The 55,535-nt window shown below is 36.1% G+C and overlaps 2 protein-coding genes across 2 annotated transcripts; one reads left to right on the forward strand and one right to left on the reverse strand.

Moving 5' to 3' along the window:
* Positions 1-13,178: 13,178 nt before the first annotated feature.
* LOC123528615 (ras-related protein Rab-43-like) lies at positions 13,179-52,137 on the forward strand. The gene is made up of 4 exons (XM_045308459.2): positions 13,179-13,448; positions 45,256-45,439; positions 46,283-46,428; positions 48,886-52,137. The coding sequence occupies exons 1-4, from the start codon at positions 13,251-13,253 to the stop codon at positions 48,997-48,999; spliced, it is 642 nt and encodes a 213-aa protein (XP_045164394.2). The 5' UTR covers positions 13,179-13,250; the 3' UTR covers positions 49,000-52,137.
* On the reverse strand, positions 30,900-40,262 carry LOC123528614 (uncharacterized). Its single transcript, XM_053522202.1, has 2 exons — positions 40,020-40,262; positions 30,900-32,559 (listed from the first exon to the last, which is right to left on the reverse strand). The coding sequence occupies exons 1-2, from the start codon at positions 40,195-40,197 to the stop codon at positions 30,971-30,973; spliced, it is 1,767 nt and encodes a 588-aa protein (XP_053378177.1). The 5' UTR covers positions 40,198-40,262; the 3' UTR covers positions 30,900-30,970.
* Positions 52,138-55,535: the final 3,398 nt, after the last annotated feature.

Consider the following 55,535-nt stretch of genomic DNA (forward strand, 5'->3'; position numbering starts at 1 on the left):
CAGCGACCTTAACCACTCGGCCACGGAGGCCCCCGATAATAATAGTTATTATAACAATACTAATGATGACTGACAACAATAATAACAACGGCCTTATTGTAATAAACAGTCCTGATCGCACCCCTCCCCTTGAGGTAATTTTACCCCTATTGCCAATACCAGTGCTTAAAACATCTGGTACGCCCAGACGGGCTGCATATAGAGGTTCATCCCCCCCCCCCCCCCCCCCCCCCCCCCCCCCCCCCGCACGGTTAATGGTGCCATCATATACTGTTTAAGAAAGAAATATTACACACTTCCTTACCCATACAGCCTTACCAACAAGTGCGTAGATGACTGAACTATCTTCAGCAAAATATGTCTTAGGCATTCTAAGCCATCTGAAAAAAGCCAGAATTTAAGAAATTATATTTATTGAAGTCGGGCTAGCTTTCATGAAAGTAAACTGTTGCAAACGTTTGCAATGTTATAATATTAGTTCAGTTGAATACATATTTCAAATCCTAGAAAAATTGTTTTGAAAAAATGATTTTGAAGTACTTAATGGTGTTTCTCAATGGTAAAAACCCTACGGACAGCTTAAACAGGGTAATTGCGCGCAAATCCCAACTCTTTATCCCCACTGAGTTCCATCGTTATAGGACAGTGTAAATAAAAGTTACTCCTGCTGAGTGATACCTTTACATACGTATTGGTAACAAAATGCAAAGTGTGTCAAAAACAAGGACAGAAGTCCAACAGGAACAAAAACGCATTCAAAGAACGCAGCCATCTATACAGCATTCCACATGGAAATATTGATAACTCTATACACGTACGCAGTGACTGAGCATATGTACATCAAATGCAATTATAACACAAACATACATGAAGAAGGAACACCGTAGGGTCAACCTCGCGACGTCAGTGGCAAAACGCAATAGAGGACTTTAAACTGGTAGTTTACTGGCGCCTAACCTCACACTTTAACCCCTACCATATTTAGAACTATATTACAAGACAGTATGAATAAAATTACTCACCGCCAGTTGAATTCCTATGCACACAAACATTGTAAAACACAAAATATTATCATTTAAAGATATATAGATCAAAGTGATGAGTTTACAGAAGCCAGAGCACCAAAGGAACCCATTAAGGGTAGGACGAAGTAAGATACAAAAATGCTCACGTGAACTTACATAAAGCAAAGCCTAAAAGAAACATATACGCATGCACTTAACGCATTTGCAGAAAGCGGGCAATAAGAGAAACACCATTAATACCACAGTCACACATACGGCGCGGATAGGTACGTTTAGCTACGGACAGAAACGTAGTAATTCGTACCGATCCGTACCTGAGCCGTACGGATTGGTACGGACTGATACGGGTTACTACATTAAGGTACGGCTCAGGTACGGATCGATACGGCTCGATACGGATTACTACGTTTCTATGGTGTCGGCCCAGTACAATTTCTTCTTCTTTGCTGTATAGTAAAACAAGCAACTTCTGACATGGATTGTGACTTTCACAACAAAATTGCAGCATTGACAGCTCTGTATTTCTGAAGAATGACCCTGTTCCAGTCAATACAGCTTAGAAAATCACTATCATCAACGATGAACTTTTTTGCTACACATCAAGGTTTTAAGTCCATGTTTATATTTCCAATACACATCTGTCATGTCTACCAGTCTGGAGTAGTTTTTTAATCCATCCGCACAGGAATTTGTCCTGAAAAACACAGACAAAACAACTGTTAAAGACATCAGAAATGGCACAAAATGTACACAGTGTCAGTAAATACATTTAAAATATAACATGTCAAAGTAGGGATGGCTTTAAATTGGGAACTTCGGGGTGACACCTAAATCTAACCAAAAATTGAATTAAGCCAAATTATTTTCCCATATTCTGGTAAATTAGGGTATTGCGGGAAATACTCAACAAGGCATTCTCACCACAAACTAAATTCTGTACCGTAGTAACACTTTAAATTGGCTCGGAAACCGGTATTTCAAGTGAAAATAAACACATTAGGAAAATTGTCATATCTTGAAAAAGTTTTGATGGATTCTTATGAAATAAAGTTTGGTGTCACCGGCTTGTCTTGTAGAATCTTTTATATAACAGTATGCCTTATTTTTTCTGTAAACTTATATATCAAATAAGAAATTACTAAAAAAAATAAGACATTTTTATTTTAAAAAATACAGAATTTGCTAACTAAAATGAAAATAAATTGATATTTTAAAGATTTAAAGGACAAAATTCCATGACTTAGACCAATTAGGATTACTGCAACTAATATTTAAAAGTAAAACACACCCATACACTACACTATTTACTAATAATATCAATTAAGTTCTAAAGTGATTATCTAAGACTTATCACCTCTTAATGATGCACTTCAAAACAGACTTTCTGATAGCTGGATTAGCATATATTATCCTTGAAAAAACAACCTGAATATGTTAATAATGGCACAAAAAAGACCTAGTTACAATACTGCCAGTCTTTAAGCAGACAGCATTAAAATCTTACATCAACTGTTTTAAATCACCTGCTTAACTTCTTCCTTCTAAGGCTGCAACCGATCCTGGATGTAGTTCAGCTGTAAATGAAGACCAGCTGGATAGGGGCTGTCCAAAGAAACCCGAACTTCGACCACGACAGCTGGATCTGAAAATGGAATGTGAACCATTAGAGAACAGGGTTGTGAATCTGGACCAACTATTTTACCTTATGAACAGTGTGTATCAGCAACATAGTCTGGAAAGTGTAAACAGTTAAATATTTCACTGCACAAGGAAGAGAAATATGGACTAGGCTCAAAACTGCAGTTCAAGTGTAATTCCTGCCATTTCCTCTCAAATAAAATGGAAACATATAAAAAAAAACGTCGGGACGGCAAAGGAGCAGCAATTAACATGTTACTTGCTTCTGCCCTTCAGGATACTGCCATCGGAATAGAAAAAGTGAACTTGCTCTTAACATCAATGGACATACCACCACCAGCTAGAAGCAACATGCAAACTTTACTGAATGTTGCCAGCCTCAACACTGTCAAGCTGAATGAGGAGGACATGGCAGCAAAAAGGCAGCTAGTCATTCAGCATAATCTGGAACAAGGACATCAGAACCCGCAACTTCTAGACCTGTCCTTTGATGGCCGCTACAATGCAACAAGAATGGTGTCTTCTTACAAACCTGGACAGGCAGTTTCATAAGCCTATGGAGTTGCCATTGAAAACCATACAAGCTACAAGTATATAGTGGGACTAGCTGTACAAAATAAACTCTGCTGGACAGGGGCCTATCTGAGGAACAAGGGGTTTGACATAACTTGTCCTGGTGGCCATGCTGAATGCACAGCAACAATATCATACATGCAGCCTCATTCTGAAAGAAAAATGGCATATGGCATTGCTGAGCAGTTGTCAAATGAGGACCTACTTGTCCGCACACTGACAACTGATGGAGACACGGCAGCTCATCTGGGAATGAATGACTTCTATGATAAGCTAGGCTATGCCTGGAGTGTCAACCGCCAGGCAGATCCGCATCATCTTGGCAGCAGGCAAGTGAGAAAAGTCCGGACTTCCAACTGGAGCCAGACATTATTCGAAGGCAAGAAACTGACAGGCAGTGCCAGACAACAAGCCATTTCCGCTCTAGGTAAAGATATCAAGGCCAGATGTAGCGCCATCATAGAGAAACTTCGAACCGATGGAAATGGACTGACAGAAGAAGTAGTAAATCGCTTACCGGCAATAAGAGCAGCTACTATAAAGTGCTACGCTGGAAACTACAGCTTCTGTCCACACGACTCGATAGTTTGCTCTGGTCTAGGGGGTGTTGGTGACTGGTGGTACCATTCTAAGTTTCTACCAACCCATGGAATTCATCACCTGCAATTGAACAAAAATGACCGTGAGCTGTTGTCAACAATTCTTGAGAAAAGACTCAATGAGTGTGCCATCATGAGTGTGAAAAACAACACTTCAACACAGAAATGTGAGGGGTTCAACAGGGCAGTGAGGGGTTCAACAGGGCAGTACGCAGTACTATCTACTATGCCGAAAGATATTAACCTGTCCAGAAACTTTGCTGGTAGTCTGGCATCAAAAACACTTCAACTGAACAACTCATTGCAAGCTTCTGTGGAAAAAAATGTCAAAAGCATTACCGGACTGGCTCTTTCACCACGGGCAAAAAGGTATCTGAAAATAACTTCAAAGAGGTCACAGAGACACAGAACTCATCAAACAACAGCCAAGTTCAAGACCCGCAGAAAAAATAATCGAGCAAAGCTGGAATATGCCTATCATCAAGCCCGCAGTTCAGGCCAGTATCCGGACGAGTACGTGAAAGGACAACTTGATGAGGCTCCATCAGCAAAACAGTGTTTCTAAAATTTAATGCCTTAGAAACACGGCGGTTGTTCACCTACAAGAAAAAGAAAAAGAAAAAAAGGGAAAGAGCACCGTCACATTCATGGCAGAATGTCTGATGATGGCCTGATGCCGGCCGAAACGGAAAGAGCTCTTGAACATTTACTGAAACTAAAATAATACATAAACAACAACAACAACAACCAAAACAACAGGCACAACTAATATCCATCTCAAATTCATTGTAATACAAACATTGCCCTGTAAATTAAAAAAAATAACAGAAAATTAAAACTATAGTCAATGTGTTGATTGCACTAGACAGTCTGCTAAGCGGTGCCCTGCCACATCAAAATGCCCATAACACCAAGAATGAGAAAAACAATTTTTCCTTAAATTATTTGTACTGTTTCCCTCAAAAACAAGGTGTTCAACATTTATGCACAGTTTATTATTGCACAAATGTGATGCCTGTTGACTGCCTGAAATATCAAAATCTCTATAATGAACCATTAATGCAACACGGTGACTGGTTCGTGTTCTATAACCGGCAGACGGTGGGTCTCTTGGATCTCTGTAACGAAACTGGCCGTAGCCAAATTTGTTAATACAACCAGTCCAAAATATACATTCTCCATTTTCATGCAAGACACTGTTGATCTGTAGTTTGTTGCGGCAATGTTCCAGTAGGTCATCCATCCTAAAAAAATTAATTTTTTTTCTATTTTTTTTTTTTTTTTTAAATTAATAAAATCTGTATGATTTTCTCTTATATAGCCCGGTTAATAGTCTTTTTCTTGTTGAAAGTCTTTGCGCTGTTGCAGACGACTGAATAATCAAAGGGAGATGACTGTTACTTAATTTAAATGAAAATTTAACTATTAAATTTTTAAAAATTCAATAAAATTAAAATTTCACAAACTTGATAAAATCCTTTTAGCCACTGGTTTTTATTGTTATCAGCTACTAGTGTGTGAAGTTTCATTGCTGTAAACCCTTTGGTTGCTGAGATATTCAAAATTAACTATTTCCCATATAGGAGTCGGCCCAGTACAATTTCTTCTTCTTTGCTGTATAGTAAAACAAGCAACTTCTGACATGGATTGTGACTTTCACAACAAAATTGCAGCATTGACAGCTCTGTTTTTCTGAAGAATGACCCTGTTCCAGTCAATATAGCTTAGAAAATCACTGTCATCAACGATGAACTTTTTTGCTACACATCAAAGTTTTAAGTCCATGTTTATATTTTCAATACACATCTGTCATGTCTACCAGTCTGGAGTAGTTTTTTAATCCATCCGCACAGGAATATAGTCCTGAAAAACACAGACAAAACAACTGTCAAAGACATCAGAAATGGCACAAAATGTACACAGTGTCAGTAAATACATTTAAAATATAACATGTCAAAGTAGGGATGGCTTTAAATTGGGAACTTCAAAATTTCAAAGAACTACTTCCTAGGATACAACGACCCGGAAGTACTTCAATACCGGGGTGACACCTTCTATCCGTGGCTAGACGTAGCTATCCGCGCCGTATGTGTGACTGATGTATAAGCAGCTCGGTCCCAGTGTACTTTAACTGGTGGAAATAGAAGTTCGAGAGATTAAAATATAACAAATATTCAGTTTCCTAATTAACATAGCTGCCTGCCAAGACGTTTTTAAAACATTGAGATGTCTGGAGGCTTTCCTACAAGATTTAGCTCTATTTCTAGAGTAACTACTATCCAGTTTACTTCTTTTCTCTTTACTTCTTTCCTGGGAATGACACATCAAATTTATATTACATTTTTGGTTTATATCCTACAGCGACTGCCTGAAACATGTTTGGATAGGCTGACATTTTATTACTTCAAAATCATTTTTTCAAAACCACTTTTCTAGGATTTGAAAGATGTATTCAACTGAACTAATATTATAACATTGCAAACGTTTGCAACAGTTTACTTTCATGAACAGCAACATTGAACTGCTCAGTGGTTAGAAGGAAGGGGATGCCAGGTGGGAGACTATTCCATGACTACAGTCCTGTGGGCGGGGAAAGAGTACTTGTATTATTAGTCATCGGTTGCCGAGATTAAACTGTAAGTCTGTGGATGATATTGACGTGATATCCTTGTTGTGGTCTTCCATAAGGATTGCAACCAGATGATTTGTTATCATTCTGTACATAAGAGAGAGTCGGAAGTCAATGCGTTAGATAGATAGATTTATTTAGCAAAAAATCCATCATACACATTACAGATACAGATAAAAGAACATACATTGCACATGCCCAAAAGTATCACGAAACCCCTAGTCTAAAATAAATAAATATCACCAAAAGTTAAGACTATAAAAAGTACATCATACCATACCAGTCTAATTTTATTTAATTTTCTATACTTTGTATTGAAACTAATTCTGTAGACTGTAAGTAGTGACTAGACATTTTGCTTGGAAAGCCCATGAAAGTCAAAATGACTTATTTCCAATGGGGTCCATGACTGGGTCTAACTAAACATTTACATTTACACAGACATACAGAGAACAAATAGGTGAAGGGCAAGGTCAGGACAGCAGCATAATTTGAATCCAAGGCTAATAAACTAAACAGGAAACTGTACCATACTTTCGGTAGAAAATCATGTTAAAAATATTAGACTGAAATGGTTAAAGTACCAACTTAAAACACAAGTATTACTTAAAACTATAAAATTTCATACTGTTTCAACAATGTTTAAATCAGTATTTACTAAGCAAGTATCTTTTCACTTCCCTTTTAAACCTGTGCTGTCCTCTAATAGACTGTACTCTCTCAGGAAGTGAATTCCATACTAAAATACTGTTATAATAAAAAGTATTGGCTGTTACCAAATTTACATAATTATGGCATATAAAAATTAAAACTATTTTTCCTTGTACTGTATGTATGCATGTCTGATTTCTTAGTGAAATGTTCACTTAAATATTTCGGACATTTACAATAGTATACCTTATGCACATGATTAAGACTCAATTGTTTGACCCGATCTTCAATTCTCAGAACACGTACCAAGCTTCTGAAAATCTGAATTTGTGAGCGAAGTTCTAGCAGGCACATTCAGTATAAATCTGACGACTTCATTCTGCGTAACCTGAAGCTAATTAGTTTTAAGGGTTTTACACAAACCATTAACCCATGCAGAACAGGCATAGTCAAACAAGCATTGTATAAGAGAATTACACAGAGTCTTCCTCATGTTAAAATCTAAGACATTATTTTGCCTGTATAAGAACTTAAGTCTTGAATTAACTTTCTTAATAATATCATTTGCACAAGTGCTATCTGACAGAGTATTGTCTAAAACATGACCTAAATACTTGACAGATTTCTGTGACTTAATTACACTAAATACCACACTTGATGGAAAATTCCTCTATTTGTTTTAACTTTCTCTTACATTCTGTTTTCCTCAAATGCAGAGAGAGTTTATTATCAATAAGCCACTTACTGCAATTTTCAAGTTCCATGCAGAGATTTTTTTACTAATTTCACTCAGATTTCTATGCGAAAAAATGATAGCACTATCATCAGCATACATAAGTAATTTGTATTAATCATCAATACCGATTGACATATCATTTACATAGCATAAAAATAACTGGGAACCCAGGATACGGCCCTGGGGCACCCCACACGTATTTTTTTTCTAAATTTGAAAAGGTACCATTTATACGAACCTATTGTTGAAGATGTAACATGTGGCATTTCAAACTGTATTGCATTTTAGTGGCACTGGAAGTGCGGCCAAAATCTTGAACCGCTTAAGTATTTTTTTTTCAAAACATTCAACTTTTTAAATTTCTATCCAATGCTTTTCATTCACTGATGTCTTTTATATACACACCAGTACAGGATATAGCCTTGATTAGTCGCCGGTAGAAACCAGCGACTATGTTTGATACACTTTAGGATTTTTCCGCTGGTAGGAGAAGTTATTAAAATGTGACTATGAAAAACTGATATTGTAAATAAAAGAAAAATATGGCTGTTAATGAAAGGCTTATATAAAGGAATTAGAAGCTGAAAATTGCATAAGATTTTTATTATTTTAAAAGATAGCCTTTTAGGAAAATAGGAAGAATGTATAAAGAACTGATCCCTATAGCACATGTAGTATAAACGCGTGGAAGAGTCTAATCTGTGTCTATTTTAAAAATGATTTTATAACAGCCAGGTTTATGGTTAAAAGAGTGTGATGTGTGTTGTTTATGTAAGCTCAATGGATTGTGTGATTATTGTATGATGTTATACATAAATGCATTTCAAACATGTACTAGAAATTAGCAGATTAATTACAGAGAACATTAACTCTAGCTTTGTTATTGAAACCTTTTACTGGAATCTATATCAATCAAAAGATAATATAAATATGGAAGTTACATAAAGTGGCCTGTCTGTATATAACCATTTATTATCATATATAAGACATTCTTTTTAATAACACCCGAACGATGACTTTGAAATCTCTGACTTGCGTAAATTCGGGCGAAATACATATTGTGGTGGACGGATAGCTCAGTGGTTTGCACACTGGCCTTTCAATCCTGAGGTCGGGGGTTCGATTCCCGGCAGCTACTCGGGAATTTTCAGAAACGCTTTTCAGTGTTTCCCACCCAACTAGAGGTGTACTGGTCAGGAACCCAGGCAATCCTTGAGTGTATCAGTGCTATGCACTGGGCACGTTAAAGAACCAGGCTGTCTTTTCGCAACGAGCTAGGCTAAGTTAGCCGGACAAGCCTGTATCTGATTTCTGATCTCTCTGTCGTGGGGGCTTTGTCTCACTCTGTCTCTCTGGTCAGATCGCTCTGTGTCTATACTAGTAGAGGATGAATTATGCGCCCTGTGTGGCTGCATTTAAAATTTGTAAAGTGTCTTTGGACGTGAAATTGATCATGAAAAGGGTGCTATATAAATCTGGTATAATAATAATAATATTAGACATATGTCCACTTTCGTTTTAATTCGGTCCTATTTCCAGCTTTAAAAAGAGTCAAGAAATGCCTTCGCTCTGCAGATCGACCTACATATTTAAGAAATTTAACCAATTCTGAATGAGGACTTAAATTTATTACAGAAAGTAAAAAATAAACTCACTCTCTGTCTTTGTTTGCTTTTCTCGTGTAGTTCCGGCCATTAGCGCCGCCCCGGAAGTATCACTGGCTCTTTTTTTCAATTCACCTCCATAAAGAGTTTGAGCCAGTGTTTACAGCCCGTGGATATTTGTCACTGTCAATTTGAAACTAAACTCTTATATATGTCATATTTGTCATGCAAATCATGAACAGAACAGAACAGATAATTTATTTCGTAACTTTGGAATTGAACTTGCGTTCCTCTTCCATACATGTTTTACATACAAACAAAAGGTCAATATATCGAGCTAAATATATACAATATAACACAATGATAACAATATCAAGCAAAAGAAACAATAAAACAGTATACATATATAGCAGAGGATGAACTATACTGTCAATTAAATGACAATGTTACATTTATACTCGAATTTCTTATTTTAAAAGCGTGGAACAAGTATGTGGCTAACTTGTTTACAATCACTTTATTGTTTCAGTTTAACAGTTCTACAAATTTCCACATACTTGGTTTCTTCCAATAATATTTAGGGATATATTTTCTTCTTAATTCATTGTATTTCGGGCAAATTATCACAAAATGGTATTCATCTTCAATGTCTCTGTTTGAATTGCATAATTCACAAAGTCTATCGTTCCTTTCTAATCTATTTCTACCATACCGTCCCGTTTCGACTCTCAGATTATGTGCAGATATTCGCAGTTTTGTCAGCGGTGTACGTTTACATTTTGTTAATGAACTTAGATACTCTTCATATCCGAAGTCACACTTTATATATTTGTACAATGTACACAACACTTTGTTCGTATTTATACTCTCAACCCATTCTTGTCTAAAAGTGTCTATAAGTCTTTGCGTGAAGATATTTAGACTTTGAATTGTTTCTTTTGTATACATAATGGGTTTTCCCAAACATATCCGAAGCCAGTTGAGCACAAAAGGTTTTTGATTTGGCTACTCCAGTTAGTTTTTCCATTATTACAGTCTATCAATGATATAGAATATAAAGCATTTAAAATGCAATTATCAGTATTAACAATTTTAAACCAATATTTGATAGCTCTAGCGTAACGGTTTATATATTTAAAAAAGATATCTCCCTAATTCACCGTATATGCTTGCGTTGCTGGAAGTCTGCTTAACATTTAGTATCCTTTTGCAAAACTTTAGATGAGTGTGTTCTAATTCTTTAGACTTGACTACACCCCATACTTCACAAGAGTAATTTAAAATAGATGCAAAAAAGCGTCAAAAAGTTGACAATATACACTAGGTTTCAAGTCAAAGTGTTTAATATTGTTTAACAGGAAATTCATCGCCTTAAGCCCCTTGCCGCACAGTACATTCTGATTTGTATTAAACGAACCGGACGAGCTAAACACAACACCCAGATAATTAAAATTTGACACTGTCTCTAATTCAGTTCCATTGTAATTCCAGTGTTCGTTTCTTCTTAGTCTACCACCCTTTTTAAACACCATTATCTTAGTCTTTTCAGTATTCACTTCAATGCCCCATAAATTACAATATTCGTTCAGTAAATCTAAATTCCGCTGTAAATCTTCTGAACTTTCACCAACGATTGCCATATCATCAGCATACATAAGTAACATTAGTGTAACTTCTTGCAAGGTTATACCGTAAAGATTGCCTTGTAAATACATTTCAATGTCTTCAATGAACAGTGCATAGAACAAAGGAGAAGTAATGTCCCCTTGTTTTAAACCGATTGCAATATTAATAAAATCCGAATATTGATCACAGTGTTTACCTCGCTTCTCGCATCTGAATACATAGCTCTTAGTAAGCGGAGCATTTTCCCGGAAATTCCTAGTTTAAACAATTTGTACCACAGGGCATTTCTGTCAGTAGAGTCAAATATTTTCTTCATGTCTACCATTGCAACATATAGTCTTTTACCACTGTTTAACATGTTCTCAACCAAAGTATGCAGGCCGAAAATAGCATCAACCGTTGAAAATCCTGCGCGAAATCCAAACTGCGTGTCAGTATTAATCTGATATTTTTCCGACCAGGAGTTTAATCGATTGTTCAAAACAGAAGTAAACAGTTTTGAAAAACAACTAATTAAAGTGATACCTCGGTAATTATTTGTCTCATTTTCATCACCTTTCTTATACAATGGAACAATAAGCCCCTCCATCCACTGATCTGGGAAGTATACACTGTCAAATATTTTATTGAAAATATCGACGATATGTCCTAGTAATATATCACCAGCTTCGATGAAATATTCATTGATTATGTTGTCTATAGAGCAAGCCTTTTCCCGTTTTAAAGATTTAATGGCTTTCATGACCTCTTCAGCACTTATTTTACTGTCTAGTTCTTCATATATGGCGTCATCAGGATCTAATTGTTTGTTACAAAATTCGTCCGCCTCGACATTACCAGTAATGTTAATGTTTTCTGATAACTCCTTAAAATAGCTATAAAACTCATTAAGATCTATATTTTCGCCTTTTTTAAGTTTTTTCTTTGTGAAATATTTACAGAACTCTTTTGGTCTCTTTTTTCGTAGAGCTTCTATTTCTTTAATGTTGCGTTTTGAATAACTAGTTTTCTTTATTTTTATGAATGTTTTATACTCCCGTCTTTTTAAATTAAAAGTATTTCTATTTTCGGCACTCTTTACTGCATTAAAGGCACGCAATGCAGCAGTGTATTCCATTTTTTTGTCATAACATTCCCCATCAAACCAGTCTGACCTCCTCACTGGGATTACTTTATCACCAACACTCGATTTCCTCTTTGTCTTTATAAATAATGGTGCTGCAGCATTATTTATTATGCTTACAAACTCATTCACACACGTATTAATGTCATTTTTATCATTTATTACCATTATTTATCATGTATTACCATCGTGGAAATACACAAGAATAGTTATTATGTGGCGCATCTAAACGGATATTAGTTTGAATAAATTTTAAAATCGCGTGATCCCGAAGGATTTCCGACCGATTACGGAAAAGCGATAACACGAAAGTAGGACAAAAAAAACACCAATGTCAGTCTATTTTGAATTCAAGGGAATATAGCACGGCTATCGTAATGTTTTAGTAGTATATTTCAAAATGTGTAGTCTTTTATAAGAGTTGTGTTGTTTTATTTGTCTTTATTTAGCACCTTTAACAAAAATATGCCTATAAACAAAATGCACCCAACATTCAATCTCAGTAACTTTTTAGTGCTTTAAATATAAACAATTTTTGCATCTCTGTGCCATGGATGTTTGTTATTAATAATAAATTCAGTTCTCCGGCGACTTGATGCTCCGCATCAAAATTTTACTTGTTTTCATATGATGACATGTGAAAAATAACACAACAAGCAAACATTTAAAATGTATAGCAGAATGTCAGTCTGCAAGCCCAAAATGAATGAAATGAAAATGTAATTGTAGCCTATATCTACAATTTAAGTATAAATGAATAAAAAATATCTACCTACTCTCTATACCCTAAACTATGCTAAGGCACTGTAATTCAGTTTGTGGAACTTATTAAAAGAGAAAACATCAAGATGAAAATAAGATGAAGGTACTCAGTGGTACGGAATAAGCACGATTTAGTGTTCCGCAATCAGGAGGTAAAGAAGTAAATATCACGAGAAAAATATGCTTATGTACCACAAAAGGAAGTCAATTAACTTCCGGTTATATGTCAATTTTCTATTTACATTTTATGACACATCAAATGTGCCTAGTTTCTGATTGAACAAATGGCTTTTCATCCCCATTCAGACGCGGACGAGACGTTTGATTATTTGTTTAAAATTGTTTTAATTGGTGATGCCGATGTGGGTAAAACTTGTGTCGTTCAGAGGTTCAAATCTGGAACGTATGTGGAGAAACATGCGAGCACGATAGGTGTCGATTTCACCATGAAGACCCTTCAGATTGATGGGAAACTTGTGAAGGTATTGAAAGAGAAACTACAATCTAAAGAAATGCTAAATTAAAAAAAGTGTTCTGGTTGGGAAATTTACCTTTAGTTTTACCCTTATTATCCTGACAGGACCAGTTTCTGGAGTCCGGACACATGAAATTTACCCCTTTATTTCGGCGTTATTCACGTAATTGTTTCATCTGGATCATTTGGATGTTTGTTCTTTTGATATCGACATTATAGGATAATTCCCGTTTTCTGGTATTAACCACCAATAAAGGCCCGTTCCTGGTTTTACGGTGAGGGGGGTATCGGCCATTACGCTACATGGCGGTAGTGTTTAGATTATCCTTTTTTCAAGTTTTAAACAAAGAAAATGAATAAAAAAAGTATTGCAGATTATCATTAAACATTGTTGTAATTAAGATGTAGCAAAAATATCCTCAAAGTTTAATTTATTTTTGAAATTTTATCTTTTATCTTACACTGCCGCTTCCGTGGCTCGATACTGAAGGTGTGAAATTATTTGCATTTTCCAGGTAAACAGATTATTTTTGCAAAAAAATTGTTGCCGAGGTTGTAGAATAGTATTTCCATTGTGAGAAAGTAAGAACTTTCCTAAATCCTTATCTTCTGGCAAAAATAATCGCTAATACCGTCTTTATATCAGTTAATCTTGCCAGCCCCTCTGACCCTATTTACGGAAATACCGGAAAACGGGATTTATCCTATAATGTCGATATGGTCAATATCTACAACAAACCACTGTAATATGAAAAAGGCAAAGCCTCTGAGCGAGCATAGCTTAAACGACAAACTATTCACTGCTCAAAATAATTCGCAAGAACCTATTCACTTGAAAAGATTTTTTTTTTTTTTTTTTTTAGGGGGCCTCCGTGGCCGAGTGGTTAAGGTCGCTGACTTCAAATCACTTACCCCTCATCGATGTGGGTTCGAGCCTCACTGGGGGCTTTGAATTCTTCATGTGAGGAAGCCATCCAGCTGGCTTATGGAAGGTCGGTGGTTCTACCCAGGTGCCCGCTCGTGATGAAATAATGCACGGAGGGGCACCTGGGGTCTTCCCCCACCATTAGAGCTGGAAAGTCGCCATATGACCTATCATGTGTCGATGCGACGTTAAATCCAACCAAAAACAACCAAAAACAAAAAAAAAATTTTTTTTAGAAAATGTAGTGTCATCATACCTGTAACAGCGAATAACATACATTGCAAAATTTATGGAAAGCCGGTGTCACGGTGACGGCATTACCTATGTGCCACGTTCATGTGGCTTTGTGCTTATTACTGACATTTTTTCCATTTTCTGGCCAATGCTTGATCTTTCAAAAGAAAATAATGTTTTTTGTCTACCAACTGGAAATCTTTCTTGCATTTTTTTTGAGTGATGGATAATATTCAGCAATCAAATGAAGTTCACTGCGAACAAAGCATTTCCTGTGAGCACCTGTCCGCTAGGGTGTGCTTTTCATAAATAAAAGCAAAATTGAAATTATTTCCATAACATAACTTTTTAAAAATAGAGATACCTAAGTGAATATAGAGATTGTAACTCAAATATGAAATTAAAAAGACAAAACAATTTTTTCCCTACTTTGACGGAAGTAGAAAAAATGGCGGCACCCTGACGTCAACGAAGATTTTTCAGCTACATCACTTTGCTTCATTCGGCACACTTTTGTTATATTCGCCTACACATTGCCGTAATTCGAGCTATGCTCGCTATTACAGGGCTGTAAAATGTTAGGTTTTATGATGATAGGAGAGATTGTGTGTTTATACAAATCTGTATTATTTTCTTCTATTGTTAGACATTGATCTGGTAGGCAGACGCCAAACATCCATGTTTCTGTGATAATTGTTGAAGGAAATAGCTTGGGGTCCAGTAACCGGACCTCTAGACTCCGGGTTTAGAGGTCTGGTAATCAATATACATGTACTGTTTTTTATACATATGCACTTTTATGTACTTATTTTTAGTACCTGTGTATAAGATAATTGCTGGGAAAAGCATTGATTAGTTGTCATAAATTTGCCGTTATTACTTTTTTTGTAAACATTTTACTTATAAAAATAATTAATAGCTCTCACTCGGGTTGGAGGCACATTGAATATGAAGTTTAAACTGAACAATTTTCGTTAGTTACCATTATTAATGCAAGCACAGAAACAAACAATTTATGAACACAATCCATGTCTAAAATAAAAAGAGCTAATTACTATAAACAATTGATCAAACTGGTGATAGTATTTTTCTCTGGATTAAAGAATTATAAATACTTCTCTGTTTCATGTCATTTACAACATTTGTTTTTAGCTCACCTGTCACGAAGTGACAAGGTGAGCTATTGTGACCGCTTGATGTCCGTCGTCCGTCATCCGTCAACAATTTCTAAAAAATCTTCTTCTTGAAAACCACTGGGCAGAATTACACCAAACTTCACAGGAATGATCTTTGGGTGGCCCCCTTTCAAAATGGTTCAAAGAATTGAATTCCATGCAGAACTCTGGTTGCCATGGCAACCGAAAGGAAAAACTTTAAAAATCTTCTTCTCAAAAACCAGAAGCCCTAGAGCTTAGATATTTGGTGTGAAGCATTGCCTAGTGTACCTCTACCAAGTTTGTTCAAATCATGACCCCCGCCCCAGGGGTCACTTGATTTTACATAAAATCTTCTTAAAAACCAGAAGCCCTAGAGCTTAGATATTTGACATGTAGTGGACCTCTACAAAATTAGTAGTGGACCTCTACAAAATTTGTTCAAATCATGACCCCCAGGGTCAAAATTGACCCCGCCCCAGGGGTCACTTGATTTTACATAGGAAAATCTTCAAAAATTTTCTAAAAAAAAACAGAAGGCCTAGAGCTTAGATATTTGACATGTAGCATTGCCTAGTGGACCTCTACAAAATTTGTTCAAATCATGACCCCCGGATCAAAATTGACCCCGCCCCAGGGGTCACTTGATTTTACATAGGAAAATCTTCAAAAATTTTCTAAAAATAAACCAGAAGGCCTAGAGCTTAGATATTTGATATGTAGCATTGCCTAGTGGACCTGTACAAAATTTGTTCAAATCATGACCCCCAGGATCAAAATTGACCCCGCCCCAGGGGTCACTTGATTTTACATAGGAAAATCTTTAAAAAAATTTTAAAAATAAACCAGAAAGCCAAGATCTTAGATATTTGACATTTAGCATTGCCTAGTAGACTTCTACAAAATATATTCAAATCTTGACCCCCGGGATCAAATTGACCCCGCCCCATAAGGTTACTTAATTGTAGATAGAAAAATCTTCAAAATTTTCTAAAAATAAACCAGAAGGCCTAGATCTTAGATATTTGACATGTAGCATTGCCTAGTGGACCTCTACAAAATTTGTTCAAATCTTGACCCCCCAGGGTGAAATTGACCCAGCCCCAGGGGTCACTTGATTGTACATAGGGAAATCTTCATAAATTTGCTAAAAATAAACCAGAAGGCCTAGATCTTAGATATTTGATCTGTAACATTGCCTAGTAGACTTGTACAAACTTTGTTCAAATCATGACCCCAGGGTAAAATTGGCCCCGCCCCAGGGGTTACTTGATTGTACATCGGAAAATCTTCCAAAAAATTTCTAAAAATCATCAGTTTGACATTTTAAACATGTAGCTCATATTACTCAGGTGAGCGATCCAGGGTCATCTTGACCCTCTTGTTAATTTCAAACAACGGAAAAAAAGGAAAGCATCTCATGTTTTTGATAGATTATTGTTGTCTTGTCTCTGTAAATACATGTACAATTCTCAGTATTTATATTTATTACCAGACTTCTAGACAGCCTTAAAAGGGGACAAAGTGGTGTACAACTCCTATTTGAAGTGAGAAACAAGAGGGCCATGAAGGCCTTGTATCGCTCACCTGACCTATTGACCTAAAGGTCATCAGGATCAACATTCTGACTAGGTTTCATTAAGACATGGTCATAAATGTGGTCTCTAAAGTGTTAACTAGCTTTTCTTTTGATTTGACCCAGTGACCTAGTTTTTGACCCCACATGACCCAGATTCGAACTTGACCTAAAGATCATCAAGATTAACATTCTGACAAAGTTTCATGAAGATACAGTCATAAATGTGGCCTCTAGAGTGTTAACAAGCTTTTTCTTTGATTTGACCTAGTGACCTAGTTTTTGACCCCACCTGACCCAGATCTGAACTTGACCTATACATCATCAAGATCAACATTCTGACCAAGTTTCATTAAGATATGGTCATAAATGTGGCCTCTACAGTGTTAACTAGCTTTTCCTTTGATTTGACCTGGTGACCTGGTTTTTGATCCTACATGACCCAGATTCAAACTGGACCTTGAGACCATCAATATTAACATTCTGACCAAGATTCATGAAGATACAGTCTTACATTGTAAATGTTGCCTCTACAGTGTTAACAAGCTTTTCCTTTGATTTGACCTGGTGACCTAGTTTTTGACCCGAGATGACCCAATATCAATCTCGTCCAGTATTTTATTGAAGGTAAAATTCTGACCAAGTTTCATTAAGATTGGGACAAAATTGTGACCTCTAGATTGTTAACAAGCATTTCCTTTGATTTGACTGGTGACCTAGTTTTGACCCCAGATCACCTAAATAATATCAAACTCGTCCAAGGTTTTATTGAGAGTAACATTCTGACCAAGTTTCATTACGATTGGGCCAAAATTGTGACCTCTGGAGTGTTAACAAGCTTTTCCTTTGATTTGACCTGGTGACCTAGTTTTTGACCCCAGATGACCCAACATTGAACTTGTCCAAGATTTTATTGAGAGTAATATTCTGACCAAGTTTTATTAAGATTGGGCCAAAATTGTGACCTCTAGAGTGTTAACAGTTGAATTGTTGACGTCGGACGACGGACACAGGTCAGTCACAAAAGCTCACCTTTGAGCACTTCGTGCTCAGGTGAGCTAAAAAATTGACAAGACAAACCAGTGTATGTTTACTGTAACAGACTGATATATGTTTGAATTCCGGCTCGTGCTGGAGGTCCCTAGCATTAACCAGGGATTTTACTCACAAAAGAAAAGAAAAAGAAATTGATAATTCACAACATTATTAAATGTATATTACTATGCCAAGTATTTACAAACTAAAAAGTTAAATGATTTAATTAATCCATTTTTCTAAAATGCAAAAAGACACAAAATGGATTAAACAACACTTGTGCAGCTACCAGTCTCCTCCTGAGACACATGGCTTCGAGTATATGTAAACACTGTTCCCACTTGATTACCATCTCGTAAATCTCAATTGGTCGTAACACTTGGAACTCAACACAACAAGGTTAGGCTGTTTAAAAAAAAATAGTCAGTGGTCCGTTTATTTTGCTCAGTATACTAGTAGCTGAAACTGAAAGATCTGTGAAGTACATAATACTGGAATACCAGTTACACAAAATGGAAACAATTATCAATTAGAAAAAGCCTCTTTGGGTTGAATAAACTTTATATATATTGCAATAGCTATTTAGGTGATTTAATTATTTCATTAAATTTGGATAAATATTGAGAACTACACATGTAAACTTTTTTCTCCATTTAAAATCAAGTAGATCTCGTTAAATTGTTCGACTTCTGCTGATTAGTCAACAGTTTTATTTAGTTCAAATTGTCTTGGTCTATTGGATTTTAATAAGTAATTCAAGTTTTAATCTAGTCAGACTTGTTCATTCTGTATTTTAACTTTGGTCAGATCATGTGTAAAAATTAAGTTTTCTAAAAACAAAAAAAGCTTTGTTCAAATTACATTCTTCATTTTTAGATCACTCACTGAAATCCTGTAGAAATTGGAGAGGATTTTTGGAAACATAGTCGAAGTTTTCAGTTACTTTAAAATTTATCTTTATTGTTAAAAAATTGTACAAAGTTCATGATGCCTTCATCAGAAAATAAAAAGTCATGTCAACAGACTGTAAAACATAATTATAAACAAGTCAGAGGATTCGAAAGTCACAAAATGAAATTCCTTTCGACAACTCTAACAATGCTGGTTCTCAGCTTGCCAATGCAATTGCAATTGCTCTCACAGAAAGCAAGGTAAAACAATCTCAATGGGATTTGATGGCTTCAGTCTTCTTTGTTTTTTTTTAGTGTTTGGCAATGTCAGCAAATGAAGTGACCATTGAGTAATTTTATAACAAACAAGAGCTGTCTCCATAGGATGACACATGCCCCCGATGGCACTTTAAATGAATAGTTATGGCCGATGTTCGAGTTTAGGACCTTTGACCTACGGAGCTGGGTCTTGCGCGCGACACGTTGTCTTACTGTGTCACACATTTATGCGTAGTAATTTTAAAATCCATGCATGAATGACAAAGATATGGACCGGACACGCCCATCAGTCCACTATCATGAAAAAAGACCTTTAACATCTAAGTGTGACCTTGACCTTTGAGCTACAGACCTGGGTCTTGCGCATGACACATCGTCTTACTGTGGTACACATTCATGCCAAGTTATTTGAAAATCCATCCATCGATGACAAAGATATGGACTGGACACGCCCATCAATGCACTATCCCTTAATGTCTAAGTGTGACCTTGACCTTTGAGATACGGACCTGGGTCTTGCGCGCGACACGTCGTCTTACTGTGGTACACATTCATGCCAAGTTATTTGAAAATCAATCCATCGATGACAAAGATATGGACTGGACACGCCCGTAAATGCACTATCCCTTAATGTCTAAGTGTGACCTTGACCTTTGAGCTACGGACCTGGGTCTTGCGCGCGACACGTCGTCTTACTGTGGTACACATTCATGCCAAGTTATTTGAAAGTCCATCCATTGATGACAAAGATATGGACCGGACACGAAAAATGCGGACAGACTGACAGACCGACAGACAGACGGTTCAAAAACTATATGCCTCCCTTCGGGGGCATAAAAATAAATTGGATACTGTCTATGCGCTATCCAGTGAAATCAAATGTGATTAGAACAACTGAATGCTCACTTGATTTACCAGTTTTAAGATAAAAAATAGATCAAATATGCATAAGTACCGGTAATCTATATTGATACAGACAAATGTACAGATGAGAATGGTAGGTTTGAGGCCATCTACATTGGACCAGGAAACCCCTTCTGTTTTTCCAATTGTTGTTGGACCTTTTAACAGTATCAAAACATTGAACTATATCTGTACCTTGACTTGTGCTTTTAATTTGTGCAATTTCCAGACAATTAAAATGAAACATCAACAAGTTAATTTGTGCATATTGTTCGGAGTTCCATGTTTGATATGTTTTTTGAGAACCAAATTTGCCTCTCTTTTTAAGCTCACCTGAGCTCAAAGTGCTCATAGTGAGCTATTATGATCACCATGTGTCTGTCGTCAGTTGTGCGTCGTCAACAGATTGACTATTAATTCTCTAGAGACCACAATTTTAGCCTAATCTTAATGAAACTTGGTCAGAATATTACTGTCAGTAAAATCTCGCATGATTTTGTTATTGGGTCATCTGGAGTCAAAAATTAGGCCACTATGTCAATTAATCGGAAAACCTTGTTAACATTCTAGAGGCCACATTTTCTGTTTGATCTTCCTAAAACTTTATCAGAATGTTTGTCTTCCATAAATCTGGGTCATATGTAAAAGTAGGTTACCAGAGTTCAAAAACTAGGTCACTATGTCAAATAATAGAAAAACCTTGTTATCTCTCTACATGCCAAATTTTCTATTTGATCTTCTTAAAACTTTGTTTAAATGTTTGTCTACAAAATCTAGGTCAGTTTCAGTACTTGGTTACCTGAGGTCTTGAACTAAATCACTAGGTCAGGCCATAGAAAGACATTGTTCCTACTCTAGCAACCACATTTACTTTATTTTGGTCTTCATAAAACTCCTGCCAGAAATTTTTATCTCTTTAAAATCTAAGTCAAGCTCAAAGCTGGGTTACCTGTCGTAAAGATCTTTATCTAGGTCACTAGGTTGAATCATAGAAAAACCTTGTTAACACTGTAAAGGTCACATTTTCTACTTGATCTTCAGAAGACTTTTTCAGAATATTTCTCTTGATGAAATCTTGGTCAAGTTCGAAACTGGATTATCTAGGTCTGGGTCAAATCATCTTGGACAGAATGTTTGTGTGTTTAAAAATTTGGAACAGATATGTAACTGGGTTACTTAAGAAAAAGCTAGATTATAAGGTCAGATCACAGAAAAAGCTTTGTTAACACTTCAGAGGCCACTTTTTCAAATTGATTATCATAAATACTTGTAAAAAAATGTTTGTCTGTATGAATTCTTGGTCAAGTTCAAAAGTATGATATGTAGGGTCAAAAACCATGTCACTAGGTCAATTCTTTGAAAAACTTGGTTAAGGTTAAGTTCTGCAGTTCAGATAAAAAAATTCTACAATGTAGAATTTGATTAAACCCTTTTTCATAACTGTAGAATATACTTAGATAATTTTGCAATTAAAAAAATAGGGTTCAACCATTGTGTGCTCAATTTTTAGCTCACCAGAGCACAAAGTGCTCAAGGTGAGCTATTGTGACCGGTCATTGTCCGGCGTGCGTCAACATTTGCCTTGTTAACACTCTAGAGGCCACAGTTATGACCCAATCATTATGAAACTTGGTCAGAATATTTGTCTTGATGATCTCTAGGTCAAATTCGAAACTGGGTTATGTGGGGTCAAAACTCTAGAGGCCACATTTATGACCCTATCTTCATGAAACTTGATCAGAATGTTTATCTTGATGATTTTTAGGCCAGGTTTGAATCTGGGTCTATGTGGGGTCAAAAACTAGGTCACTAGGCCAGATCAAAGGAAAATCTTGTTAACACTCTAGAGGCCACATGTAAACTTTGAAACTCATGAGAATTGGTCAGAATGTTTTTCTTGATGATTTCTGGGTCAAGTTTGAATCTGGGACATGTGGGATCAAAACTAGGTCACCCAGTCAAATTAAAGGAAAAGCTTGTTAACACTCTAGAGGCCACATTTATGACCCTATCTTCATGAAACTTGGTCAGAATGTTTATCTTGATGATCTTTAGGCAGTGTTTGAATCTAGATCATATGGGATCAAAAACTAGGTAACTGATCAAAGGGAAATCTTGTTAACACTCTAGAGACCACAATTTAAGTTTGAAACTCATGAGAATTAGTCAGAATGTTTACCTTTTGATTTCTAGGTCAGGTTTGAATCTGGGTCATGTGGGGTCAAAAACTAGGTCACCCAGTCAAATTAAAGGAAAAGCTAGGCCACATTTATGACCTATCTTTATGAAACTTGGTCAGAATGTTTATCTTAATGATCTCTAGGCCAAATTTGAATCTGGGTCATTTGGGGCCAAAGACTAGGTCACCCAGTCAAATGAAAGGAAAAGCTTGTAAACACTCTAAGAGGCTATATTTATGACCGTTTCTTCATGAAACTTGGTCAGATTGTTTATCTTGATGATCTCTAGACCAAGTTTGAATCTGGGTCTATGTGGGGTCAAAAACTAGAGCACTAGGTCAGATCAAAGGAAAATCTTGTTAACACTCTAGAGACCACATTTTAAGTTTGAAACTCATGAGAATTGGTCAGAATGTTTGTCTTGATGAAATCTAGGTAAATTTGGAATCTGGGTCATGTGGGATCAAAAACTAGGTCATCTGGTCACATCAAAGAAAAACTATGTGTAGGTTACATAGGTGCTGCATTTTTCAATGGATACTCATGAAATTTTATCAGAATGATCTTCTTAATGAAATCTAGGTCAGGTTCGAATATAGGTCATCTGGGGTCAAAAACTAGATCACCTGGTCAAATCAAAGACAAACCTTGTGTATGAAATAGGGGCTGCATTTTTCATCTGATATGCATGAAACTTGGCCAGAATATTTATCTCCATAAAATCTAGGATGAGTTTTTATCTGGGTCACATGGGGTCAAAAACTAGGTCACCAGGTCAAATCAAAGAAAAAGCTTTTTTTACATGCTAGGGGCCACATTTTTATTCAATCTTCATAAAACTTGGTCAGAATGTTTGGTAACATGAAGTCTTGTATGATTTTGACTAGGGTCATGTATGGTCAAAAACTAGGTCGCTTGGTAAAATCAAAGGGAAAGCTTGTTTACACTCTAGAAGCCACTTTTTTGCTCCAATCGTCACGAAACTTTGTCAGAATGCTTGTTTTCATGAAATCATGGATGAATTCTAATCAGGACCATGTGGGTTCAAAAACTAGGTCACTAGGTCAAATCAAAGAAAATGCTTGTTTACACTCAGGCCACATTTTTGCTCCAATCTTAATGAAAATTGGTCAGAATATTTGTCTCCATGAAATTTCGGTTGGGTTAAAGATTGGGTCACGTTGGGTAAAAAACTAGGTCACTAGGCCAAATCGAAGACAAAAACACTAGAGGTCACACTTTTGCTCCAATCTTCATGAAACTTGGTCAAAATGTTTATCTCCTTTAAAACTCAGACGAGTTTGAAACTGGGTCATGTTGTGTCAAAAACTGGGTCACTAGGTCAGACATGTTTGTTATGGTGTGTTCTCTGGTGAGCAACCTAGGGCCATCATGGCCCTCTCGTTTGCTGGACTGATTTGAAAAAAATTGACCACACACAAATTTTCATAATGAGACTGTCTATGGGAAAATCACAATCCTGATAACATTTGTGCAAATAGAATTTTTTCTACATTGTAGATTTTAATGATTAATGAAACTTCTCATAATTGTTAATAAACATATGGCTTATGAAATGAGATCCATATATTTCAAGCTGATTTTAAGACATTTTTGGAGTTATTTAACATGTAAAGATTTTTAATGTCATATTTTAACTTTCTTTCGGCTTGTATTTCACAATTAAATATGAACAGGCAGAAAAAAAATCAGTATTGTACCTTTTAAATTCCCTATTGTACCTTCCGTATTGTATGCTGCCAGACTACTTTCATTAATATGCACAACCTGACACAGTTCTATACAGTAAATAGCGCACATAAAAACTTCACTTAGTTCCATTTTAATATCGATAAACATGGAAGATTTCGTTCAATAACAAATCAACAAACAAAAAGGTAGAGGTATATAATAAAAGGGTCATTTATAACAGTAGCTAGATCTGGGATTTTGTATTTGGCTCTTGTGGATTTTGCAAAGTCGGATCACACTCGGCGCTTGCATGCCTCGTGAAATCCACTCGAGCCAAATACAACACCCCAGATCGAGCTACTGTTACAAAATGTATAATAACCATATTTTAGGTTTATCAAATGTATGGAACAACCTTAATAATCAACCTGATTTACCGTGGCCAAATTAGATACTATCTTATCTTTGGTAAGAACTAGGCCAGGTGAGCAATACAGGGCCTTCAGGGCACTCTTGTTTTGGAATTCATGGTATTATTCTATCAAGAATTTTCAGAGAGTATGATTAAAGAGAATCTCAGATTTGAAGTGTGATTTATATGTTTATTTTATCATTCATGTGCAGATATTCTTCCAAAAAAAATTTAAATATTTCATCTTACATTCTGTTAGAATTATTGTTAACACAAGAGCTACCTTTCATTTGTTGAGATCTTTTATATTCATAAGCAGGACTCAGATTTTATTCTAGGCTATCAAGATAAATGACATTCAGCCATAATTTCTGGTGAAACAAACAGGAGAACAAAGAACTACCTTAAACGATGCAAAAAAATCACTTCAGAAAAATTAAAATAGGAGCAGGAAGTGGACAAAAATCCTATTGATTAGCAGTCAAAAATAAAGGAAATTAAATAAGAGGAAGTAAAATGTAAAATTGTTGTGAAAGTAAACAATTAAAATTGATACGGATGTAAACATAGTATTATATTAATCAGATAAATAAAAAAAGACATCCTTATATGGCAAATGTTTGTATCCAAACAATGAATACCTGTTAAATCTGATCTAAAGCTTGGGTTGATTATGTTACACTGTGGTAACCATGCACATTGAATTCATGCTGTAATTCTTGTGATAAAAAATTCACAGCATGATGATACATTAACAAAATTAAACTGTTTTTAGCTTGAATATTCGAAGAATAAGTAGAGCTGGCGTCACACTTGAGTGGTTAAGTTTTTCGTACCAGTCCACATTTTGAGAAAACCTTTTGAGATAAAGCTTTGAAACTTTCAGCACTTGTGAACCATCATCATATGCAGTTTTAGGCAAGAGAACGTAACTCTATCAAAGATTTTGTCTGAATTATGGCCCCTTTTAACTTACAAATCTTGGTTAAGTTTTTCGTACCAGTTCATATTTTGTGTAAACTGTTTGACATATGGCTTTGAAACTTGTATCACTTGTTCATTATAACAGTCTGTATCTATAGGCAAGAGTACATAACTTTGTCAACTATTTCAGCTGAATTATGGCCCTTTTTGGACTTTGAAATTGGCATCTGTAGGCAACTCTGTCTAGTAATTTGGCTGAATTTTGGCCCTATTTGGACTTGGAAATCAGTGCAGTTTTCATACAAGTCCAGATTTTGTCAAAACTATTTGAATTGTAGCTTTCAAACTTTGAACACTCGCTTATCATCATGATTTCCATCAAGGCAAGAGTACATGACTCTGTCAACTATTTTGGCTGAATTATGGCCTTCGCCCTCTTTGGACTTGAAAATTGGTTCAGTTTTTGTACAAGTCCACGTTTTGTCAAAGCTGTTTGACATGTGGTTTTGAAACTTTGAACACTTGTTTATCTTCATGATCTCCATCTGTAGGCAAGAATACATAACTCTGTCAACTATTTTGGCTGAAATATGGGCCCTTTTTGGATTTGGAAATCAGTTAAATTTTTCATACCAGTCCATATTTTGTCTAACCTTTTGTCATATGGCTTTGAAACTGACCACTTGTTTACCATCAAAGTCTACATATGTAGGCAAGACTACATAAATAGGACAAGGACTTTGGCTCAGTTATGGCCCTTTTTTGACATAGAAATTAGTTAAGTTTCGCATATCATTCCATATTTTGTCTAAACTGTTCGATACTGTAGAATCATTAAATTTCGGGGGCATGAAATTTCGTGGTTTTGGTAAAAACGGCAATTTCATGGGGATATTAATTCGTGGATATCAACTTTTGAACATAAAAATGAATGGGAATTTTACTTGTTTGTTGGGATCAATTTTCTTGGATTAACTCAACCACGAAATCCACGATAACTAGGCCCCCACGAATATTAATGATTTCACAGTATGTGGCTTTGAAACTTTGAACACTTGCTTACCATCATGGTCACACATTGCCATATAGTGCAATACTTATCCAGTTCCACAAATACAGGTACATGTACATTGTTTGTCTTGTCTATTTTTATGCCACCAAAGGGAGGCATATTAGTTTTCAGCTGTCTGTCCGTCCGTTCGTTCGTTCTTTAGTTAGTTAGTTCGTTAGTCACAACATTAACTTTTTGCATGAAGGCACTTTACTCGCAAACCACTGCACCCAGGACCTTCAAACTTCACATACTGATAGTACTTATTGAGTATACCACCCCTACTGACTTTGGGGTCACCAGGTCAAAGGTCAAGGTCACAGGGGCCAACATTAACTTTTTGCATGAAGGCACTTTACTCGCGAACCACTGCACCCAGGACCTTCAAACTTCACATACTGATAGTACTTATTAAGTACACCACCCCTAATGACGTTGGGGTCACCAGGTCAAAGGTCAAGGTCACAGGGGCCAACGTTACCTTTTTGCATGAAGGCACTTAACTCACGAACCACTGCACCCAGGACCATCAAACTTCACATGCTGATAGTACTTATTGAGTACACCACCCCTACTGACTTTGGGGTCACCAGGTCAAAGGTCAAGGTCACAGGGGCCAATGTTAACTTTTTGCATGAAGGCACTTTACTCGTGAACCACTGCACCCAGGACCTTCAAACTTCACCTGCTGATAGTACTTATTGAGTAAATCATTCCTACTGACTTTGGGGTCACCAGGTCAAAGGTCAAGGTCACAGGGGCCAACAACTTTTTGCATGAAGGCACTTTACTCGCGAACCACTTCACCCAGGACCTTCAAACTTTACATGCTGATAGTACGTTATGAGTACACCAACCCTACTGACTTTGGGATCACTAGGTCAAAGGTCAAGGTCACAGGGGCCAACGTTAACTTTTTGCATGAAGGCATTTTACATGCGAACCACTTCACCCAGGACATTCAAACTTCACATGCTGATAGTACTTATTGAGTACACCACCCCTACTGACTTTGGGGTCACCAGGTCAAAGGTCAAGGTGCTGCGGGGGCATTTGTCACCATTAGTTACAGCTCTTGTTCTTCTTTTGTTTGAAGTTCTGTGGTAATATACCCCCTACTTACATCAATTCTTTGAATAGTCGAGCGCACTGTCAACAGACAGCTCGTGTTAAAAGTTGAGGTCAGTACTGAATCCCCAATATTATTTTGTTTTCTTCAAAAATTTCAGACTTTTTATGCTCCCCGAAGGGCAAGCATATAGTTGTCGCTTTGTCCGTCCTTCCGTCCGTCACATTTCTGTCCGGAGTATAACTTGAAAAGTATTAATGGCATTTCATTGAAACTTCACATAATTATAGAGGCTATGAGACTAAAGTGCATTTTCAAAGAATCATAACTCTACCTTACCTAGTTTTTGAATTATCTCCCTTTATCAAATATGGCTTGTCTGAACCATTAATTGAAAAGTATTAATGGCATTTCATTGAAACTTCACAAAATGATAGAGGCCATTGACGGGAAGTGCATTGTCAACGAACCATAACTCTACTTTACCTAGTTTTTGAATTATCTCCCTTTATTATACAAAATAAGGCTTGTCCGGAGTATAACTTAGATAAAATAGTAGAGGCCATTGACAGGAAGTGCAGTGTCAAAGAACCATAACTCCACTTAACCTAGTTTTTGAATTATCTCCCTTTATTATACAAAATAAAGCTTGTCCGGAGCATTACTTGAAAAGTATTAATGGCATTTCATTGAAACTTCACAAAATGATAGAGGCCATTGACAGAAAGTGCAGTGTCAAAGAACCATAACTCTGCCTTACCTAGGTTTTGAATTATCTCCCTTTATTCAATTTTCTTCTTTTTATTATCTCCATTTTTAGCTCGACTTCTCGAAGAAAAAGTAGAGCTATTGCACTCGCCCCAGCGTCGGCATCTGAGTGTCGGTGTCGCCGTTGATTAAAGTTTTTGATAAAGTCAAATATCTCTGTTACTATCAAATCTTTTGACTTGAAACTTAAAGTAGTTATTTACTATCAAAGTCTACACCAGGAGAAATAATCCCCATAGCTCTGTTTGCATTTTGACAGTTATGCCCTTTTTAACTTAGAATTTTTTGGTTGAAGTTTTTGATAAAGTCAAATATATCTGTTACTAACAAAGCTTTTGACTTGAAACTTAAAGTAGTTATTGACTATCAAAGTCTACACCAGGAGAAACAATCCCCATAACTCTGTTTGAATTTTGACAGAGGTATGCCCCTTTTTAACTTAGAATTTTTACTGGCAATGCTCTAATTCTGAGTCAAGCACTGAGAAAAGTCGAGCGCGCTGTCATCAGACAGCTCTTGTTTTTTTTGTTTCTAATATGTTATTCCCCATATTGGGACAAGCACATGCATCTGGGAGCATCATTCGGTTTTACCGATTCCTCGTTTTTAAAGATTAGTACCTGCTAATTAAACCAGTTACTGACATTTATTCTTGTCTTAAGATCTGCAACAAGATCAAACACAGTAGGGGGTATATTGTTTTGCTGTTGTCAGTGTGCCTGTCTGTTGGTAGCAATCTTGGTTTCAGATAATAACTAGAGAACAGTTCCGGCTACATTAGTCAAACATCATTGCCTGTGGTAAATAGATGACCCCTTTGGTTTTGGGGGTCTGTAGATCTAAGATCAAAGTCACAGTACCCTTTGAAACTGGTAATAGCTTCTTAGCAATAACTGAAGAATGCTTGGACCTAAAGAGGTCAAATTGTACATAGACAGTGTGGGATAACTGAATGTCACCAGGTTACTAGATGATCTCTATAAAGAGGTCAGTATGGCAAAGGTTAAAAGTCATACATGTACTTACCTTAAGAATGAAAACAGTTTCCAATTAATAACTAGAGAATACTTTGGCCTAAGACTATCAAATTTAGGGCTTTAATTGATTGGGTCTTAGGCATATCGACAATGCTGAATAACTGATAAATCGGAAGGCAAATATCGACGATACATATCGATATATCGATTATAAAGTTAGATTAACAAGCTGTTTGTTCATGTGCATGCTATATACCTTCTTGTTATAAGTTAATGTTATTTTTTTGTTTTATTGCCTACTTTTCATATTACTCAATACTGTTTGATTGTGTTGTATTTGTATTTATGAAATAAATAAAGATTAATAAAGACTGCTACGGTACAAGTTTAGACATGACCTTTTTAGACAACTTCTGTTACTTAGGCCACATCTTTGCAGGCAGAAAAGTTACTTAGAGTGTTTATCTGGACAGATTTTTTTTCATGTAAAATATCGATTTTTAAAAATGGGAATCGATAATCGATCAACAAAAAATATCGTTGATATATCGATATCGTTTCTATCAATGACAGCCCTAATCAAATTACATATGATGATTTCCTGTCAGTGAGACAGAAGATGAACCTTAATATTTTAGGTCACAATATGCTAAATAGTTTTCCCTATATATTCTATATAAAACTGACCTTTTTTAAAGAGCTGCCAAAAATAGCTAGACCCATTTCAGAGAACAAATCCTTACCTCATTTTAAAGAGTTATAAAACTAATATAAAATGAAGAGAAAAGTAGGGGTCATGGATCTTCTAAGAGAGATTTCTATGGTCACATTTGCTTACTGTAAACTGACATCAAAATCACACTGCTGTGACCTGGAAGTACTACTCATACTAAAATTGAGCTTGACTTCACCAAATACAACCTGCTCTCCCATTTTTCCTACCAAAATGTCAAAAATACATCCACAATGAAATTTAAACAGAAACTAGCTTCAATTTAGACCTCAGTTGCCATGCCAGGTGAAAAATTAGTGTTCAAATACCTGGCAGCCATTACGCGGCTAGACCAGATGGCTCCCACGCCGGTTCCTTTAGAGTAGTTAGGCCTTTAGGGTCAGTAGATTTAAACATTCACAGTAACAAGAGGATGAGTTGCATGCAAGACTGACTGCTATGCCAAAGGTCAGGGTCATACTTAGAGGTCATTCCAAAGAAGTACCTATACCATAAATGGTTAGGTCGGGTACTCTGTCTCGGTTATGAAGGCTATATAGAAAGATATATTAAAAACTAAACCCTTTAATAATGACTGAACCTGGGATAGAGCTTCATTAGGTACGTGTACATGTAGGATAGGATAGTACAGGCAGATTACAAACAATGGACAATAATGAATATCAGCTTTTTACTTGTAATATCTTGCCAAAGAAAATATATATACAGAGAGATTCAGCAAACTTATTTATAGATACAGATCAGAGAATTTGTCTAAAATGTATTCTCCTACAGCTTCAGCTAGCCAACCTTTCGACACAAAACTTTCAACCACACTCTTCCTTGTTGGAATATTGATGTTTTGATCAGTAAATTTATTTGAGGTTGCCACAGTCTCTGTTGACTGAGTTCCTGTCACATAAGTTGAGGTTTTCAACCGTGCTCCATTATTTTCATTTTTTAAATCTAATTTCCTACAATGAGAACTGTTTTCATTATCAGAGTCTTGGTCCAGTTTCAGTCCATCCCAGTTTAATGGTTCATTTTCCTCAGTATCAAGTTCATCCCACTTCAATGGAACATTTCTATCATTTTCAAATTTGGCTCGCTCTCCTGATGTACCTGAGTTGTTTTCAGCATGAACTCTTTCTTGTGGCTGCATTTCTTCATCAGTTATGTCATCCCAACTTACTGGTACAATTCTGTCTGCTGTGTTCATATTAGGTTCTTCAGTTACCTCATTCATTTGTTTGATTTCTTTCATGTTACTCCTAGTATCAGAATTTTCTATGTTCTTTTGACAATTTTTTACAGACTTCATGTTATTTTCTACTTCACCTAGCTTCCGTCTTATTTCAGTAGAACTAACATCCTCAAGTTCCTCCTCAATCAAACAGAATTCTGAATTAGATGCAAGGTCTTCTTTGTAGTCCTTCAGATAGGCTTTTCTAACAATATCTGTTTTACCCTTACGACCAACACAGACAGTTAAATACTTGTTTTTTGAATGCCACCTCCAGGTGCCATTATTACACACAGCCTTATCTGCACCAATAACTACTGCAACTTTAGCATGTAACCAGTTTTCCCACTTCCTCACATTGTCCCCGCAGTTATGGGCAGAAGAAGTAGTTGTGTAGTGCGTCTTGATCAGTTTGTGTCCCTTACATGCTAACTCACATAATTTTATTCGATGCTCAGCTTTGATACACTCCTCACCTTTTCGTTTACACTTTTTTTCAACGTAACTGTCAGGGGCAACAGCAAGTCTTGCTGCAACAACATTATAGTGTGAGTTCTTCTCAAGCCATGAAATGGCTGTATCTAACAACTGGATGTGCCTAGTGTTGACGGGATTAAATGAGCCACCTAGGCAAACAATCAAATCCACTTTACCGTCCTTGTGAACCGGCTGCTGTGTTTTCATGGTATTTAGTTCTTCACAATAAGCACCATCAACTTTTCTACCTGAAACATTTCCAACTTTGTCATCATTTTTGTTTCTATCATCTGTGGAAATGGCCTCACCTCTTGCAGGTTTTTCTTTTTCAAGACCTTTCTCCGAACCATGGAATTCATCCAGTAAAATATGCCTGCATATAGCTTCATCCGAAGGTCTGTATACACGTTCCACTGGAGTGATAAGCTTATCAAGTTCATTTTTAAGTACATGCTGTCTTTGTTGTTTGACAAAATCAGTGATGTCTTCTATATGTTGTACAAACTGCTCGTGGAATCTCTGAAGAGGGATACCCTTTATGCCAAGTTGTACTGCTCTTCTTCTCTGGTTTTCACCTTTAGGATCATGGTCAGGATCCCACTGGATACGCACATTACCTATATAATTAAAATTAGCACAGGATTATTGTACAGACCCAAATGTATTTGTATGTTATTAGGAAGTTTATGTAAATAACTGTATCACAAGCCTTGAACATTGGAAAGCCCAATGGAATTGAACTAACAACAAATAAATGGTAGAATGGAGAAACTAAGAAATGACAAACAAATAAAATTATTGCATTAATATGTTTTTACATTATTTGCAGATAATGAATTTAAAAGAGTGTCAAAATAAGCTGGAAGCTTACTAGGACCCCATTGGAAAAAAGTTGAAAAACTTTAGTGGGTTATCCTGTGGTGTATATATGTCTCTAAGCTTACTTATTGACTAGCTTGATTTCCTTTTATGTGATAATATTTGTATCAAACAACCATAATGACCTTTGTGATAATTAACTACCTGTGATATTTTTGTGATAACCATGACATATAATATTCACGAATAAATCTTTCCTTTCCTTTCATTTACTAAATCTTGTAATAAATGCAAGTATGTCAGTAAAATATTGTTTAAACCAAACAACTACTATAAACAAGAGGACCATGATGGTCCTGAAACGCTCACCTCTTCCCACATGAGCCAGTTTTGAGTATGACGTCGTTTTTTCTATTATTTGACATAGTGACCTAGTTTTTCAGCTCATGTGACCCAGTTTTGAAATTGACCTAGATATTATCAAGATAAATATTCTGACCAATTTTCATGAAGATCCATTGAAAAGTATGGTCTCTAGAGAGGTCACAAGGTTTTTCTATTATTTGATCTATTGACCTAGTTTTCGAAGGTACGTGACCCTGTTTTGAACTTTACCTAGATATCATCAAGGTGAACATTCTCACTAATTTTCATGAAGATCTCATGAAAAATATGGCCTCTAGAGAGGTCACAAGGTTTTTCTATTTTTATACCTACTGGCCTAGTTTTTGACCCCACATGACCCAGTTTCGAAACTGACCTAGATATCATCAAGGTGAACATTCAGATTAATTTTCATGAAGATCTGTTGAAAAATATGGCCTCTAAAGAGGTCAAAAGAGTTTTCTAAATTTAGACCTGCTGACCTAGTTTTTGACCGCAGTTGACCCAGTTTCAAATCTGACCTAGACATCATCAAGATGAACATTCAGACCAACTTTCATACAGATCCCATGAAAAGTATGGCCTCTAGAGAGGTCACAATGTTTTTAGCTCACCTGTCACAAAGTGACAAGGTGAGCTTTTGTGATCGCGCGGCGTCCGTCGTCCGTGCGTCCGTAAACTTTTGCTTGTGACCACTCTAGAGGTCACATTTTTCATGGGATCTTTATGAAATTTGGTCAGAATGTTCAGCTTGATGATATCTAGGTCAAGTTCGAACTGGGTCACGTGCCATCAAAAACTAGGTCTAGGTCTAAAATAGAAAACCTTGTGACCTCTAAGGCCATATATTTCACAAGATCTTCATGAAAATGGTCAGAATGTTCATCTTGATGATATCTAGGTCAAGTTTGAAACTGGGTCACGTGTCAAAAACTAGGTCATAGACTAAAAATAGAAAAACCTTGTGCTTCTAGAGGCCATATTTTTCATGAGATCTTCATGAATATTGGTCAGAATGTTCACCGTGATGATATCTAGGTCAAGTTCGAAACTGGGTCACATGGGGTCAAAAACTAGGTCATTAGGTCTAAAAATAGAAAAACCTTGTGACCTCTCTAGAGGCCATATTTCTCAATGGATCTTCATGAAAATTGGTCAGAATGTTCAGCTTGATGATATCTAAGTCAAGTTCGAAACTGGGTCACGTGGGGGTAAAAACTAGGTCAGTAGATCTAAAAATAGAAAAACCTTGTGACCTCTCTAGAGGCCATATTTTTCATGAGATCTTCATGAATATTGGTCAGAATGTTCATCTTGATGATATCTAGGTCAAGTTCGATACTGGGTCATGTGGGATCAAAAACTAGGTCAGTAGGTTTAAAAATAGAAAAACCTTGTGACCTCTCTAGAGGCCATATTTCTCAATGGATCTTCATGAAAATTGGTCAGAATGTTCACCTTGATGATGTCTAGGTCAAGTTCGAAACTGGGTCACGTGCGGTCAAAAACTAGGGCAGTAGGTCTAAAAATAGAAAAACCTTGTGACCTCTCTAGAGGCCATATTTTTCAATGGATCTTCAGGAAAATTGGTCAGAATGTTTACCTTGATGATATCTAGATCAAGTTCGAAACTGGGTCACGTGGGGTTAAAAACTAGGTCAGTAGATCTAAAAATAGAAAAACCGTGTGACCTCTCTAGAGGCCATATTTTTCATGAGATCTTCATGAATATTGGTCGGAATGTTCACCTTGATGATATCTAGGTCAGGTTCGAAACTGGGTCACGTGGGTCAAAAAACTAGGTCAGTAGGTCTAAAAATAGAAAAACCTTGTGACCTCTCTAGAGGCCATATTTCTCAATGGATCTTCATGAAAACTGGTGAGAATGTTCAGCTTGATGATATCTAGGTCAGGTTCGTAACTGGGTCACGTGTGATCAAAAACTAGGTCAGTAGGTCGAAAAATAGAAAAACCTTGTGACCTCTCTAGAGGCCATATTTTTCACAAGATCTTCATGAAAATTGGTGAGAATGTTCACCTTGATGATATCTAGGTCAAGTTTAAAAGTGGGTCACGTGCCTTCAAAAACTAGGTCATTAGGTCAAATAATAGAAAAACCTTGTGACCTCTCTAGAGGCCATATTTTACAATGGATCTTCATGAAAATTGGTCAGAATTTTTTATCTTGATGATATCTAGGTCACATGTGCTCAAAAACTAGGTCACTATGTCAAATAATAGAAATAACGACGTCATACTCAGTTCAACACTGGGTCATGTGGGGATAGGTGAGCGATTCAGGACCATCATGGTCCTCTTGTTTTATTATTTGACCTACTAACCTAGTTTTTTAAGGCACGTGACCCAGTTTCAAACTTGACCTAGATATCATCAAGGTGAACATTCTGACCAATTTTCATGAAGATCCATTCAAGGGTATGGCCTCTAGAGAGGTCACAAGGTTTTTCTATTTCAAGACCTACTGACCTAGTTTTTGATCGCAGTTGACCAAGTTTCAAACTTGACCTATATATCATCAAGATAAACATTCAGACCAACTTCCATACAGATCCCATGAAAAATATGACCTCTAGAGAGGTCACAATGTTTTTTCATTATTTTACCTACTGATCTACTTTTTGAAGGCACGTGACCCACTTTCAAACTTGACCTAGATATCATCAAGGTGAACATTCTGACCAATTTTTATGGAGATCCATTCACAAGTATGGCCTCTAGAGAGGTCACAAGGTTTTTCTATTTTTAGATCTACTGACCTAGTTTTTGACCGCACATGACCCTGTTTCGAACTTGACCTAGATATCATCAAGATGAACATTCAGACCAACTTTCATACAGATCCCATGAAAAATATGGCCTTTAGAGAGGTCACAAGGTTTTTCTATTATTTGACCTACTGACCTAGTTTTTAAAGGTACGTGACCCACTTTCGAACTTGACCTAGATATCATCAAGATGAACATTCAGACCAACTTTCATACAGATCCCATGAAAAATATGGCCTCTAGAGAGGTCACAAGGTTTTTCTATTATTTGACCTACTGACCTAGTTTTTGACAGCACATGACCCACTTTCAAACTTGACCTAGATATCATCAAGATGAAATTCTGACCAATTTTCATGAAGATCTCATGAAATATTTGGCCTCTAGAGAGGTCACAAGGTTTTTCTATTTTTAGATCTACTGACCTAGTTTTTGACTGCACGTGACTTCGTTTCAAACTTGACCTAGATATCATCAAGATGAACATTCAGACCTATTCATACAGATCCCATGAAATGTGGCCTAAGAGGTCAGAAGGTTTTTCTATTATCACCCTGACCTATTTTAGGCACGTACCCAGTTTCGAACTTCCTAGATATTATCAAGTGAATGTTGACCAATTTTCATGAGATCTTGACATATGGCCTCTTAAGAGTCAAAGTTTTCTATTTTTAAACCTACTGACCTAGTTTTTGAAGGCACGTGACCCAGTTTCAACTTGACCTAGATATCATCAAGATGAATTTCTGACCAACATTCATAGACCCACAAAAAATGGACCTCTAGTTGGTCACAAGCAAAAGTTTACGGACGTCGATGACGACGCCGCGCGATCACTAAGCCACCGTGTCACTTTGTAAGTGAGCTCAAAATACCTGGTGTACGGCCCTCAACACGAATACCATACGAGCGCCTTTTGCAAATTTCTAGACGTCAAACCCGTCCTGTCAGAAATGCAATCTACTTGGTTCTTTTTCGTGCCATTTGATCTGTCATCATCATAGGAATTGGTTTGATCCAGTCATTCTGGTACAACTGTATTTAGCCTGAAAAATTAAATGATCACATCTAATACGAAATTACCATATACAGTACCGTGCACTCATCTTCGGGGCAACAACCACCTTTTTACCTGTAATATATAGATATCAAATATGTGTTATAACTGTCAGCAGGGGAACAATAAGGTAGCAGACCTGTAAGACCTCCGCCATTTCAGTATAAATGTTCTTGTAAGGCAATTCTGCATTCCTCAGATGTAAATGTAGTTTAAACACATACACAACTTTGCACTTTACGTAATAAACTGTGAGCTCAGCAATCCCCAAGTAGATTAATACTATTGTCGATATAATATTCCGAAATTATACTGTCCACTACCTCTAAAGAAATACCTTACATTGTTTTACCCGTTCCTTCCTTGGTCTCATTTTTTACTACTCAATTGACCTTAGCTCAATTTATACAATAAGCTGTAGATCTGTTATCAAACTTTCTTAAATCAAAGAAACTTGTTTAAAGCCGTATTTTTGTTGTGTGTGATATGATCTGATCTATTTCTATTTAGTTATAAAGAGATCACAATGAACTGTGATATCAAATTTGTGTGATAAAATACTGTTTTGTTTGTAATTTGTTATATGTCAAAATTAATATTATCAGAATAAATCAAATCAGATCAAATAGTTTGTATATTTAGGCTAAAATGAAACTCAACTACCTGAGACTGTGTCTGTACAACTGACTTAAATCGAAGTGCTTATATTTTATATGAACATAAATATCAGAGTTGATCACTCTGCCTAAACAAGTTTGCATTTCAAAGAGTTCAATTTTTAGCTCACCTGTCACAAAGTGACAAGGTGAGCTTTTGTGATAGTGCGGTGTCCGTCGTCCGTGCGTCCGTCCGTCCGTGCGTCCGTCCGTAAACTTTTGCTTGTGACCACTCTAGAGGTCACATTTTTCATGGGATCTTTATGAAAGTTGGTCAGAATGTTCATCTTGATGATATCTAGGTCAAGTTCGAAACTGGGTCACGTGCCATCAAAAACTAGGTCAGTAGGTCTAAAAATAGAAAAAACCTTGTGACCTCTCTAGAGGCCATATATTTCACAAGATCTTCATGAAAATTGGTCAGAATGTTCACCTGATGATATCTAGGTCAAGTTCGAAACTGGGTCACGTGCCATCAAAAACTAGGTCAGTAGGTCTAAAAATAGAAAAACCTTGTGACCTCTCTAGAGGCCATATATTTCACAAGATCTTCATGAAATTAATCAGAATGTTCACCTTGATGATATCTAGGTCAAGTTCAAAAGTGGGTCACGTGCCTTCAAAAACTAGGTCAGTAGGTCTAAAAATAGAAAAACCTTGTGACCTCTCTAGAGGCCATATATTTCACAAGATCTTCATGAAAATTGGTCAGAACATTCACCTTGATGATATCTAGTCAAGTTCAAACTGGGTCACGTGCCATCAAAAACTAGGTCAGTAGGTCAAATAATAGAAAAACCTTGTGACCTCTCTAAAGGCCATATTTTTCATGGGATCTGTATGAAAGTTGGTCTGAATGTTCATCTTGATGATATCTAGGTTAGGTTCGAAACTGGGTCACGTGCGGTCAAAAACTAGGTCAGTAGGTCTTAAAATAGAAAAAAATTGTGACCTCTTTAGAGGCCATATATTTCATGAGATCTTCATGAAAATTGGTCAGAATGTTCACCTTGATGATATCTAGGTCAAGTTCGAAAGTGGGTCACGTGCCATCAAAAACTAGGTCAGTAGGTCAAATAATAGAAAAACCTTGTGACCTTTCTAGAGGCCATATTTTTATATGGGATCTGTATGAAAGTTGGTCTGAATGTTCATCTTGATGATATCTAGATGAAGTTCGAAACTGGGTCATGTGCCATCAAAAACTAGGTCAGTAGGTCAAATAATGAAAAACATTGTGACCTCTCTAAAGGCCATATTTTCATGGATCTGTATGAAAATTGGTCTGAATGTTCACTTGATGATATCTAGGTCAAGTTTGAAACAGGGTCATGTGCGGTCAAAAACTAGGTCAGTAGGTCTAAAAATAGAAAAACCTTGTGAGCTCTCTAGAGGCCATACTTGTGAATGGATCTCCATAAAAATTGGTCAGAATGTTCACCTTGATGATATCTAGGTCAAGTTTGAAACTGGGTCACGTGCCTTAAAAAACTAGGTCAGTAGGTCAAATAATAAAAATACCTTGTGACCTCTCTAGAGGCCATACTTTTCATGGGATCTGTATGAAAGTTGGTCTGAATGTTCATCATGATGATATCTAGTTCAAGTTTGAAACTGGGTCAACTGCGGTCAAAAACTAGGTCAGTAGGTCTAAAATAATTAAAATCTTTTGACCTTTCTAGAGGCCATATTTTTCAATGGATCTTCATGAAAATTGATCTGAATGTTCACCTCGATGATATCTAGGTCATTTTCGAAACTGGGTCACATGCAATCAAAAACTAGGCCAGTAGGTATAAAAATAGAAAAACCTTGTGACCTCTCTAGAGGCCATATTTTTCATGAGATCTTCATGAAAATTAGTGAGAATGTTCACCTTGATGATATCTAGGCAAAGTTCAAAACAGGATCACATACCTTCGAAAACTAGGTCAATAGGTCAAATAATAGAAAAACCTTGTGACCTCTCTAGAGACCATATTTTTCAATGGATCTTCATGAAAATTGGTCAGAATTTTTATTTTGATAATATTTAGGTCAAGTTCAAAACTGGGTCACATGAGCTCAAAAACTAGGTCACTATGTCAAATAATAGAAAAAACGATGTCATACTCAAAACTGGGTCATGTGGGAAGAGGTGAGCGATTCAGGACCATCATGGTCCTCTTGTTTTAAAAAGAAAACATACCTTTTAATGAAAGTTCCTATGACACTCAGTTTTCAGTTACAGATGAACTCAGTTTCTTATTAATTATTTATTTACATAGTTTTCTACATGATTTGATGACAAATCAAAATTTTGATGATATACTTACCATATAAAGCAAGCACAAAATTTTGACCAATTAAACATTAATTACATAATTATATAATACCTCCAAATTTTCCATTCTGTACAGCATAATCAGCTATTTCAGGGCAGAAAGCTTGATACACTACAATACATTCCTCGTCATACTGTGCCATAATGTGCCGTCCCATTGGTGGCCAGTGTAAACGACATTGTTCCTTATAATTTTCAGTTTTTAACATAAACTTACGTGCTTCAGCCATTTTCACAACTAAACATTCTCACTGTTATTATCTACTTTATACATCATGTACACATTGGAATTGATATATCTATAAATAGATATTAGGTATTTCAGAGGTATTGCGAAATACTTTCGTAACTTGACCCAGTATTTCTATATATAGATTAAGTTGCAAAATACTAGGCTGATCAATATTGACTGGATTAAGTTAAACAGAGATACTGTAAAGATATAATATAATATATTAAACAAAATCTGAATCTCTCAAATATAACTGTTTCATTTTTTAAACATTTCTTCAAATAATTACAAAGCTTGACATATTGTCAAATCATTAACACTTGTTGGGGACTAATATTCACAGACTTTTTTGGTTGCAACTAATTCCATGAAATTAAATCCTGACAAATTCATTTAGTGTTTGAAATTATTTTTGGTCTAATGGCATTGCAGTATTTTTCAAATTATCGGGAACTTTATTTTGGTAAATCAGCATTTACTTCCAGTCGTTTATTAACCTGGTAAGTCACATACTAATCAAAAAATAATTTCAAACACTAAACAGGTTAGTGTTTATTAGTAAGCAATTATCAAATTAAAATTGTCGCGCGGATCTGCCGCGCCAGACCAATACAATTTGATAAACGTTTACTAATAAACACTTACCTAACCTATATTTAATTAAATATTCAGAAAGGTCAACAAATAGTGTCATGAATGTATAACTTCTACTTGATTATTAAAGGACATTTTGTACTTTATTTGAAATTACTCGAAATAAAAATAAACACACATTGCCTCCTCTATATGTTTAATAATTACCTTGCAAACAATTCTATCATAACAACAAATGTAACAAAATAAAGTGATCATAAGTTAAATAATTAATAACTTTTTATGTCAAAAATAAGTAACCTCCTCAACGGGACCGGGTACGCCTGAGGCTCCTGCCCAGCTGATGAAGGTTAATGAACTTAACTGCCTTGCCAACAATTCTGAACATACTCAACAACAAAAATTAAATGTGACAAAAATAAAGTTATCCGTTAAGTAATTAAGACCTAATTCAATCTTAAATACGCAGTAACATTTTCAACGAGACAGGGTAGGCACAGAAGCTCCTGTCAAGTTGGTTTGAAGGTTCAATTCCATTTACATAATATTATAACAAGATGGGATAGTATTATAATAAGCTGGGTTGTAATGGCCGCTCTAATTAAACTTGATAGGGTAAGCGCGAGGGCTCCGACCAAGTTGATGAAAAATTCACTCGACGGGAAGGAGACCAAGCGTGACATGCCAGTCAGTCCGAATAATCAAAAATCATACCTTAACGGAAAATATGTAACTGCAACGCAATGCAACAACTTAAACAAACTAAGGTTAAATACCAATTGCGGTTCACGTTTGCGTCTATTATGACAACGCGCGAGCTAGATCAATCGGGCTTACAATAGTGTTAAGTCAAAAAACGTTTAAACTGATACCGATTAACGAATCTAACGCCCGGTCACCTTCCAGTCGATAGAATTTTCCCGCCACAATAAATTTTCAGAAATTTATCCCCCAAAATTCTTATCGATTGGAAGCCATGTTCTTAGAAATATAATCTTTTAAACACAGTTGCTAAATGCGATAGCCCAGCCCTGCAGCAAAGATTGTATTTACCTTATGATGTCTTTTAGCAGACAGAATCTTTCTTTCTTTAATTTATTTTTATTCATTTATTTACTTATTAATTCATTTATTAATATATTTATTTTAATTATTTTTGTTTTGTTTTCTAATAATATAAGATGTTATTTTCTGTTCAAATGCTGTCTTCTAATGTTGTAGTTGTTTATTAGCAAAATTATCCACAAAGACCCGCGTTCTCTTCATGACTTACAAAACATCTAAGTGGCAACTGTTGTGGCAATGAAATGTCAATACGCTACTTTTAGGATGATAACAGTAAATCTAATGTTTATTTTAAAACGACATATTTATTCTGTACGTACATGCCGATATATAGGTCATGCACACACCTGTTTGATATAAGCTACACGCCTCGTTGAATATGCCATGTCGATAAAGTAGAATGCTTGACATGTAACCATTTACTCTATGTTTTTAAATTGCTGCCACTTATTCATCATTAAATATTTTTCTATACTGTTTTTTGTGTTTTCCCCTGCCAAAAGTTTGAATTATGTGCATAAAGTGCTTTACCTGTATTTACTATAAAAACTAAGTAGTTATTTATGATCGTGCCATATAAAATTTCACATGTATCCTGCATAAAATCAGCTGTTTTTATGTAATTTTGTTGAATTTTCTGTCAATAATTTATCAAAAATGCTATAGAATTCCAGCTATATTATTCTCTAGCGGTGCTGTAAGTTTGAGGCCATAATATAAATAATGAACTTTACACCATGTTTTTTATGTACGTGACGCCCAAATTTCGCGTGAGCCGTTTACATAACTAATTACTAGTTTCTGTACTGTTTAATTTACTTATACATCTTCACTACTACAATTTTCTAATATTCACTGCTAAATTTTCCTATGATGACTACTCTTTCATACCCAGTTGTCCCGACCGTGCACCAACCAGTATGTACTTTTGCCGTCCGATAGTAAACCCGTTCATCCTAGATTTTGAACTAACCTTACCATAAAACTAGGCCAATGTAATGATTCAGTTTCTACGGGACGATACAACCCTTCCAGCTTCATCTTCCTTATTTCTTTCTGTATTATACAAGAATTCAGTGCAACCGAGCAAAGATTTTTTGAATTTGATGCAATCGAGAATAGGAAACTCTTGGTTAAAACCACCCATCTGCTTTAAACCGTTATCACGTGCATATCGTTTCAAAGCGTTATATTAGCTGGTGATTTGGCAAGTTAATTATCCGAACTGAAAAACTCATCTTTGTGAACGCGATGTTTGAAGGAATTTACTTGCAAAAAGAGGATTTTTATACCATTATGCCGCCACAACCCACTTTGAGAATTATTACATGGAATATTGCTACTTGTACAGTTATTAGAAAGAACTACATCAGAATTTTGAAAGAATTTGTTCAAAGTCAATAACAATTGACCCACCAGAATAATCCTGTAGTAGTCTGTTTCCTCTATCGTCAATGTCACCAGTGTTGACTGTTCGACCTTCGGGTGCCACAAGTTCGCCAGCAGGCCTGCTTTCAAGGTTACACTCGTCGGCTTTTCATTTACGACGGACCTCTCGTATTACGCCTGTTCTCTTCATTGTCGGTTGTTGTGTCAGACCAGCCCGCTTCTCTTATTACAACCTCTCGGCAAGCGTAGAGAATTAAATTCTTTATAAAATTGTCAACTCAAAATTGTCAACTTTACATGTACTCGCTCAGCCAACGTACAAAAACAGACAGAGAGCTGCACGAGAATTCTCAGCTTTTTATGCAAGTTTAACAGACTGTTTACCGATATCAAATTTAACTAGCTACAGGCTTGTATAAACTCGGGTACCAATTTATAACGATAAGAGCGAGGGCGTATCGGTTCCATTGCAACGGACGTGACATTTGATTTCTCTAAAAATAAATCAAATTATTTTAAAAGAAAAATTTTTATTATTTTAGAACCTGTCTGTTATAACAACTGAACAAAATTTTATAATAATTTATTGATACCTGATAACAAGCTGAAATACAGTTTCTGATTGGAATTTTTATGAATTTATCTCTATTGTTTATACTATTAGTGATTTTTTGCATATTTTCATATGATAACTTTGAAAGCTGAAAAAAAATGGTAGGTGATTAAATTACCATATTCATCAACTTTAAAATCTAAACCTTAGACATAATTTTAAGGTAAATCTGTACTACTGAATCATAGTAGAACTGTCAGCAGCTACTTAATGAATATTCATGTAAAATTTCATTACTCTTTGCTAATTTATTGATTAGCCCAATATTTTGAAAAAAAAAGAAAAGGGTTGTTTTACATGAAAATTCAGAATAGCATATACAACATGTATTTTACTCTACAGAACAACAGTTACTGTCTATTTATGGATATATACATTTAATTCCAGAAAAGGACTGCATAAAGCGCCCACACTTTCAGACAGTTTAACGTCTTTAAAAAGGGCATAAAGGGCCCACACTTTCAGACAGTTTAACATCTTTAAAAATTCACCATTTTCAAAGAACTGCTACATAATTATCTTTGTTTTGATGCATTTGCAGTGAAATCCCTATGTTGAAATTACACTTTACTTAAGGTTGAAAATTGTTTATTGTTATTTCTTTGCAAATGACATTTATTAGCTCGACTTTTTGAAGAAAAAGTAGACACAATTTCCATAACTCTGATTTGAATTTTGACAGCATTATGCCCCTTTTTAAATTAGAATTTTTGGTTAAAATTTTTGATAAAGTCAATATCTCTGTTACTATCAAAGTTTTTGACTTGAAACTTAAAATGCTTATTTACCATCAAAGTCTTCACTAGGAGAAACAATCCCCATAACTCTGGTTTGAATTTTGACATAATTATGCCCCTTTTTAACTTAGAATTTTTTGTTAAAATTTTTGATAAAGTCAAATAACTCTGTTATATTAAAGCTTTTGACTTGAAACTCAAAGTAGTTATTTACTGTCAAAGTCTACACCAGCAGACACAATTCCCACAACTCTGATTTGAATTATGACAGTGTTATGTCCCTTTTTAACTTGGAATTTTTTATACTGGGAAAGCTCTAATTCAGAGTCAAGCACTGAGAAAAGTTGAGCGCGCTGTCTTACAGACAGCTCTTGTTTTTAAAGGGGGACAAGTGTTTAAGAATATTTTAAGTATAAAGTTTTACAGGACAGTACAGTAGAACATATAAGGGACAGGTAGATTGTTGGTAAAAATATTGTTTGTTTACCAAATATTTCTTGTTTTGATGATATACTCCTAAACCTTAACAGTAACAGGCCAAAATGAAAATTTGGCATTTTAAAATCTAAGTTTTAGGCTTTAAACTTCGACAAATATGGGCTCAAGAAATATTTGGGGAGTGTGCATCAATTAACTGAAAGGTTTTGTGTGTTAACAGTTACAGATCTGGGATACTGCTGGTCAGGAAAGGTTCCGTACTATCACACAGAGCTACTACAGAAGTGCAAATGGTGTTATCATGGCATATGACATCACAAAAAGAACATCATTTGATAGCATCCCGCGATGGCTTGACGATGTTAAAAGATACGCAGGACCAAGTATTGTACAGATTCTTATAGGTAAGTCTATAGGAACTGCTATATACTGTACAAGTTCAACCTACAGAAATTTGTTGTACTTGAAAATTGATTTTTTTTTTTCAGTTTTCAGAAGTTATATATAAATATCTGTTTTCGGCCATTCTTAATTCAGAGCTTACGGTATTCAGAGACTTTTTGATATATTGAATTCGTATGAAAAAAGTTCATTACAACTAACAGGTTTTCTCGCTATACTGAAACAGGAATTGAAATGATTAGTTAAGATTATAAGAATCTTTTTTTGGTTGCAGGTGCAGATGGAAATATCTGGCTTGAGGGTAACTGTTTAGGCGAGAGCCTCGTTACTGCATAAACAGTTACACGAGAGCCAGATATTTCCATCCGCACCTTCAACTAGTGATAGATTCTTTTTCATGCATGTTATATTCTTCAATTATTAAAAGAAATAAAATAAAACAAATGCTTGTCTTTTAAGCATTTTTTTTTGTTATAGTAGCATAATACTATGCATTTAAGCAATCATTTATAAATTTCAGCACATGAGTCATTTTACACCCCAGGGTGTAAGATGAGATTAGATTTTCCAGCACCAGCAAAAACACGGGAAGATCCTGTCTGGCATGCAAAAAAGATATTCATTTTTTCTTGCCAGTGAATGGTTCTTTAACTGCTCTAGTTCTCCCTTTCTAAAGCTGAACCGTACTGGGGCCATGTTGAGGATGTACTTTCTCAACTACATGGGATTCAAGCCTGCAAGTTTCAAGTCCTTCTGTTTGATTACCTGATACATGTATCTTATCTATTAGACCCTCATTTCACTTACTATTTTGATATGTTTTGTCTAATTATTGTTTTATTCAGGGAACAAAAGAGATTTGGAGAATATGAGGGAGGTGAATTTTTCTGAAGCTAACTCATTTGCTCAACACCAAAACATGATAGCTCACCTGGAAACTTCGGCAAAGGAAAATACTAATGTTGATGAAACATTTACAAAACTTGCTAAGGTGACATATTTTATTTTATGTAAATATCATTATGCATTTGAGGGTGAAAGTGGATATTGTGAACCCATAAAATTTGATGCCATTTAAATCAGAAGCCAAGGTTGAAATTATTTTGAATGTATTATTTTTCAAAGGCTAACAATGTCTGCTGCCATTCTCATGTGCTTTTGATGTTTATTTGATTATACTGTATGAAAAAAAGGTGTATATTATTATATAGCCTGATCTATGCTGTTTTAAGGGTGTGCTGTCCTAATTTTGCGTATGTGGAATAGTTTTTCGAAATTTATATGGCAAAATGCACATTGATATACATGTATAACAAGAGTGCCAGATTGTCACAATATACGCCCGTCACAGCAAATTTCTTTACTCTAGCACCTGTATTTGCAAATGGAATTTTAATTTTGTGGTTGTTTAGTAATCATTGTAAGTCATTTGTTTTTCTAAGTCCACAAAAAAGCTCCTTACCAGGTAGAGATACCTTAAAATACACCTAAAATTTGAAAGTAACATTTATGTTGTACCACAGAAAAGTGGTCTTGTTTTTTCCCTACGGTCAATTATAAAAAAGTTACAATATAAGTTATTTATAGTAACAACTAAGGGAAGATAATCTTAAAAAAAAAAAAAAAAAAAATCCATAAAAAAATTGTAAGTCCACACAAAAATCTTTACCAGGTAGAGATTGGTCAAAATACACCTCATAATTGGATGTAGCATGCATGTTGTACTACAGAAAAGTGGTCTCGATTTTTCCCTACGACTAGTAAAGAAAAAGTTACAATATAAGCTATTTATAGTAACAACAAAGGGAAGTAATTCTAAAGAAAGGAACTGCGCATGACACTTCATCTCATGATGGTGTATAATTGTGCCAAGCTACATCAAAATCCCTCCATGCATGAAGAAGAAATGCTTCTGACAAAGTCATTCTTGTATCTGACCTTTGGCCTCTAAGTGTGACCTTGACCTTTGACCTAGGGACCTGGTTCTTGCAGCATGACACTCCGCCTCGTGTGGTGGAAACATTTGTGCAAAGTTATATCAAAATCCCTCTATGCATGAAGAAGAAATGCTCCGGACAAGGTTTTCATTCTTTTAATCCTTTGACCTCTAAGTGTGACCTTGACCTTTGACCTAGGGACCTGGTTCTTGCGCATGACACTCTCCCCTTGTGGTGGTGAACATTTGTGCAAAGTTATATCAAAATCCCTCTATGCATGAAAAAGAAATGCTCCGGACAAGGTTTTCATTCTTGTATCCTTTGACCTCTAAGTGTGACCTTGACCTTTGACCTAGGGACCTGGTTCTTGCGCATGACACTCCGCCTCGTGGTGGTGAACATTTGTGCAAAGTTATATCAAAATCCCTCTATGCATGAAAAAGAAATGCTCCGGACAAGGTTTTCATTCTTGTATCCTTTGACCTCTAAGTGTGACCTTGACCTTAGACCTAGGACCTGGTTCTTGCGCTGACACTTACCGCCTCGTGGTGGTGAACATTTGTCCAAGTTTATATCAAAATCCCTCCATGCATGAAGAGATATGCTCCGGACAAAGTCATTCTTGAATTTGACCTTTGACCTCTAAGTGTGTCCTTGACCTTAGACCTAGGGACCTGGTTTTTGCGCATGACACTCCATCTCATGATAGTGAACAACTGTGCCAAGTTTCATCAAAATCTCTTCATGCATGTAGAAGATATGCTCCGGACAAAGTCTGTGGACGCCGCCCGCCCACCCGCCAGGGGCGTTCCCATAATACGTCCCGTTTTTCAAACGGGCGTATAATAATCTGTGAGAAGGTTTTTATACTTTATCTTAACTGTGCTGGTTACTTCACGCAAGTCTTGATCGTGTGAAAGCTATTTTGAAGGCACCAGTTAAAACTTGCTTTTCAAAGAGCTTTTAAATCATAATGATAATTTTTTTATCACAGCTGTGAGAAGTAACATCAATATTTGTCTTTTAATCATTTTGAACTGCCTTGGTAGACGAGGGATGGAAATGCCTTTTTAAGTGCATAAGCTTGTTGGTTTGCTTCTTGACCACGTCACACCAAAGAATTTTTATTTTTTTTAAATGGTACCAGTTTCTCCATTTCTTGGCACTAGGTATTAACCGTTAGCCTGCTGGCAGCTAGTGATTCTGCCTTTGCGACTAGTGCAGACCAAGATCAGCCTGCATATCCGTGGCCGATCATGATCTGCACTATTCGCTATTCAGTCAGTAAACTATCAGTGAACACCCCTTAGAATAATAAAATGCCCAGATTGAATGATGGACTAGTCCATTTTAGAAATTTAGCAGGGTAAAGGTTAAATGGGAAACTGGCTCCTCTCCTCTGATACTTTCTCAGTAATGGTCACTATCAGTTTGTAGAACTTGTTTCACAATCAATATATAAATTTGTATAAAGAAAATCATTTTTTTTAATTCTCATTCATGAATTTCAGGAACTGATGAGAAGATATGGTGGTGATGTAACACTGGACAGCGCTGCTGATTCAGGACGCGTAAATCTGGATTCAAGATCTGTGGGTGGAGGGTTCGGCTGCTGTTCCACCTGAGTCCACAAACCCCCACCCCAAATTATATTCTTATGTGATTATAACTGAAAAAAGATATATCATAGTCATGAGGCACTGACTTGGAGTTAGAACAGCAAAGTGGTCCAAGATTTTAAAAAGTCTTTCAGTTCATTAGTAAATAAAATTAAAGTCAAAAAATCAGTCCCATATGAAAAAAACAACAGGAGTGGAGAAAAAGTTTTTAATATAAGATATTTTTAGTTATAAAGCAGTATGGAGGTAGAAACATTCCTTGTCTTCTTGCAGTTACGTTGGAGCAATTGACATGATACAGGAAGGTTTTGGAAATGAAGAATTAATACCAGACTGAGAGCTTGCAGTTTCCATGTGATTATATAATCTAGTATGCTGCTTTGGGATCTTTCAGAAATAAGAGACAGTTGCTTCTTTTTAACGACTAGAGAATGACGAAATCACATATGAGCCACGCCATGAGAAAACCAACATAGTGGCTTTGTGACCAGCATGGATCCAGACCAGCCTGCGCATCGGCGCAGTCTGGTCAAGATCCATGCTGTTCGCTTACAGTTTCTCTAATTGCAATAGGCTTTGAAAGCGAACAGTATGAATCCTGACCAGACTGTGCAGATGCGCAGGCTGGTCTGGATCCATGCTGGTCGCAAAGCCACTATGTTGGTTTTCTCATGGCGCAGCTCATATTGAGACTATGTAATCAAGCAGAAAATGCCAATTGTCCTTCACTCTCTACAGGTCCACTATTTTAATTCTGTATTAAAATTTTGTGTTGGTTATTACTTTGATTTACAATGAAAGACAACTAATATTGGACCTGTAGTTCCTAATGCATAATATCTATGATAGAAAGTAGAGATTTCCATGCCGGTTGGCAATTTGGCAAAATAAGTAGAGCAGGCTTGTGGTATGGTGATATGTCAATTAAACATGCCGGTTGACAATTTGACAAAATCAGTAGAGCAGACTTGTGGTATGGTGAAATGTTTTGAGGAAACCACAGAATTGTATGCCAGCAAAGTTAAATGATTTTACAGTTGTCTAGCTGGACTTTATTTTTATGCCCCCAAAGGGAGGCATATAGTTTTTGAACCGTCTGTCAGTCTGTCCGCAATTTTCGTGTCCGGTCCATATCTTTGTCATCGATGGATGGATTTTCAAATAACTTGGCATGAATGTGTACCACAGTAAGACGACGTGTCGCGCGCAAGACCCAGGTCCGTAGCTCAAAGGTCAAGGTCACACTTAGACGTTAAAGGATAGTGCATTGATGGGCGTGTCCAGTCCTTATCTTTGTCATCAATGTATGGATTTTCAAATAACTTGGCATAAATGTGTACCACAGTAAGACCACATGTTGCGCGCAAGACCCAGGTCCGTAGCTCAAAGGTCAAGGTCACACTTAGACGTTAAAGGATAGTGCATTGATGGGCGTGTCCGGCCCATATCTTTGTCATCGATGGATGGATTTTCAAATAACTTGGCATGAATGTGTACCACAGTAAGACGACGTGTCGTGCGCAAGACCCAGGTTCGTAGCCCAAAGGTCAAGGTCACACTTAGACGTTAAAGGATAGTGCATTGATGGGCATGTCAGGTCCATATCTTTGTCATCGATGGATGGATTTTCAAATAACTTGGCATGAATGTATACCACAGTAAGACGACGTGTCGTGCGCAAGACCCAGGTTCGTAGCTCAAAGGTCAAGGTCACACTTACACGTTAAAGGATAGTGCATTGATGGGTGTGTCCAGTCCATATCTTTGTCATCGATGGATGGATTTTCAAATGACTTGGCATGAATGTGTACCACAGTAAGACGACATGTCGCGCGCAAGACGCAGGTCCGTAGCTCAAAGGTCAAGGTCACACTTAGACGTTAAAGGATAGTGCATTGATGGGCGTGTCCGGCCCATATCTTTGTCATTGATGGATGGATTTTCAAATAACTATGCATGAATGTGTACCACAGTAAGACGACGTGTCGCGCGCAAGACCCAGGTCTGTAGCTCAAAGGTCAAGGTCACACTTAGACGCTAAAGGATAGTGCATCGATGGGCGTGTCCGGTCCATATCTTTGTCATCGATGGATGGATTTTCAAATAACTTGGCATGAATGTGTACCACAGTAAGATGACGTGTCACATGCAAGACCCAGGTCCGTAGCTCAAAGGTCAAGGTCACACTTAGACGTTAAAGGTCATTTTTCATGATAGTGCATTGATGGGCATGTCCGGTCCATATCTTTGTCATTCATGCATGGATTTTAAAATAACTATGCATGAATGTGTGACACAGTAAGACGACATGTCGCGCGCAAGACCCAGCTCCGTACGTCAAAGATCCTAAACTCTAACATCGGCCATAACTATTCATTCAAAGTGCCATCGGGGGCATGTGTCATCCTATGGAGACAGCTCTTGTTTTATAGTAAAATTTGCAAGCTCTGTAACTTAATGAACATTTTAACATTCTCATTTTAAAATAAGTAAGCTGCTGTATTGCTGATACAAGATACTCGAGAATGATTTACCGGTATGTTTCATATAATATATGGCCAAAGGTAGTTGTTTGTTTAGGGTGACGGGACCCAAAAACCCCAAAAAACTTCCATTGCATGTAACAAAATTTTCATAAGCAAAAAGGAAGTTTTAAAGGGCAAAAATTTGAAAAAGACGTTTGATTAGTAAATACAATTTCTTATGATTTCTATCTACTAGGTATGACACTAGCAATTCTGACCAGAGAACCTAAAGATTTCTGATGTCCTGTCTATAAAGAATGGCCCAACTACCCTCACTACAAGTTTTGAAGGTGTCACCCTAAACAAACACCTTTTTGAGGCTTTGAACATCATAATAACATTTTTTTTTGTACTTGGTTGTCTGGAATGGGGTATAGTGTTCATTTTTGGGGGCATTGGTCTAAATAGTCAACTATTTTGAGAAGATTGCATTTTTCAGAAAATAATTATTATTCAAACTTACAAGCATAATTATGTTTTTATATTCTCATTGTCTCAATACATTTATACAAAATGTAAACCTTTGTATTTTGGGAAATTTATTGATACTTACTATTACTAAGTATCTTTTTAGGGAATTGTTTTTCTTCAAACTTACAGATTAAATTTTTAGCTCTTGTTTTTGTACATTTCTAAATAGCCTAGTTAGCATTTTCAGTATTTATACTGAAATGTATCCCAAAGCTTAAGTATACAGATTTGTGCCCTATGAGTATAAAACTACTGTCAAAATAAATAGTTCTAAACTTAAAAAATAAGATGAAAGTAATTCATACTACATGGAAAAAAAATTAGTGAAATCTACATCATTAGTTGCTTTTATATGAAGTACATAATGTGTAACTATGACCATATAAAGATAGTGCTTAGTTTCAAAGTACATTGTATCATACACATCAGAATATCTGTTTAACCTTTACCCTGCTGGTGGCAAGTGATTCTGCCTTTGCGACCAGTGCAGACCAAGACGAGTCTGCACATCCATGCAGTCTCATCTTGGTCTGCTCTGCTCGCTATTCAGTCAGTAAATTTCCAGTGAACACCCATTTGAATAATAAATGGTACTGCCCAGTTTGAATGATAGACTAGTCCATTTTAGAAATTTAGCAGGGTAAAGGTTAAAAAGTGCTGTGTTATCATTTTGGGTATATCTAGTATCAGTTGCTATCAGTTTTAAAACTTTTGAATTTTGTTGTTGGTCTGGAGGAATGTCTTGGTAATTGATTCACCTTTTGATTCAGACAGTAAACAAAAGCAAGATGGAGGTATAAGATAAAAGTATCATTATAACAGTAGCTTGATCTGTGCTGTGTTTACAAGGCTAGATCACTAGTGTGCCTCGTGTGATCAAGGTGTGGCAAAATCAACATTGCCCAAAGACAACATTCAAGATGAAGCTACTGTTATCATAACCCTGTTATATGTTGCTATCTGTTATTATTGTGTACATATGGAAGCACACCCTTTTAAAAGATATTTATTATGTGGTTTTTGTCTGATCTCATTCACTGTTGCATTGCTAACAGTTGTATAAGAATTCTTTGTGTTCATTTTGCTTTTACACACTAATTTTGTTTTGAAATGTTTAAGAGTTAGATATTAAATTTGAAGCAGATAAGTTTTCACATGCCGCTTAAATTAAATCAAAGCTGTTGAGTCATATGTAAGCAACATTTCATAATTTTTTTCTGTTTCTGTATAATCCTTCTAAAAAGAGTTATTAAAGGAACAAAAAGTTATATTACAAGGAGCTAGTTTCCTATCTATTCTCCTTTATAATATTTAGTAATTACTTCCCTTTAAAGGGAAAATATTACAGGGAGCTAGTTTCCTATCTGTTGTCCTTTATAAATTAATATTTAGTACTTACTTCCCTTTAAAGGGAAAATACTACAAGGACCTAGTTTCCTATCTATTGTCCTTTATAATATTTAGTAATTACTTCCCTTTAAAGGGAAAATATTACAAGGAGCTAGTTTCCTATCTGTTGTCCTTTATAATATTTAGTAATTACTTCCATTTAAGGGGAAGTGGGATTTTTTCAATTTCAGTAGAATTTTCAGGTTTGTATTTTAAGCAACAAAAAAGTTACATTACAAGAAGCTAATTTCCTACCTGTTGTCCTTTATAATATTTAGTAATTACTTCCCTTTAAAGGGAAGTGGAATTCTTTCAATTTCAGTAGAATTTTCAGGTTCAAATTCTAAGGAACAAAAAGTTGCATTACAAGGAACTAGTTTCCTATCTGTTGTCTATTAAAATATTTAGTACTTACTTCCCTTCAAAGGGAGGTGGAATTCTTTCAACTTCAGTAGAATTTTCAGGTTCAAATTTTCAGTTTGATAGCTGGTGGGATATTTCAAGTTCCAAATCAAAAGGCAAATTTTAAAACTATTTCTAACTTTAGCATTGATTTATTTTTAGAGATAGACAAGTGGAGATAAGTATTTTTAAAGAACTTGAATTTCCATTGAATTGCTTGAATCATGATATTTTAGACTAAGTCTTTGTCAAACCTTATCAAACTATTCTGTTATTCATATAATTCCTAAAGCAGTGCAGGTTTACATATTTCACTACAACTTGCTTAAGCTTGTGGGTTGCATTTTATATTATCATGCTTGATTGACAGAATTTTAACTTATTGTTAGTTTTTAACATTACAATCAAATACAGACACTTGGCTACCTGCAAAGTCATATGAAATCACAACTAATTGTACATGTATTTTAGATCAACTGAACCCAGAGTGCTTATGGTGAGCTATTGTGTTGCTCCCGTGTCCATTTTCCATTGTTATCAATCGTTAATATTTTCACAGTTAGCACTCGAGGTCTTAGTTGTGGCTCAATCTTCAGGAAATTTTGTACGAATGTTACCTGCAATAAACTCTTGGACAAGCACAAAACTGGTCATCTCTACTTGAAAGCTAGAACCCTAAGTCAAATCAGAAAAATTTTTGCAAACACTCCAGAGGCCATATTTTTTACTTGGGGTGTATGAAACGTGAAGAGAATGTTTGTCTTTTATAAAATCCATGTCAGCTTTAAAACTGATTCATCTGGGGGACAAAACTAGGACACATAGCCGAATTTTAGAAGAGTTTGTTGATATTGTAAATGCTATATTTTCCACCTGGTCAGAATGTTTTAAGCTCACCTGTCACAAAGTGACAAGGTGAGCTTTTGTGATCGCGTGGTGTCCGTCCGTCCGTAAACTTTTGCTTGTGACCACTCTAGAGGTCACATTTTTTGTGGGATCTTTATGAAAGTTGGTCAGAATGTTCATCTTGGTGATATCTAGGTCAAGTTTAAAACTGGGTCACATGCCTTCAAAAACTAGGTTAGTAGGTCTAAAAATAGAAAAACCTTGTGACCTCCCTAGAGGCCATATATTTCCCAAGATCTTCATGAAAATTGGTTAGAATGTTCACCTTGATGATATCTAGGTCAAGTTTGAAACTGGGTCACGTGCCTTCAAAAACTAGGTCAGTAGGTCTAAAAATAGAAAAACCTTGTGACCTCTCTAGAGGCCATATATTTCATAAGATCTTCATGAATATTGGTCAGAACGTTCACCTTGATGATATCTAGGTCAGGTTTGAAACTGGGTCACGTGCCATCAAAAACTAGGTCAGTAGGTCAAATAATAGAAAAACCTTGTGACCTCTCTAGAGGCCATATATTTCATGAGATCTTCATGAAAATTTGTCAGAATGTTCACCTTGATGATATCTAGGTCAAGTTCGAAACTGGGTCACGTGCCTTCAAAAACTAGGTTAATAGGTCAAATAATAGAAAAACCTTGTGATCTCTCTAGAGGCCATATTTTTCATGGGATCTGTATGAAAGTTGGTCTGAATGTTCATCTTGATGATATCTAGGTCAAGTTCGAAACTGGGTCATGTGCCATCAAAAACTAGGTCAGTAGGTCAAATAATAGAAAAACCTTATGACCTCTCTAAAAGCCATATTTTTCATGGGATCTGTATGAAAGTTCGTCTGAATGTTCATCTTG

This window comes from Mercenaria mercenaria, chromosome 13 (assembly GCF_021730395.1).
Source record: "Mercenaria mercenaria strain notata chromosome 13, MADL_Memer_1, whole genome shotgun sequence".
In the NCBI taxonomy this organism is placed as follows: domain Eukaryota; kingdom Metazoa; phylum Mollusca; class Bivalvia; order Venerida; family Veneridae; genus Mercenaria; species Mercenaria mercenaria.

What these genes read in the sequence shown, in the direction of transcription:
- LOC123528615 (XM_045308459.2), top strand. Translation starts at nt 13,251, where the DNA reads ATGGCTTTTCATCCCCATTCAGACGCGGACGAGACGTTTGATTATTTG. An exon ending in TTGATGGGAAACTTGTGAAG is followed by an intron (nt 13,449 to 45,255) that starts GTATTGAAAGAG and finishes GTGTGTTAACAG; the next exon opens with TTACAGATCTGGGATACTGC. An exon ending in CATTTACAAAACTTGCTAAG is followed by an intron (nt 46,429 to 48,885) that starts GTGACATATTTT and finishes CATGAATTTCAG; the next exon opens with GAACTGATGAGAAGATATGG.
- LOC123528614 (XM_053522202.1), bottom strand. Translation starts at nt 40,197, where the DNA reads ATGGCTGAAGCACGTAAGTTTATGTTAAAAACTGAAAATTATAAGGAA. An exon ending in ACAGAATGGAAAATTTGGAG is followed by an intron (nt 32,560 to 40,019) that starts GTATTATATAAT and finishes TTAATTATATAG; the next exon opens with GTAATGTGCGTATCCAGTGG.